Source organism: Ranitomeya imitator, chromosome 4, assembly GCF_032444005.1.
Source record: "Ranitomeya imitator isolate aRanImi1 chromosome 4, aRanImi1.pri, whole genome shotgun sequence".
NCBI classification, from domain to species: Eukaryota; Metazoa; Chordata; class Amphibia; order Anura; family Dendrobatidae; genus Ranitomeya; species Ranitomeya imitator.
The window spans coordinates 207,418,456-207,474,431 of record NC_091285.1 but is presented as its reverse complement, the minus strand read 5'-3'; the positions used below and the strand labels follow the sequence as shown (position 1 = coordinate 207,474,431).

Below are 55,976 nucleotides of genomic sequence, written 5' to 3'. Positions count from 1 at the left end.
GGTTGATGTCATCTTTGTATTGTCAGGTGAAATCAAGCACACGCATTACTAATGGAGAGGCGCCTATAAGACACTTATCCATTACTAATCCTATAGTTAAATGGCAAATTATTATTATTATTATTATTATTATTTATTGTTATAGCGCCATTTATTCCATGGCGCTTTACATGTGAGGAGGGGTATACATAATAAAAACAAGTACAATAATCTTGAACAATACAAGTCATAACTGGTACAGGAGGAGAGAGGACCCTGCCCGCGAAGGCTCACAATCTACAAGGGATGGGTGAGAATACAGTAGGTGAGGATAGAGCTAGTCATGCAGCGGTTTGGTCGATCGGTGGTTACTGCAGGTTGTAGGCTTGTCGGAAGAGGTGAGTCTTCAGGTTCTTTTTGAAGGTTTCGATGGTAGGCGAGAGTCTGATGTGTTGTGGTAGAGGGTTCCAGAGTAGGGGTGATACGCGAGAGAAATCTTGTATACGATTGTGGGAAGAGGAGATAAGAGGGGAGTAGAGAAGGAGATCTTGTGAGGATCGGAGGTTGCGTGCAGGTAAGTACCGGGAGACGAGGTCACAGATGTATGGAGGAGACAGGTTGTGGATGGCTTTGTACCTCATGGTTAGGGTTAAATAAAGACACAGCCAGAATAAAGTATTTTATTTGAAACAAAACAAAACACTTTTACTTTTTTATTTAAAAATAAACACTGTTAAACTCACCTAACGCTTAATTCCACTGAGTCGCTTATCTCCTGTAATAAAACAAAAATAAAAAAACAACAATATCCCTCATCTGTCCATCGTTCTGTCCCATGCCGTAATCGATGTCTGGGGGATAAATACAGTGGGGCAAAAAAGTATTTAGTCAGTCAGCAATAGTGCAAGTTCCACCACTTAAAAAGATGAGAGGTGTCTGTAATTTACATCATAGGTAGACCTCAACTATGGGAGACAAACTGAGAAAAAAAATCCAGAAAATCACATTGTCTGTTTTTTTAACATTTTATTTGCATATTATGGTGGAAAATAAGTATTTGGTCAGAAACAAAATTTCATCTCAATACTTTGTAATATATCCTTTATTGGCAATGACAGAGGTCAAACGTTTTCTGTAAGTCTTCACAAGGTTGCCACACACTGTTGTTGGTATGTTGGCCCATTCCTCCATGCAGATCTCCTCTAGAGCAGTGATGTTTTTGGCTTTTCGCTTGGCAACATGGACTTTCAACTCCCTCCAAAGGTTTTCTATAGGGTTGAGATCTGTAGACTGGCTAGGCCACTCCAGGACCTTGAAATGCTTCTTACGAAGCCACTCCTTCGTTGCCCTGGCGGTGTGCTTTGTATCATTGTCATGTTGAAAGACCCAGCCACGTTTCATCTTCAATGCCCTTGCTGATGGAAGGAGGTTTGCACTCAAAATCTCACGATACATGGCCCCATTCATTCTTTCATGTACCCGGATCAGTCGTCCTGGCCCCTTTGCAGAGAAACAGCCCCAAAGCATGATGTTTCCACCACCATGATTTACAGTAGGTATGGTGTTTGATGGATGCAATTCAGTATTCTTTTTCCTCCAAACACGACAAGTTGTGTTTCTACCAAACAGTTCCAGTTTGGTTTCATCAGACCATAGGACATTCTCCCAAAACTCCTCTGGATCATCCAAATGCTCTCTAGCAAACTTCAGACGGGCCCGGACATGTACTGGCTTAAGCAGTGGGACACGTCTGGCACTGCAGGATCTGAGTCCATGGTAGCGTAGTGTGTTACTTATGGTAGGCCTTGTTACATTGGTCCCAGCTCTCTGCAGTTCATTCACTAGGTCCCCCCGCGTGGTTCTGGGATTTTTGCTCACCGTTCTTGTGATCATTCTGACCCCACGGGGTGGGATTTTGCGTGGAGCCCCAGATCGAGGGAGATTATCAGTGGTCTTGTATGTCTTCCAATTTCTAATTATTGCTCCCACTGTTGATTTCTTCACTCCAAGCTGGTTGGCTATTGCAGATTCAGTCTTCCCAGCCTGGTGCAGGGCTACAATTTTGTTTCTGGTGTCCTTTGACAGCTCTTTGGTCTTCACCATAGTGGAGTTTGGAGTCAGACTGTTTGAGGGTGTGCACAGGTGTCTTTTTATACTGATAACAAGTTTAAACAGGTGCCATTACTACAGGTAATGAGTGGAGGAAAGAGGAGACTCTTAAAGAAGAAGTTACAGGTCTGTGAGAGCCAGAAATCTTGATTGTTTGTTTCTGACCAAATTCTTATTTTCCACCATAATATGCAAATAAATTGTTAAAAAAAACAGACAATGTGATTTTCTGGAGTTTTTTTCTCAGTTTGTCTCCCATAGTTGAGGTCTACCTATGATGTAAATTACAGACGCCTCTCATCTTTTTAAGTGGTGGAACTTGCACTATTGCTGACTGACTAAATACTTTTTTGCCCCACTGTATTTATCAACCTGGACAGTGCCAAAATGTGACCGTCGAGGCTGAGAACCACTGGTGAATAAGCTGCTGTGAGCACAGCATCATTGACCAGTGGTGACATCATCAAAGTTACTGCTGGTCAGAGAGGCTGTGTTCGCAGCCGGGCTGAACTGCAGTGACCTCAGCACTGTGGGAAAAAGTCAGTGATGAGGTCACCGCAGTTCAGCTCTGTGGGTTCATCGCAGATCACCGTGAGAATTTCTATGTGTATAAGTTTCTCCGGTACATGTGAAAACTGTCACCACAAGTACTGGACATACTGATACGTGAAAGAGGCCTAAAACAGGAAACAGTTCCCTTTTTACTGGCCCTATCACCCTCCCATCCAAATATGGGCTAGTTCCAAACATTAGCTGTATCTTATCCTATCCTATTGTCATCATCACCTAACAACAGTTACCATCTTATAACAGTATGCATGAAGCATATTACACATACAATGCTTATCACACTCTATCTTATGTCCTAATTCCTAATCTATGTCTTACAGTATGCAGTCCTATGCTGTACACTACTTTACACTATGCATATTACCATATCACAGTTAGGCTACGTTCACATTTTCAAAGCGTCAGGGCGCAGAGGACGCAGCAATTTGCATTTTTTTTGCGTCCAAAATCAAGCCAAAAATGGACGCATGGGTCACAAAACAATGCGTTTTTGCATGCGTTTTGCATGTGTTGTGCGTTGCGTCGCCGACGCAACGCCCAACAACGCAAGTGTGAACATAGCTTTATTACACTCTAAAAACTGCAGGTCATAGTTTATACTTTGCATGACACAATATATGTACTGTATATAAACGCATGACACTATTCACATATCGCAATTGTTGTCTTCAGGACCGGAACGAGAAAGTGCAGTCCACACCCTTACACATTTTCAGCTTCCTATGCTAATTGTAATTTATAAATAAAAATCAGGTGCCATATGGATGCCAAACTGATGGTCCTTATAAATGTGATTTTTTTTCTCAATTTCAGTGTGAAATCGCAGCATACTGCAATTTTTTTCTCATACTAAATACAGCTGCAAAAAAATACGCAGATCTGTCCTGCCTCATTGAATGACATTGGTCCGAGTGCAATCCAATTTTTTATCGGACTTCACTAGTTCCACTTATATGCTAGTGTGAGCAAGCTCTAAGGGTGTGCATAATACACAAACACGTAATTTTAGTTCTTAATTTTTTTTTTTCCACCTGAAAAAAATTCAGTGTGTTTTCAATTCAATTATACAGAATATAGGGGACATTAAACGTGGAAAAAGTTCTGAAATTATTCTTCTTAGTGTGATATTTTTTACATGACAAAACCTGTCATTTTATCAGGGGTGTGTAGACTTTTTATATCTACTGTGTATATATACTTATATATCAGTATGTGTGTATTTGAGTGTGATTGTATATATCAGTGTTAGGCTGCCGTCACACTCGCCATGACACTTTGGTCAGTATTATACCTCAGTATGTGAATATTTTTCTGCCCAATGATGACAGAAGTATTCTAGGAAAATAATATGTTTGCAAGCTTTCGGTGCACATGGATGGACCCGTAGAAGCGCTTGTTGTCAGCGCGAAACGGCCGTCGTCTTGTTTGCCGCACTCCTGTTCTCACTCCCTCCCTTGAGCCGTGAAGATTTATTGCTGCATGTTTCAATAAAGGACGTTTGAACTGTTAGATTGGTGAGTGCTATTGCGTTTTTTCTATTTTTATCTTTTATGTGGACACTTTGTTTCATGCAAGCACCTCCTTTCACGTTGTCGGACTACCAGTCGCTCTGGACTTTCCACGCTGAGAGTAAATCTCTGGGTATTTGAGCTGTGCTGCTTGCTTGTTTTCTTTTTTTGGATATTATTTTCTGGTTAGCCAATAAAGTTATCACTCCTAGAATACTTCTGTCATCATTTAGCAGAAAAATATTCACATCGATTTTTCTGGCTAACACGGTACCACAATACAATTTGTTATTGTACATCACCTCAGTATGTGTAAGCCAAAACCAGGAGTGGGTGATAAATGCAGAAGTGGTGCATATGTTTCTATTATACTTTCCTCTGATTGTTCCACTCCTGGTTTTGGCTTACAAATACTGATGTAAAATACTGACCAAATACTGATAGTGTGACGGCAGCCTTAGCGTGAGTATCAGTTTTTCTGTCATATTACGTGTCTATTAGTGAATATGTGTGTGTAGATATGTAAGTGAATCAATATGTTTTGCTACAAGTACAGCTACTTAAAAAGATTTTCCTTTTTTTTTGTCGATTATACCCACCTTCTGCAGATCCAGCACTGCCGCTCCGCTTTCTGTTCCATACTGCAGCGGTAATATCACTATAGCTCACATGTTTGCTGCAGCCATTCATTGGGCTCAGTAGTAGAGTTGAGCGAATTTGTTTGTTTTTGCAATATTCGTCGAACACAGCTGAACGTCATTAGAGTCAATGGGAGTAGAAATTACCGAATATGTTCGGAACTGATCCTCATACATAAATTTGGCACGAATAGGGTACATATATGGCACGAATATGGCAAATTCAGATTCGGTGACCGAATCCGAACATATTTGCTCAACACTACTCAATAGTAATGCTGAAGTATTGAACCCACAAAGGTTGAGCCTAGTGATTGGGTGCAGTGCTCATCAATACTGCAGTCTGTCAACAAAGAGCGGAGCTGCAATAGAGAGGTGGTGCTCGACCTGCAGAGGGTGAAGATAACTAGTCATTTTATATGTCTGCAAGGCAATGGATTGATAAAAAAGTTTGGAACATTGTATGTTCAAATGAAGTTTGTGACCTCTGTTTTATATATATAGCAGGACATATAGGTTAAAGAGTTTCCAGGCCAGAGCTAATTTTTGGCAAGCACTATACAGTAGCTGCTAAATCCTATTATTCCCCCGGTCAGGACTCCGCCTTGCCTCCCAGTTCTTTACAGTGAAAAAAACTAAGAAGACAAGGATCCCTAAAATATAACTTTTATTGAAAATAAGTTCAAAAGATCTCTTTTCATCAAAAATACAAAAAACACAAGGTATGTACCTGTTGGGCCCTAGGGGGTCGCTATACTTCACCCTGCCTGGCAGTGGCGGTAGGCGCCCCCACTCCTCGTCGGCTCACCCTCAGAATCCCTAGAGATCCCTACGATGCAGGAATCCTGGTAGAACCTAAGAGATCCCTATAGGACAAAACTACCTGGCAGTGGAGCTGGGCACCCTAATTTGAAACGGTAGGCGCCCCCACTCAACGTCGACTGACCCTAGGGTCCCTCAAGATTGCCTACAATGGGGATAGAAGATGCAGAAAATGTCCCAATACAATACAGAAAAGATAAAAAGCAACACATACAAAAAGAAAAAAACATATATCACAAAGGCAAAATGTCTCAAATTTCACAGATGTTGCGTAATGAAAAATTGTTATCACCGTAAACTAATAAAGAAAAAGTATGTCCCCCAAAAAAATTCAATACAGGTAAACAGGATGCAATGAATCTAATATTGTCCAGACAAAACCATACAAGGTTTCCAGGATACGGAAATTAATTAAGAAATGATACCACAATATTAAAGTGCATAGTGCAATATGAGTCGTCTCCTGCCAGGCAGGGTGAAGTATAGCGACCCCCTAGGGCCCAACAGGTACACACTATGTGTTTTTTGTATTTTTGATGAAAAGAGATCTTTTGAACTTATTTTCAATAAGTTATATCTTAGGGATGCTTGTTTTCTTAGGTTTTTTGTGCTCTAGGATTCTACTCTATTTTTATGTGGTTTGTTTTTTCAGTTCTTTACAGTGGTCATCTCAAGACCACTCATATGCGATTTCATTCTTATGGTCACGTGCCATCTAGTTCCTCTTACTACACCTTTAAATACAGCAGGGGCTGTAGTTTTTCACTGAACAGTGAGATAACGAGGAAGATAAACTGTGACTATGTGTATGGCCTTCTTCCCTGAGACATTACCGAGTCAGGAAACACTGGAAATGCTAGAGCTGGGGAGGAACAGGAAGAGGTAAGTACTGCAAGTGTCGGGGTCATGAGCAAACAGAGGAGGGTGCACTCACAGGCACTGGCACTGGGCTTCCCCTACTCACGGGCCCCATAGCATGCTTGTGTCCTCAATGGCGAGTGGGCCGCCTCGCATGCTCAGGGCCCCGACACTTGCCCATCTGATGACTCTGGCTGTGGCTGCAAGGCTGCAGTGCTGACCACTGAGCCATCATGCTGCCCACAATACCCTGTGGGAGGGGACCCAGGAATAATATTATTAGACCCCCGGATGAAGGCGGATGCCGAAATGTGCATTGGGGCTGGCACCATCACTCACTAGAAAGTAATATTTTTTGCGCTTTTTTTGCTTAGTTTGTAGAGCTTATTCTTGTGCTCTCTGGAGGGACACCATGACCACATGGTGCCTCCACTCATTTGGGATAGAGGGCCATTATTAGATGGATTTATCATGTGCAGCCTCCTTATGGCTTTATAGTGGGTAAATGGTGCCATTTGGTGGTTTCCCACTCTTTTATGCCTTGTCTTTTTTATGTGATTTGTATGTGGTTTTCTACTTAATAAAAATTATATCTTTTTATATTTTTGTTCTTGAGTACATTTTTTTCCGATTTCATTATTAGAAACCGGTAACATGAGTGTTCTCAGAGTACTGCAGTGGTCCTTAGCTAATGAAACTTCAAAATTTTATAAAGTAAGTTTCTAAAGTACTTGAATGCCACTAGAGTGAAGGGCCTTCAGAGTTTTAGCAGGTGCTGTTTCACCTTCATTTTACTTTTTTCATGACTTTAGTTGGTAGGACATTACATCAAAGTAAAAGATTTACCCAGGTCATCCAAGGTTTTACACCAGAATTCTGTGAACTTTTCAATGACATTTTAAATTTCCCACCATCTGAACACCAAAAGTATTAAAATAATTAATGTACTGTATGTGGTCTGTACATGTTCTGGGCCTTTGTGACACACTTTTAGGTTCTATTACTGTAGACATCACTATCCTTCCTTATGTTCATTAGGACAAGTGTTCACCTGCACCATTAGTAAAATAATTGACATTGCTTGAGTGGCCAGTAAAGCGGTGAAACAGGTTTATTTGACTGCTTCACCCTGTAGATCTTTCTTTTCATATTTGCTCAAAGGTTGTGTTAAGAGATATATTTTACTGCATCTGTGAGGGATTTTGTAATGAGTCTAATGACCAAAATATCATCCAGTGTTTTTGAAATCTATGATCTGAATTGCGTAAGCCTTTAGAATGGATCAGCTGTTCTTTATCAGTAACACAATGTCTGGTCTGTCATAAAAAGCATTCATCCCATTCATTGATCTCATAGCCCATTGAATTGCTCTCATTCAGGCGCATTGATTTCAATCTGTTCCACTGTATCATATAAAGAAAAATTAATCCAATAGGGGAAGATTTTGTCTACTGTTTACATAAATAACCCTCTTTAAAAATGTACACTGTGTGCAGAATTATTAGGCAAGTTGTATTTTGATCACATCATACTTTTTATACATGTTGTCCTACTCCAAGCTGTTCAGGCTTGAGAGCCAACTACCAATTAAGTAAATCAGGTGATGTGCATCTCTATAATGAGGAGGGGTGTTGTCTAATGACATCAAAACGCTATATAAGGTGTGCGTAATTATTAGGCAACTTCATTTCCTTTGGCAAAATGGGTCAGAAGAGAGATTTGGTGGGCTCTGAAAAGTCCAGAATTGTGAGATGTCTTGCAGAGGGAAGCAGCAGTCTTGAAATTGCCATATTTTTGAAGCGTGATCACCGAACAATCAAGCATTTCGTGGCAAATAGCCAACAGGGTCGCAAGAAGCGTGTTGGGCAAAAAAGGTGCAAAATAACTGCCCATGAATTGAGGAAAATAAAGCGTGAAGCTGCCAAGATGCCATTTGCCACCAGTTTTGCCATATTTCAGAGCTGCAACGTTACTGGAGTAACAAAAAGCACAAGGTGTGCAATACTCAGGGACATGGCCAAGGTAAGGAAGGCTGAAAAACGACCACCTTTGAACAAGAAACATAAGATAAAACGTCAAGACTGGGCCAAGAAATATCTTAAGACTGACTTTTCAAAGGTTTTATGGACTGATGAAATTAGAGTGACTCTTGATGGGCCAGATGGATGGGCCAGAGGCTGGATAAGCAAAGGGCAGAGAGCTCCACTCCGACTCAGACGCCAGCAAGGTGGAGGTGGGGTACTGGTATGGGCTGGTATCATCAAAGATGAACTTGTGGGACCTTTTCGGGTTGAGGATGGCGTGAAGCTCAACTCCCAGACCTACTGCCAGTTTCAGGAAAACAACTTATTCAAGCAGTGGTACAGGAAGAAGTCGGTATCGTTCAAGAAAAACATGATTTTCGTGCAGGATAATGCTCCGTCACATGCCTCCAACTACTCCACAGCGTGGCTAGCCAGTAAAGGTCTCAAAGAAGAAAAAATAATGACATGTTCACCTGATCTGAACCCCATAGAGAACCTGTGGTCCCTCATAGAATGTGAGATCTACAGGGAGGGAAAACAGTACACCTCTCGGAACAGTGTCTGGGAGGCTGTGGTGGCTGCTGCACGCAATGTTGAACATAATGTGTGCAAAAAACTGTAAAGCGCTGCGTAATATGTTAGCGCTATATAAAAATAAAGATTATTATTATTATAAACTGATCAAGCAACTGACAGAATCTATGGATGGAAGGCTGTTGAGTGTCATCATATAGAAAGGTGGCTATATTGGTCACTAATTTTGGGGGGTTTTGCTTTTGCATGTCAGAAATGTTTATTTCTAAATTTTGTGCAGTTATATTGGTTTACCTGGTGAAAATAAACAAGTGAGATGGGAATATATTTGGTTTTTATTAAGTTGCCTAATAATTCTGCACAGTAATAGTTACCTGCACAAACAGATATCCTCCTAAGATAGCCAAATCTAAAAAAAAAACCACTCCAACTTCCAAAAATATTAAGCTTTGATATTTATGAAGTCTTTTGGGTTGATTGAGAACATAGTTGCTGATCAATAATAAAAATGATCCTCTAAAGTACAACTTGCCTAATAATTCTGCACTCAGTGTAATGTTTATTAGAGACTAGATGGATGCCCGATGCTATCGCATCGGGAGGGCAGTAATGTCACAATGGGGGCAGGCTTTGCAGAGTTGAGAATCTCTCCCCCCCTCATGTGCTCCCCTACCTATCCACTCTCTTTCCCCATGTGCTGACTTCTCCCATCTGTGCTCTCTTCTTTGACCTGTCTACCCCATGTCCCATCCCCTTTGTCTGCTGTCTCTCTCCTTCCTGTGCTGTGTTCTCCCCTCACGTGCTGTCCCATTTGAGCTGTCTCCCCCTGTGCTCTGTCTGTCTCACCCCTTTGCGCTTTCTCTCTTCCCCATCTGCTGTCTTCTCCTCTTGTGTCATCTCATCTTTGACCTGTGTAGACGTTTACAGTGTGTGTGTGTCTGTGGTGCGTACGGAATATACAGAGTGGGTGTGTTGCGTACGGCATATACAGAGTGTGTGTATGTGTGTGGTGCGTACGACGTACACAATGTGTGTGTGTGTGTGTGTGTGTATGTGGTGCGTACGGCACATACAGTGTGTGCTTGTGTGTGAGTGTGCGGTGCATGTGGCGTATACAGTGTATGTGTATGTGTGTGGTGCGACGGTGTTCTGCTGGTGGTACCGCGCAAGAGGCCGGTACCACCAGCAATTTCCATATTGAGACACCCATCACTTGAGTGTCCCAATATGGCGGTCAGTGAACTTCCGCCACTTGGAATTCTGGAATCCGGACACATCTGGACGGAAGAGGATGTGACGACATTACAAGCTAAGTTTATATAATGATATTAAAATATTCTTGAAAAAAATCACATCTAAAGTGAATAAAGTGCTATACAAGGTACAAAAAACTTTAGTTTAAGCAATATAATATTCGCTGCAAGTGCTCAGTTAAGGAGGAATAACTACTCAAGATACCCCAGTCTCACCCTTCCTGTCCGTAGAGGTTGGCACCCTAATTCAGTACGCCAGTGGCGCAACTACAAGTCGTCTATCCCTTAGTCTCCCTATATGTCCATAATCCCACTGATAGACTAGATATAGCAGGGGCAGATAGAAAGTATATACAACATAGGTACACTAGGTAAATAAATTAAGCACAGTTTTGATTTTTAGATTTTGTCAAATAAAATTTTAAGAAGCCAGCCCAGTTCTGGAAAATGATTCTTCGGACAGATGAAATTAAGATCAACCTGTTCCATAATGATGGAAAGAAGAAAGTGTGGAGAATGCTTAGCAGGTGTCATGATCCAAAGCACACCACATCCTCGGTAAACCATGGTGGAGACAGTCTGGTTGCATGGACATGCATGGCTTCCAATGTCACTGGGTCACTAGTGCTTATTGATGATGTTGCTGAAGACAGAAGCATCTGGATGAATTCTAAAGTTTCAGGGCTATATGTACTTTTTGCTAACATTTAACCAAATGCAGCAAGGTTGATTTGATGGCGCCCCACAGTACAGATGGAAAATGGCCCAAAACATACTGTGAAAGCAACCAAGGAGTTTTTTAAGGCAAACAAAAGACTGTGGGGGTGGCGCTGGTCTATACTTGCTAGGTACCCTGACACTGCCCTCTGACACTGTGCTCTCTTCCATGTTGCCAGATCTTTATTACTGATCTCAGCCACCAACTCAGAGCGTACTATCAATGTACAAATCGCACAATGACAACGCACAGGGAAAAAGTAGGAACTAGCCCTGCACCTAAAATGAGCATCACTTATGACGGTTCATTTAAGGGAGGAGTCACAGGCTGAGACAGTGATCGCAGCCTTTGTCTTCTGCTCTGATTACACTTCATTTGAGTATCTCAACATCATCCCACAGGAAGTAGGGGAAAAAGTACACAACAAGTAGGGAACAAAGTTGTTTTTAGATAGTGTATATTAGCTATCAATCTCTTACATAACTGTATTATTGTTGTACTCACATGCCAGGCTTTCTCAGACAGTGCCAACTCAGCCGTACTGACTTATAATAAGAGTCCAGGAGAAACAGAGTTGATATTCTCTGAAATCTTGTATTAAGTACAAACTGATAATGAAGAAGAAGGAAGGGGCAAGGCTAACATCATTAACTACAGGAGAGACAAAGGGATAAACTTAGAGGGCAGAGCCTCTCCATAGCAACAACAGAATTAAATGCATAACACAGAAAAAATACACAACTAGTTGTTCCCATTCATGGGACACAACACTCGCCGTCTTAAATCTTCAGATTTCACAATGTCTCTGTATGATGTGACCAGTCATTGCTGTCCAACGCTGACATGGAACCTGAAAAGAGGAGAGAGAAGAAAACACTATGCAACAATAATACAACAATTCAAGTCCATACTCAAGCAACGATGCATAGTCCTTGAAAAAATAAATAAAAAATAAATATGAGTTGAGTAGAAAAACCCATCTTCGGTTTGGGGATGCCGCAACAAGCCAACTCTTCAGTGGCGTAACTACAAAGTTATGGGCCCCGGTGCGAACTTTCAAATGGGGCCCCCCCCGCCAAAATATTTTTCACCCAAATCCACATCCTGCCCATGCTCCTGCCCCATCCGACTCCGCACTCTGCCCCATCAGACTCCGCACTCTGCCCCATCAGACTCCGCACTCTGCCCCATCAGACTCCGCACTCTGCCCCATCAGACTCCGCACTCTGCCCCATCAGACTCCGCACTCTGCCCCATCAGACTCCGCACTCTGCCCCATCCGACTCCTCACTCTGCCCCATCCGACTCCTCACTCTGCCCCATCCGACTCCGCACTCTGCCCCATCCGACTCCGCACTCTGCCCCATCCGACTCCACACTCTGCCCCATCCGACTCCTCACTCTGCCCCATCCGACTCCTCACTCTGCCCCATCCGACTCCTCACTCTGCCCCATCCGACTCCTCACTCTGCCCCATCCGACTCCGCACTCTGCCCCATCCGACTCCGCACTCTGCCCCATCCGACTCCGCATTCTGCCCCATCCGTCTCCGCATTCTGCCCCATCCGTCTCCCCATTCTGCCCCATCCGTCTCCGCATTCTGCCCCATCCGTCTCCACATTCTGCCCCATCCGTCTCCACATTCTGCCCCTGTCTCCACATTTCACCAGAACAGCAGGAACCGGAAATCTGCTGCTGGTTGATACCAGAGAACACGAGCTGCACACAACCAGGACTGAGCTGCTGAGAGCTGAAGGACCTGTGGTGACGTCATCGTCATGTGATCAGGAGGCGGAGCTGATAAATGGTGAAAGCCCTATGATAGTGATGACGTCACCACAGGATCTTCAGCTCTTCCTTTCAGATCAGGCGTCGGCTGCTGATCTGATGTGTGCGCCCGGCAGGTCAGGTGGAGGGCCGGTCTGTCTGTTGCCGTGCGCGAGGAATCACCTGCACGGCAACAGTTTTTAACTTTTTGCTGGTGTCGGCGTGCATCTGACCTGCCGGGGCCCCTGACTTCCCCCGGGCCCGGTCGCAGTGGCGACTGCTGCGACCGTGGTAGTTACGCCACTGCAACTCTTCCACCACCCGTTTAAACAATGGAGAAATGTTCAAGTCCGGTTGCACACAGAGCGTTTTATGTCCTAATATGGCTGGGGTATGAGGAAGTATGCTCCCCGCCATGACGGAGTCCAGCATCAATGTTCACTTCATGTGACGTCCTCCTTCGTTAGAAGTAGCATGAGTTCAGTGACTGGGTGCAAGAAGATTCGAGTTGAACACCCTTTTTTCACTTTGACTTCTACCTTCTGAGTCTTTCCGTCATTGCTGTGCACAACCTTGGTGATAAGACCCATCAGCCAGTGGTTACGATGAGCCTCTTTGTCTTTTAACCCTGCTGTTCTGTTCGGTCTGGGGAGACCTATTTTGAACTTTGGTATTTTTTGGGGTGTTCAAGATGCGGTTCTGAAACTTGTGGTTGATTGACTTAAATGAGGATGGGTCGGTCGGCCACGGGTTTCAGAGCCGCATCTTGAATATTTTAAAGAATATTGAAGTTCAAAGTCGGTCATTTTTGACCAACAGAACAGCAGGGTTAAAAGAACGAGATCTCCATCTTGTAAGTTAGGAGGTACTTTAATTTCCTTGTCAGATTCTGAATCCACTGGCTGATATTCGATGCTGACGTAGTTATCGTAGGTATCCTCGTATAAGATACTTGGAGGTGTCAGCCACATGTCACCGAGCTTGGATGCAGCTGTGAGTCTCGTTCCTCAGTCAGCTGGGTTTAGATCAGAGGGGATGTGATGCTACTGCTCAGGAGTAGCAAAACGTCTGATGTGCTCTACTCTATTACTCACGCAGATGTAGAATTGCTTTGTTTGGATATATATATATATACATATATATATATATATATATATATATATATATATCCGAGTACCACTCTACCATCTGTGTAGAATGTAAAAGAATCGATTGTGATGTCCATTTTACCTCTCACTAGGCACTGCTCCTAATAGCCAGATTCCTACTCCACACTGATGAGGGGCAAAAACCCCGAAACAGCTGTCTGTGGATGGATACCATGCTTGGCATAGGTGGCTTTCCTTCATAGGATGCTGCCCTTCCCGTGGTTGTTCCTTCCCGGGGAAAGGCCTGGCTATTCACTGCTTGCGTCGAGAAACACGTGATGGTGTCTCCGCAGCTTCTTTACTTGCATCTGCATATTTCCCATAAGGGATGGGGGCAGTGTTCTGGAATCACTGCGTTGAGAAACACGTGATGGTGTCTCCGCGGTGTTGGATGTTTTAGTCTCCCCGAGGCCAATCATCTGTGCCTTTATAGCCATTCTACCTCTCACGACTTCAGCGATTTCTACCGCCAATACTGTAGCACAAAGTTCAAGCCTTGGTACTGAGTGTGCAGGTTTAGGCAGAGGCGTAGCTAGAGCTTTTGCCGCCCGGGGCTGTTCCCGAGTTTGGCGCCCCCCCCCCCCCAGCTCAATACACACAAAGGTTACCAAAAATGGTTTTCCTGTTTTGTAGAACTTAAACTGGGCCTAATGGTGTCACCCCCACATGCCACACCTGTGACTTAATACCACCACACCATGACCAGGTCACATAGTGACCGAATAATACTACATACAAGGGACAAATACCACCGCACCATTTCCAGACCACATATTACCACCACATAGTGACTGAATACTACAATACTGATCAGTAATAAAAAAAAAACCACAATACTATCACCATAAGTGCCAGTATTCACAGGAGATCTGTACTTAGTATGCAGTGTCTGTGTAGAGGTAATACAGAGATCACTGGTGACATTATACACAGGACCTCTATATAGTATACAGTGTATAGTGTCAGTGTATAGGTAACACTGACTCACCAGTGACGTCTCTAGGTGAAGTCCTTCATCTTTCATCCAGCACAGACCGCCATCATTCCTTCCAGCCAGGACTCGTTTCTGCAGGAAATAACACAGTTATCTCGAGCTCCGCTTGCAGAACACATTACTTAATTTTTCACAACTTCTACATTACACCACATGAAGAAAAAAAGGTGATATAGTGTCACTCTGCACAGTAACAGGACCGCCCCCCCATTTAAAACAGTATACTCAAAAAATAAAATAAATACATCACTGCAGTAACAATATCCCTTAATTATCCCCTATGGTAATAATATTCCCCACCCTGGCCCCGTTTATCTCATTCCTGGCTCCAGCCATATGTTGTCGTATCCTGCCCTCATGAGTATCCATTCTACCCCATATGATCTCCCCATCCTGCCCCACCAGCCTCCATCGTATCCGTCCTGCCCCATGATCCAATCCTGCCCCGTGTCTCCAATCATGCCCCGTATCTACATTCTGCCCATGCCTCAAGTCCTGCCCCCAGTGTGTCCAGCATATTACCCCCATGTTGTCCAGCAATCTGCCCCAGTGTGTCCAGCATATTACCCCCATGTTGTCCAGCAATCTGCCCCAGTGTGTCCAGCATATTACCCCCAGTGTGTCCAGCAATCTGCCCCAGTATGTCCAGCATATTACCCCCAGTGTGTCCAGCAATCTGCCCTCAGTGTGTCCAGCAATCTGCCCCATTGTCCAGCCTTTCCCCAGTGTGTCCAGCATATTACCCCCAGTGTCCAGCATTGCCCCAGTGTGTCCAGTATATTACCCCCAGTGTGTCCAGCAATCTGCCCCAGTGTCCAGCATTGCCCCAGTGTGTCCAGAAGTCTGCCCCAGGGTCTCCAGCATTGCCTCAATGTGTCCAGAAATCTGCCCCAGGGTCTCCAGTATTGCCCCAGTGTGTCCAGCAATCTGCCCCAGGGTCTCCAGTATTGCCCCAGTGTGTCCAGCAATCTGCCCCATGGTCTCCTGTATTGCCCCAGTGTGTCCAGCATTCTGCCCCATGGTCTCCAGTATTGCCCCGGTGTGTCCAGCAATCTGCCCCATGGTCTCCAGTATTGCCCCAGTATGTCCAGAAGTCTGCCCCAGGGTCTCCAGCATTGCCTCAATGTGTCCTGAGATCTGCCCCATGGTCTCCAGTATTCAGTGTGTCCAGCATTCTGCCCCATAGTCTCCTGTACTGCCCCAGTGTGTCCAGCATTCTGCCCCATGGTCTCCAGTATTGCCCCAGTGTGTCCAGCATTCTGCCCCATGGTCTCCAGTATTGCCCCAGTGTGTCCAGCATTCTGCCCCATGGTCTCCAGTATTGCCCCAGTGTGTCCAGCAATCTGCCCCATAGTCTCCTGTATTGCCCCAGTGTGTCCAGCAATCTGCCCCATGGTCTCCTGTATTGCCCCAGTGTGTCCAGCAATCTGCCCCATGGTCTCCTGTATTGCCCCAGTGTGTCCAGCAATCTGCCCCATAGTCTCCTGTATTGCCCCAGTGTGTCCAGCAATCTGCCCCATGGTCTCCTGTATTGCCCCAGTGTGTCCAGCATTCTGCCCCATGGTCTCCAGTACTGCCCCAGTGTGTCCAGCAATCTGCCCCATGGTCTCCAGTATTGCCCCAGTGTGTCCAGCAATCTGCCCCAGGGTCTCCAGTATTGCCCCAGTGTGTCCAGCAATCTGCCCCATGGTCTCCTGTATTGCCCCAGTGTGTCCAGCATTCTGCCCCATGGTCTCCAGTATTGCCCCGGTGTGTCCAGCAATCTGCCCCATGGTCTCCAGTATTGCCCCAGTATGTCCAGAAGTCTGCCCCAGGGTCTCCAGCATTGCCTCAATGTGTCCTGAGATCTGCCCCATGGTCTCCAGTATTCAGTGTGTCCAGCATTCTGCCCCATAGTCTCCTGTACTGCCCCAGTGTGTCCAGCATTCTGCCCCATGGTCTCCAGTATTGCCCCAGTGTGTCCAGCATTCTGCCCCATGGTCTCCAGTATTGCCCCAGTGTGTCCAGCATTCTGCCCCATGGTCTCCAGTATTGCCGCAGTGTGTCCAGCAATCTGCCCCATAGTCTCCTGTATTGCCCCAGTGTGTCCAGCAATCTGCCCCATGGTCTCCTGTATTGCCCCAGTGTGTCCAGCAATCTGCCCCATGGTCTCCTGTATTGCCCCAGTGTGTCCAGCAATCTGCCCCATAGTCTCCTGTATTGCCCCAGTGTGTCCAGCAATCTGCCCCATGGTCTCCTGTATTGCCCCAGTGTGTCCAGCATTCTGCCCCATGGTCTCCAGTACTGCCCCAGTGTGTCCAGCAATCTGCCCCATGGTCTCCAGTATTGCCCCAGTGTGTCCAGCATTGCCCCAGCCCCAGACAGTCAGACATAAAGAAAAAAAAAAAAAAGTAAAATCCTCACCTCTCCCGTTCCCAGCGCAGGTCCGGTGCAGTCAGCGTCTCTCCGGCTCTGCGACGCTCAGGACAGAGAGGCAGAGCGGCGCGCACAGTAGTGACGTCATCGCGCCCTCTGCTCTGAGACGTCGCAGAGTCAGAGGACGCTGAAGCCGCAGGAACCAGGAGAGGTGAGTATTAGAGCGGGGGGCGGGGGCGGGGGCGGGACCCGGGGGTGGGGGGAGCTGGCCCTGGTCGTGGCGGCGGACGGCGCCGCCCGAAGATTTAAAGGGGCGTCTTTTTTTTTTTTTTTTATCTTCTTCTCCTGCAGCGCCGGCCGCCCCCAGCATTGTGCCGCCCGGGGCGGGGTTAGTTTGGCCTTAAACAGAATAAAACCAAAGTGCACTTCATTGTGTGCTCCCAAGGTCTTCAGATAAGCTACTGTGGCTATGGATTCTGTAGATGCGTCGGAGAAAATGTTGACATAGGGTATACGTGAGTTCCGTGACCTGGAAAAAATTACCCCAACCCCCTTAAACAGATCTCTTAACAATCTAAAGAATAAACTTCTAACGTACTCAAAACAGCAGACGGAGACATATGTTGGATTTAATTGGCCACAGCAGCCATTTTATTAAATAAAAGATAACAGAACTTTTATGACAACCCAGAATAGGAGGGGCGGTCCTCGAAGCCCCAAAGTTATAAAAAACTCAGTATCCCAAAAACTCCACAATGTTCAGCCCAGGATGAGTCTTACCCCCCAGCCGTAAAGCACCAGCTCAGGGATAGATAACAACCAATCCTGGTCCACCAAACCCACCCCAATGCCAGGGGTCCATAAATCCACCTCACGCGGAATAACCGTACCGCGCCTTGTTAAATTCTCTCATGGGGTGTCCAGGACCTCTCAAGATCCCCACCCCATTGAACCACGATTTACCATTTCCACCGACTTCGAGGACCTCCACCCCCGCCAACTGCCGTGACAATACCCTGACAGCATTCACATAACAAAATAAATACATTTAGACGCCTCTTAAAACAATACTCCAAAAGCCCACATATGCCGACTTCACCCCCCCCATTACCCTAACCAAAAAAGGGAGGGTGGGCGGGAGATTCCTCACTTGTCACGCAGGCACCTAAAATGGATGCCTGCGTGAGGAGCGTGCCCCTTTTTATGTGCCCCCTCCCCACAGTCCCCTAGTTCCACCCCTTATTTTCAAAAAATGCCCCTAAAGCCACCCCTCAAGTTCCCAGTTAACCCCTTACCACCGTATCCCTTCTAACTGCTCCAGCTCCCCAGGTCCCACGTAACCCCGTCATGGCGGCCTCCCTTTACGTGCCGTGGGCCCCCAGTACGGCCTTTCTTGACATAGGGTATACGTGAGTTCCGTGACCTGGAAAAAATTACCCCAACCCCCTTAAACAGATCTCTTAACAATCTAAAGAATAAACTTCTAACGTACTCAAAACAGCAGACGGAGACATATGTTGGATTTAATTGGCCACAGCAGCCATTTTATTAAATAAAAGATAACAGAACTTTTATGACAACCCAGAATAGGAGGGGCGGTCCTCGAAGCCCCAAAGTTATAAAAAACTCAGTATCCCAAAAACTCCACAATGTTCAGCCCAGGATGAGTCTTACCCCCAGCCGTAAAGCACCAGCTCAGGGATAGATAACAACCAATCCTGGTCCACCGAACCCACCCCCATGCCAGGGGTCCATAAATCCACCTCACGCGGAATAACCGTACCGCGCCTTGTTAAATTCTCTCATGGGGTGTCCAGGACCTCTCAAGATCCCCACCCCATTGAACCACGATTTACCATTTCCACCGACTTCGAGGACCTCCACCCCCGCCACGAACACGAATGGCCTGACACCTTAGCCATTCATGTCCCTCCACACCTTCAAGCTTAATTCAATGCCACTACGGATAGCCAAACACCACATATCATTACCCACCGCGTTCAGGTGCACGCCATCAGCTCTCCAGTAAGCTCCTTGACCCGATTCCAAGTCCACATGTCTCACGGCCAACGCGCCATTCCTCACCATAAACCGAGATATGGCCCTGTTTATTTTAATCCGGGCCCTGTTCACCCCCTCGTGTGATCTAGCACCTCTCCATCTTTTACGGGGAATGATGTCGGACCACACCAACAACACTTTTGGAAACATGACCCAGAACCTCAGGATATCGAATTTGATATCCTTAATCAGCTCCCTACAAGACCGTTTAGCCAAATCATTCCCCCCTAAATGTATCACCACGATCTCCGGCACTCTATCCATTCTAACAAAACGATGAAATTCAGGTAACCATTCCTTCCACACCATCCCCCTTTTACCGATCCATCGTAAAGTCACTGTCTCTCGAGAAAGACCCAACTGACGACCGTCCGGACGAACCGCAGCACGCAACGCAGCCCATACAACATACGAATGCCCCATGATCCAGACGAGCATCGGATCAGGCCCTGCAACACAGAAAGAAAGGCAACAAACAATTAACTTAACACAGCTTCTAACTCACAATAGGTTTGGGCGAACATACGACTGGAATCTTGAAGATTCCCACCTCCCAATTCTCCGAACCACATCCTCACCAAGGCCCCACCTAGCGGCCTCAGTCGCTGCCCCGATCCTGAAGGAGTGACCACTATATTGTGTTGCAGGTAAGCCCGCTGCCGCCAAACATTTCCTAAAAACAGAAATAAACTGAAAACGGGACAAGAAAGACCCATTTTCGTGCACCAAGAATGGCTCGTCTAACACCCCGCCCTTTGCCATGTACTTCTTCACGGATGCCACCAGGCACACCGGGGATCCTTCAACATTGAACAACACCACTTTGCACCCTTTCCCATACACGTCCGTTTTGGAAGCCTTAATAAACACTACCACCTTATTCCCTTCGACATCCACGTTTTCTCTTAACAAAATACCTTTTTTACTAACGGACGGGCTAACCAACTCACCTAACCGAAATGCCCCAAAGAAGGCCAAAGAAAAGGCTGCACGGAACAGAACCACTTCCCATTCGGAAAAACACACCTCTTGCAACTTCCGCTCAATGGCTGAGAGCACCTCATAAGATACGGGTCGGCGACCGTCCGAAGCCTTCCAGCCTTTCTTCCAACCCCGAACAACTTGCCGAACCAAGAAGGATTTCGTTATATCCTTACCCCCCCTCCATTTAAGGTTGAAGGCTAGCCCCGCCAGAAACTTATTCAAACGTGTCACAGACCAACCTGCCTCCCAATGATGACCTAAGAACAACAACAAACCATACTCCTCCTCCATATCCTGGTCCATACTTGACATCCAGGATTCCCACAAGCTCCAAGCCTGATTATAATGAGACCAAGATGAATCCGCGAGCGATTTGGTAAATAACTCTGTTACGGCCCTCACGGCAGGTTCCACAACTCCACTGGACAATCCCGGCCCGCGCTCTCCGCCTGTGGTGCCAAATCCCGGAAAAGCTGCCACTGAAATTGAGAAAGAGCAACAACTATTGGATCAGGCGCTGACAAGCTAACTTCAGATACAATCCATAAGTTAAACTTAAGACCCAGGAAAACCAAGTGCTGCAAGACCTTCACTACTGCAGGCGTAGCCGCTGACAACGAGTTTACCGCCGTCACCGTTCCAACATGCTCACAATGAAAAGAAATCTTCAAATTCCTCAATTTGTGACCCCACAGGGCCAACGCAACTACCCTGGGGAACAAATGCAACAGTAGCCGGTTGTTTGTTAACCCCTCCTCCTTCCATTCTTCCGGCCAAGCCGCTGCTGACCAGCTACCATGAAAGAAAAGACCAAAGCCACTCATTTCAACGACATGCACCAAAATGCCCAAGGAGGTAGCATCTGCCACCGGCTGAATCCACAGAGATCTGCCATTGTACTCGTCCAGAAAATCCGCCCACATCTTCAAATCGTCCCGAAACTCTTTCTTTATCCTGATGAAATGCAAAGGGGACTTTACCCCTACTGTTGCCAAGGATAGGCGGCGGCAGAACGCTCGACCCATCGGCATGATCCTACATGCAAAGTTCAGTTTCCCTAACAACGATTGCAAACTGCGCAAATTTATCTTCTTCAAACCAATCGTATTAACCACATCTTGGCGCAACGCGGTAACCTTGTCTGCAGGTAGCCTACATTCCATTGCTACCATGTCGATTTCAATGCCTAGGAAGCTCAACACTGTCACCGGACCAACTGTTTTGTCCTCCGCCAAAGGCACCCCGAAGTTTTTTGTCACACTCTCCATTGTATGCAACAAAATCGAACAATCTGCTGATTCCGCTGGCCCTATAAACAGAAAGTCATCCAGATAGTGCGAACATGAGCGTATCCCAGACACATCTTTCACCACCCATTCTAGGAACGTGCTGAAGGCCTCAAAGTAAGCACATGAAATCGAGCAACCCATGGGAAGACAACGATCAACAAAGAAGCCGCCATCCCAAAAACAACCCAATAAATGCAAACTGTCAGGATGAACTGGCAACAAACGAAAGGCCGCTTCGCTGTTGGTCTTAGCCAGCTTAGCCCCCTTTCCACATGCTCTAACCCACTCCATCGCTGAATCGAATGATAAGTACGACACCGAACTCAACTCGGGATCAATACCATCATTAACCGAAGATCCCTTCGGAAATGACAGGTGATGGATTAACCTAAATTTATTAGGTTCTTTCTTAGGGACCACGCCAAGAGGTGACACCCTCAGATTTGCAATCGGAGGGGCAACAAACGGGCCTGCCATTCTTCCCAGAGCAACTTCCTTATTCAACTTCTCCGACACTACCTCCGGGAATTGTAACGCCGATTTCAAATTTTTTCTTTTTAAACTAACATCCTGCTCAACATAAGGGATTTTGAAACCCTCCTTAAAACCGTCGCGCAATAAAACTGCAGCTGACCTATCAGGGTATCTACTTAGAAAGGCCTCCATCACGACCCACTGCACCGGAGTCACCCCTTTTGTCAGCTGAATCTCCAACTTTTTGCCTGTTACCCCTGAAACATTTTGAAGCGCTATGCACCCCCCCCGCAGGTTGAACACTCGTGCCTATATTTACACTTGCTCCCGAATCTGCATATGCCATCATTGAAGGCGAAACACAGTCCCTTCTGCAAAGCCGCCGAGTGTCCTGACTGCCCTGAACTCCCGGCGCCCCCGTGAAAAGGCTGGCTAGTCTGACCTAAACGGGACGGGACCATAACTCTCATCCACAACGCTATGTCCTTGTGATCCCACCTGATACTTGGCCTAAAAGCCTTACGCTGACGAAACTGTTCGTCATAGCGTAACCAACCCTGTCCCCCATAGGTCCTGTAAGCCTCCCCTATGGCATCTAAGTAACAAAATAATGCCGAGCAATTTTCCGGGGCCTTCTCCCCGATTACGCTAGCCATAATAGCGAAAGCTTGCAGCCAATTTGAAAATGATCTGGGAATCAGCCTATATCTCCGTTTCTCCTCATCTTCTTTTTTAGAGTCCTCCCTTCTAGGTCTATCCAAATTAAATCTCTCTAGGGGTAAAAGAGAAAATATTTCTATGTACTCCCCTTTCCAGATTTTTTCCCTAACCTCTTGTTTTAAATGTGCCCCTAACGGGCCCTCGAAGCAGACATAGACCTCCCCCCTAGCCGCATTGTCTAGTTGCGGTACATCCTCCTTTTCCTTATCCTGCAAAGCTCCCTCACCTGGTGCATCAATTCCTGACCCAGGCCCTGGTGCTGTTCCGTCCTTCTCCCTTGATGAGCTCCCCGTGTCTGCCGCAGGACCCGCACTGCTGGATGTACCCGTAACTTCAGACAACTGTCTAGACCCCTCAAACGACCCCGTATTTCCCAACCAAGCAGCTGACGGCAAAGACCCCCTGCTAAGACCGGACCCCCACAAGCCCGCTAGCTCCCCTAAACCTCTAAGGATTAAACCCATACCCCCGCTAGCAACTCCCGAAGTAATGTCACTATTCCTAGCTTCAGGGGAAACTATGCCTGGCAAATTAAAGATAGGGAAAATGTTCTCACCTAGCTGCCTGGGTGCTGTGAGCCCAGCAGCCGAAGATCCAGCTCCCAGCCGAAGGTGTCCTGCATCTCGACCGGCTTGATCCGCGATGTTGCCCGCCGAACTCCTGGCGGCCGTATCCGTGTCCTGGCGACTCGGTGATGCCGTCGACTGCCCTGGTGCTGCGGAAAGGGAAAAGGCCGAGCCAGCATCCTGCCGCCCGATGGAAGATGTGCGGCTCCTTGCCACGGATACGTCCCCGGCACTGCGTACCGAAGCGACGGAATGTCGCCTGCCGGAATCCGGAAAATTTCCGCCACCACCAGCAGAGGACGCAGATCCAGGAAAGTTCCGGCCATCACCAGCAGAGGGCGCAGATCCAGGAAAATCCCGGCCATCACCAGCAGAGGGCGCAGCTGCAGGAAAATCCCGGCCAACACCAGCAGAGGGCGCAGAACTTGCAATATCCAGGCCACCACCAGCAGAGGGCACTGCTGCGTTGAAGACTCCAGAGCTGTGCACTGCAGAAGGCCGCACGCTGATGCCAGGGCCAGCCGACTGCCGCCCGCATAATCCTCGGCGCTGAGGGGCCACCGCACCTGACCCCCGTCTCCTCGGCTGTCGCTGCCTCCCACGCTGAGCGGCGCCAGCGGGCATGCTGGCGGCCGCCGTACCGGCTCCTGCTCCTGCCGCCCCACGTCGCCCAGACACTGAAGGAGGGGAGGAAGGATCCACCCCCCGTTGTAGGCCCCGCCGCACTGGAGGATTCCTCCCGGCGCCGCGCTGTGAGGTGGAGGGAACAGCGCTGCTTACCGGAGGGTCCGCAGAGGGGCTCCTATTTCGGCGCCAGGCCCTGGGGATGATGTCCGGGCTTAGGCGCGCCGGAGGCCTAGTCCTCCGCGGCCGGCGCCCGTCCTGCGGTGCCTGCGATGGTGCTCCCGATGTCCCCTGGAGAAGGCTGTTAACGGATGCATTCAGCCAATCTGTCCCCTGGGAGCTGGCTGCCGTCCGGAGACGCTGGAGGATCGCTTCAACGTCCATTCTGGTAAGTGTGACAGAGATTCCTCACTTGTCACGCAGGCACCTAAAATGGATGCCTGCGTGAGGAGCGTGCCCCTTTTTATGTGCCCCCTCCCCACAGTCCCCTAGTTCCACCCCTTATTTTCAAAAAATGCCCCTAAAGCCACCCCTCAAGTTCCCAGTTAACCCCTTACCACCGTATCCCTTCTAACTGCTCCAGCTCCCCAGGTCCCACGTAACCCCGTCATGGCGGCCCCCTTTACGTGCCGTGGGCCCCCAGTACGGCCTTTCTGGACTTCTCTTCTGGCGGCAACTGAAGAAGATTTTGCAGAATAATAACGTGGGACTTGGAGTTGTTCTAGGACCTTCAGTGACTTCTTCCAGGCCTCCCATCTTTGTTGTTTCTGGCACAGCGGTGGAGCATCCAATCGGTATTTTCGGCAGTGAGCTGTTTTAGAAGAATCTTGCCTTGAATAGTGATGGGTGCGACGAACCCAAGAGGATCGTACATACTGTTTATGACAGATAGGACTCCTCATTTGGTGAATGGATTGTCAGAGGGTGACACTTGAAAAGTCAATGTGTCTTTTTTAATATCCAATAGCAGACTGAGGCTGCGTTGCGTGCGAGGGACTTCGGAACCTAAATCGAAGTCTCTTAAGCTCGTGGCATAGTTTTCAGATGGAAATGCTTCCATTACCTCTTGACTGTTGAAAATAATCTTGTGGAGCCTTTGATGGAGATTTGATGAAGAGAGCATTTCCTGAGTCCTGGAAAGCAGATCGATAGCCTCTTCACTCGAGGATAAAGACTTGAGCCCTTCGCCCACATAGAAGTTCTTCTCCACAAACTGACAAGCATCGCGTCCATATACTCTCTCACTTTCCTGGGATGCCTGTCTCAGTCCATAGATCGCTACAGCAGGTGAAGGGCTGTTGTCAAAGACATGTACCTTCATCCAGTAGTCCACGACCTCGTTGTGGATGTCGTTGCCCTTGTGCCTTAGGAACCTGAGATAGTTTCTACTGTCTTCCCTCACAATGAAGCTATGACACATTTGTTGGATGTCGGTCATTATCACCAGAGATTCCTGCCTGAAGCGAATCAACACTCCTATGAGGCTGTTGTTCATGTTCGGTCCAGTAAGAAGCAAGTTGTTGAGGGAGACGCCTTCATGCTGAGCACTGGAGTCAAATACCACCCTGATCAGGTTAGGTTTCTGAGGGTGGTAGACCCTGAAGGACAGAAAATACCAGCATTCTTCTCCTTCTTTCAGTGGTGGTGCAGGTACTGCATGATCTCTGTCAAAGATGTTTTGCATGAAATCGATGAAATGTCTTTCCATCTCTGGCCTTCTTTTTAAAGTGCGCTTTAGCGCTTTGCTTGCTACAGATTGTTTTGCAACCTTGGTCTTGGAGAACGAAAGGGTAACAGAACCACCCAGCTGTCGTCTTGAGTGAATTCTTTGTCCATAACACTTATAAATTCTTTATTTTCTCTTGTGGGTACCAACTTGTTGTCTTCACTTGAGGAATTGAACACCGTTGATCAGAGGTCGTCGTCCCAGGGACGGTCCGTGTTCGCACTGTCAGGTGGTGGCCATCGCCTCTTGGTGTCGCTCAGTTTCTCTTTCACCCAGTAATGATGTGGGCATGGCTGGAAATGAGTGCTGTGAAAATTTGGAAAGATGTGCATCTTCTGGGAGAAGATAACTTTAGGTCTTCTCATTTTGTAGTCGCTCCATATGATCACCCAGCCTCGGTCAAAGTGCTGAGCAAATGGTGTGTTGTGTGGACTGCTGATTTGATGACGTACTTTGTGTAAACAGAGGATGTCTTTCTCAAATAGAATCAGGATTTCTGCATTGAGATCGAGAGCTGGAATCTTGCTGGCTATAGTCTTCAGGTGAGGGTGATGAAGAGCATCTTGCGGTGTTGGGATCTCTTCCTTGCTAGATGGTATCTGATTGCACTTGACGAGTGTGGGTAGAGGTATTTCTATGTATTTTCAGGAGATGTTACCATGAGACCACTGGCCCTTCTTCTGAAGACTTCTGAAATGCCACTTCAGGTGCCGAAGGTGTAGGGGTAGGCACTTCCCTTTAAATTGAACAGATCAAAGAGTTCTGACCTCGCTAGTGATCGATTGCTCTGATTGTTCAGGATGCTATACACCCTTACGGCCCTCTCTGGGTGACCTTTGAGATATACCTTTACGAGGCAAATCTTCGCACAAGACTTGTCCCAAAGACCTTCTCCACAGATTTCTGTGCATGAAGAAGATACTGTGAGATGACTTGCAGCTTGGCCTGTATTCTCTTTGTCTTGGCTTGTGGTGGGAGAAGGCGTAGGTGTAGGGTTAATTAAGCTGAGATGGATGCAGCACTTGCACATGGTCCCTGCTGTCACTCTCTTTAGACTTGATTGTAACCTTACAGTCCTTAGCAAGGTGTTCAGTAGAAGCACAACATCTGAAGCATACTCCAAACTTCTTTAGAAGCTCCTTGTGTTCTTGAAACGGTTTCTTTCTGAAGCCGATACATTTTTTCAGCGGATGTGGCTTCTTGTGGAAGGGACACTGACGGTTTGGATTCTCGACTCTTTCACCCTTGTTGTCCTTGTCAGGAACCAATGCTGATGTGGGAAGAACATCAGTCTTTTTTTACCAATACTGGGCCTCTACGTTTTATGTCAATTTGATGAGGGCTCTCATATTTCGGAGTGGATGATGCTGTGTCGGTGGTCTCTCCACACGTGAGGCTCGGGTTAGCCTTACACACAGCAATGTCTTTGATGAACTTGAAAAAGTAAGAGAATGGAGGAAAGGACACCTGGTGTTCCTTTTTCTATCTTGTCCCTAACGTAGTCCACCTTTCTTGCACGTTATATGGCAGCTTGGCAACTATGGGTTTCACCCCATGTGCAATGTCCAGGTAGCTGAGGCCAGGTAGATGTGTATCTGTCTTGGCCAGCTGGAGTTCGAACAGTTTCTGGAATTTTGAAGCATCCTTGCCGGATATTTTAGGAAAATCCTGTAATTGTTTGAGCAGAGCGTCTTCTATAGTTTCAGGACTGCCGAAACCTTTCTCTAGTCTGTCCCATGCGGTCTTGAGACCAGCCGCTGGATCGCTGATGTAAACAGATCTGATTCTCTTGATTCGCTCTGTGTATCGTGGTCCCAGTCACCTGATCAGCAGGTCCAGTTCTTGAGCAGCAGTAATGCCTAGGTCACTAGTTGCAGTTTTAAAGGCACACTTCCACCCTCTGTAGTTTTCAGGTTGGTTGTCGAACCTTGTGAGACCGCTGTTGGTGAGTTCTCGGCGAATCATGTACCTTGCAAAGTCAGACATGTCTGTTGTTTCTGACTTTGGGAGCACACTTACTGGCTGAGTAGTGCTGTTCACTTTGGTTGTAGTCTCTTGGTTCAAAAACGTGGGAACGTATGGAGCGTCATAAGCATTTAACCTAGCAACTCTTTTGGTGTATACAGTCTCTGTCATATTCAGGGCTAGAGCCATGCAGTTGTCAAAGTTATAGTGACTTGCCATCATGTTAGGTTGCATGTAGATGTAGACATATGGAGTTTGCTGAGGTGCAGCGTTTGGTGTGTGTTGGAGCGTGAATGAGATTCGGGTTCGTATTGGATTGACCTTGAATGCTGGGAGCTGCCAGAGGATCAGTGCCTTCGTGCCTTGGAGAAGTGTCGGAACTGACAGGAACGTTAGTGGTGATCGGTAGTTCGTTGTTTTGGCTTAGTACATAGTCTCTTGTGCGCTTAAGGGGTCTTCTGTATCAATCTCACACAAGCCGATATTGTCCCCTTGACTCCCCCTTAGAGCTTGTTCAAAGACCTTTAACTTTGCCATGGCTGTTACATGTTTGCATTCTTTCTCTAGGACTTCTATTTCCGCCTTCTTACGTGCAGCCTCGGCTTCTGCCCTTGCTGTCAACGCATTCATGTCTGCCTTCTTGCATGCAGCCTCGGCTTCTGCCCTTGCTGTCAATGCATCAATGTCTGCCTTCTTGCGTGCAGATGCAGTTTCCATCTGCTTTCCTGTGTGCAGCCTCGGCTTCTGCCCTTGCTATCAACGCATCCATGTCTGCCTTCTCGAGTGCAGATTCAGCTTCCATCTCCTCTTTCCTTTGGCGAAGATGGCTTGCGCTTTCGCAGTTTTCGCTTCGGCACATGCTCTTATAAGCTGTTCATTGAGGGTAGAGAATTTTGATGCACTTGATCTGGATAAGTGCTTTGAGTACTTAGCGGACCTGGATTTGCGAGATGGCACATCTGACATCTGCACGATTTTTGCTTCCATTTTATTCACAATGTCGCGCACAATACAATCTCATTCAGAATTGAGTTGTTAAAAGCTTTGAAGTTCCTTTAGAGACTCTGGTGTGTTTAGTTTCACCAAGACAGAGGTATATTTCTCACAAGTGTCCTTGAAAGACTGGCATGCTGAGTACAATCATTTCAGGGCTCCCTCTGGTGGTAACTCATGAGCACCAAGCATAGATAAGACAGTCTCTTGATTCTGCACCCTTTCCCATAGGGAAGTTACACTGGAAAGTAATTCACATTTGCCAGTTTCTATATTGTCTTTGACCTTCCATGTAGGTTTAATAAAGTGTTTGGATCTTTTACATAAGGCTGCATGAGATCTTGCATCTTTTTCTTGCTGTTGTAAATCAGGCAGAGAATTAGAAATCCTTCCTGTATTTGCCATTATACAAGGAATGCAAGAGTGAGGGCTGTTCTGCTCCTAGCTGCAGAGGAGTTCACATACAATGTTGCAATTTATAAGCAGCACAGGCAGTGTCTGCAGACTCTATGAAGCTGCTGTATCTTCACAATTACCTTTATAGATGTTCCTTTCTCTGGATTGTAAGCTGTATACTGTTCTTGGTGGCAGGCTACTCTTTACACTATTCTGACTCTTCAAGGTAGTATGAGTCTCTAAACCCTTAGCCATCAATCTCTTAGATAACTGTAGGATTGATGAACTCATATGCCAGGCTTCCTCAGACAGTGCCAACTCAGCTGTACTGACTTGCAATAACAGTCCAGGAGAAACAGAGTTGATATTCTATGAAATCTTGTATTTATTACAATGCAGCAGGTGGAAAGTGTAATCCCAAACAGAGGTGTATATATGTGCATCTAATGATGGCTACAGCAAACTGATAATGAAGAAGAAAGGAAGGGTAAGGGTTCTAACATCATCAACTACAGGAGAGACAAAGGGATAAACTTAGAGGGCAGAGCTTCTCCATAGCAACAAGATGTTCCCATTCATGTGACACAACAGTGTATTTAGGAAACGTTAGGGAATTTTAATTGCAAGCATATTAGAAATTAGTTTAAATTACGGCATCAAATAGATAGGGATTTGGTTTAAAATTTCTTTGACCTCCAGACCACTCTTTCAAGACAAAACTCAAATCAGAAAGACCCACAAAAAAAGCAACAACTGAAATCAGCTGCAATAAAAGCATGGCAAAGCATCACATCATTCGACAGAAACTGCACTCATCAAAGTGACCAATGACCTTCTGACAGCAAAACGTAACTGTGACCACTCTCTGCTCATTCTTCTCTACTTTTCTGCAGCTTTCGACACTGTTGACCACCCTCTCTTACTCTCTAGGCTCCAGTCACTAGGCATTAAGGACACTGCTCTCTCCTGGTTCTCCTATCTTTCTGACCACTCCTTCAGTGTTTTGTTCTCTGGTTCCACTTCATCTCCTCTTCCTCTCACTGTCGGGGTACCTCAGGGCTCAGTCCTTGGCCCCCTTCTCTTCTCTCTCTACACGGCCCCAATTGGACAGACCATCAGCAGATTTGGCTTTCAGTACCATCTTTATGCCGATGACACACAACTATACACATCCTCCCCTGACCATACCCCCACTGTACTACAGATCGCCACTGACTCTCTGCAGTCTCCAACATCATGTCTGCTCTCTATCTGAAACTCAACCTCTCCAAAACTGAACTTTTTCTGCTCCCGCCATCTACTATCCTCCCTAAATCTGACATTTCCCTCTCCATGGGTGGCACCATAATAACACCCCGGCAGCAGGCGCGCTGTCTGGGTGTTATGTTTGACTCTGATCTCTCCTTCACCTCCCATGTACAATCGCTTGCCCGCTCGTGCCGCTTACACCTAAAGAACATCTCTAGAATCCGCCCTTTTCTCAGCATGAAAACAACAAAAACCCTCACTGTCGCCCTGATCCACTCCCACTTGGACTACTGCAACGCTCTATTAATTGGCCTCCCCCTCACTCGACTTTCCCCTCTCCAGCCCATCCTTAATGCAGCAGCCAGGGTCGTCCATCTGGCTAGTCATTACTGGGTCCCGTCCGCTCTTCGCCAGTCGTTACACTGGCTGCCCATTCATTACAGGATACAATTCAAAGTACTTGTTCTCACCCACAAAGCTCTCCAAAGTGCGGCACCCCCATACATCTCCTCCCTTATTTCGGTCTATCGGCCTAGCCGACCGCTGCGCTCTGCAAATGACTTTTGACTAACCTCTGCACTATTCCGTACCTCCCACTCCCGACTCCAAGACTTCTCCCGCGCTGCGCGAATCCTCTGGAATGCTCTACCCCAAGATATTAGGACCATCCACAATTTGCATAGTTTTAGGCGCTCGCTCAAAACACATTTGTTCAGAGCGGCCTATCACATTCAGTAATCAAAGTCATGTTATGTTTGTGTGTGTGTAGCCCATTCACTATCTCCATCTATCCCCCGCCCCCCCGAAGATGGCTGGACCATCATTGTAAATACATCATTGTATATATAGACCTGTACTTTGTATCTCCCCCACCTCATTGTAGATTGTAAGCTCTCACGAGCAGGGTCGTCTTATTTCGCTTTAATTATTGTATTGTTAACGTTGTTCCTTATGACTGTTGTGTTTGAAACTGTTAAACTGTAAAGTGCTGCGGAATATTTTGGCGCTATATAAATAACGATTATTATTACTTATTATTATTATTATTAGCACAGAGAAGGAAACCCAGAGTTTGGCGATGTCCATGGCTTCCAGATTTCAGGCAGTCATTGCCTGCAAAGGATTCTCTACAACGTATTAAAAATGAACATTTTATTTATGGTAAAGTTTATTTATCCAATTACTTTTCAGCCCCTGAAAGGAGGAGGCTTTGTAGAAAAATGAGTGCAATTCCTACACATTTCATAGTATATTTTCATTCAACCCCCTGTGGTAAATCGGCTTGCTCGACTTCTTAAAGAGGTAGACACAGAATCTATTTAACCCCTTCAATAATAATAATTATTATTATTATTATTATTCATGACCTTGGGATTTTTCATTTTTCCGTGTTCGTTTTTCACTCCCCTCCTTCCCAGAGCCATAACTTTTTTATTTTTCCGTGAATTTGGCCATGTGAGGGCTTATTTTTTGCGGGACGAGTTGTACTTTTGAACGACATCATTGGTTTTAGCATGTCTTGTACTAGAAAACGGGAAAAAAATTCCAAGTGCGGTGAAATTGCAAAAAAAGTGCAATCCCACACTTGTTTTTTGTTTGGCTTTTTTGCTAGGTTCACTAAATGCTAAAACTGACTTGACATTATGATTCTCCAGGTCAGTACAAGTTCATAGACACCTAACATGACTAGGTTATTTTTTATCTAAGTGGTGAAAAAAAAATTCCAAACTTTGCTAAAAAAAAAAAAAAAAAAATTGCGCCATTTTCCGATACTCGTAGCGTCTCCATTTTTCGTGATCTGGGGTTGGTTGAGGGCTTATTTTTTGCATGCTGAGATGATGTTTTTAATGATAGCATTTTGGTGCAGATACGTTCTTTTGATCGCCCGTTATTGCATTTTAATGCTTTTTTTTAATTGATAGATCGGGTGATTCTGAGCGCGGCGATACCAAATATGTGTAGATTTGATTTTTTTTTATTGATTTATTTTGATTGGGGCGAAAGGGGACTGATTTAAACTCTTATATTTTTTTTATTTTTTTCACATTTTTTTAACTTTTTTTTTTAACTTTTGCCATGCTTCAATAGCCTCCATGGGAGGCTAGAAGCAGGCACAACGCGATCGGCTCTGCTACATAGCAGCGATCTGCTGATCGCTGCTATGTAGCAGAAATGGAGGTGTGCTGTGAGCGCCGACCACAGGGTGGCGCTCACAGCCACCGGTCATCAGTAACCATAGAGGTCTCAAGGACCTCTATGGTTACAATGGAGACGCATCGCCGACCCCCGATCATGTGATGGGGGTCGGCGATGACGTCATTTCTGGCCGCCCGGCCGGATGCGGTAGTTAAATGCCGCTGTCTGCGATTGACAGCGGCATTTAACTAGTTAATAGGTGTGGGCAGATCGCGATCCTGCCCGCACCTATTGCGGGCACATGTCAGCTGTTCAAAACAGCTGTCATGTCCCGGCTTTGATGCGGGCTCACCGCGGAGCCCTGCATCAAAGCAGGGGATCTGACCTCGGACGTACTATCCCGTCCGAGGTCAGATAGGGGTTAAAGTCCGCCTGGTTTATTGCAATCCTCATAAACCACATCACCAGAAAACATAAATACAGCAGAAGGTAAAACATAAAGTAACAAGTCCATACAATAGTGCTGGTTAGCCCACCTGGCTTAGATTCCAGCTTCCATGTTCTTTAGCAAAGGACATTCTATCCAGGAGACCTGCAATCTCCATACATCCAGCTTTCCTTAGCACAAAAGCACATTTCCAGAGCTTACGTCTCCAGACCCACGCACCCCCAAATGCTCTAGAAAGCTGGGAATTTATCCTCTGGACTACTCCCACTCTACAGCTGTTCAATCATCCTAGCACTAAACATGACTGATTAACCCCACTCATCATTTAGTGTGCTGGAAGATATTTCCAAGATTTATTTTACTGAAGCTAACAACCTCAGTGCTACATACTGTATCTCTCCTCTAGTACTTTGCCAGTGACTTTGTCATGTATTCCCCTCCTCTGCCCAAAGCCGGGGGTTTTGGCACCTTCAATCATGAAACAGGGAAGCCTATGTAGGGCATTTGTCCCCACGGCAAAATTTTCCCACGGTGCTCGCATTGTCATCAGAAAGGTGAAGTGAATTCACTGGCAGGAGAACATTCCCAAGCTCACAGTGCCATCAGATAGGTAATTGTTGTGAATTCTGTGGCAGAGCTCCCTCCTGTGGTCACAAGTGGTACTTCGGCTGATTCTCTCTGGGAGCTTCCGTTTGTGGAGGAAAGTGGTACTGCGGCTTCTGAGTTTCCTCCCTCAGGTGATCTGGTGAGGTCGTTAGGTGCTTCTCTACTTAACTCCACCTAATGCTTTGATCCATGCTTCCTGTCAATGTTCCAGTGTTGGACTTGTTTTTCCCTGGATCATTCCTGTGGCCTGCTGCTCTGCATAGCTAAGTTCTTCTTTGCTATTTGTTTGCTATTTTTTCTGTCCAGCTTGTCTAATTGTTTTGCTGGAAGCTCTGGGACGCAAAGGGTGTACCTCCGTGCCGTTAGTTCGGTACGGAGGGTCTTTTTGCCCCCTTTGCGTGGTTTTCTTTAGGGTTTTGTGTAGACCGCAAAGTTATCTTTCCTATCCTCGCTCTGTTAAGAAAGTCGGGCCTCACTTTGCTGAATCTATTTCATTCCTACGTTTGTCTTTTCATCTTAACTCACAGTCATTATATGTGGGGGGCTGCCTTTTCCTTTGGGGTATTTCTCTGAGGCAAGGTAGGCTTATTTTCTATCTTCAGGCTAGTTAGTTTCTCAGGCTGTGCCGAGTTGCATAGGCAGAGTTAGGCGCAATCCACGGCTGCCTCTAGTGTTGTTTGGAGAGGATTAGGGATTGCGGTCTGCAGAGTTCGAACGTCTCAGAGCTCGTTCTATTATTTTTGGTTATTGTCAGATCACTGTATGTGCTCTGACCGCTATGTCCATTGTGATACTGAATTGCCTATCACAACAGTACAGGAAGCCTAAAGTGCTAATGATTCTCAATAGAGGGAAAAAAGAAGTTCTGAGACCATTTTTTTTTCTTTGCACTGTGTTTTGCCTTTTTTTCCCCTAGACATTTGGGTGGTTCAGGACACAGGTGTAGCAATGGACATTAAAGGTCTGTCTTCATGTGTGGATCAGCTCACGGCAAGAGTTCAAAATATTCAAGATTTTGTGGTTCAGAATTCTTTGTTAGAACCGAGAATTCCTATTCCAGATTTGTTTTTTGGAGATAGAACTAAATTTCTGAGTTTCAAAAATAATTGTAAACTATTTCTGGCTTTGAAACCTCGCTCCTCTGGTGACCCAGTTCAACAGGTTAGGATCGTCATTTCTTTTTTGCGTGGCGACCCTCAGGACTGGGCATTTTCTCTTGCGTCAGGAGATCTTGCATTAAGTAATATCGATGCGTTTTTCCTGGCGCTTGGATTGGTGTACGATGAACCTAATTCAGTGGATCAGGCAGAAAAAAATTTGCTGGCTCTTTGTCAGGCTCAGGATGAGATAGAGGTATATTGCGAGAAATTTAGAAAGTGGTCCGTGCTCACTCAATGGAATGAATCTGCGCTGGCAGCTATATTCAGAATGGGTCTCTCTGAAGCCCTTAAGGATGTCATGGTGGGATTTCCTATGCCTGCTGGTTTGAATGAGTCTATGTCTTTGGCCATTCAGATCGGTCGACGCTTGCGTGAGCGTAAATCTGTGCATCATTTGGCGGTATTACCTGAGATTAAACCTGAGCCTATGCAGTGCGATAGGACTATGACCAGAGTTGAACGGCAAGAACACAGACGTCTGAATGGGCTGTGTTTCTACCGTGGTGATTCCACTCATGCTATCTCTGATTGTCCTAAGCGCACTAAGCGGTTCGCTAGGTCTGCCACCATTGGTACTGTACAGTCAAAATTTCTTCTGTCCGTTACCTTGATCTGCTCTTTGTCATCGTATTCTGTCATGGCGTTTGTGGATTCAGGCACTGCCCTGAATTTGATGGACTTGGAATATGCTAAGCGTTGTGGGTTTTTCTTGGAGCCCTTGCAGTGTCCTATTCCATTGAGAGGAATTGATGCTACGCCTTTGGCCAAGAATAAGCCTCAATACTGGACCCAGCTGACCATGTGCATGGCTCCTGCACATCAGGAGGTTATTCGCTTTCTGGTGTTGCATAATCTGCATGATGTGGTCGTGTTGGGGTTGCCATGGCTACAAGCCCATAATCCAGTATTGGATTGGAAATCCATGTCGGTGTCCAGCTGGGGTTGTCAGGGGGTACATGGTGATGTTCCATTTCTGTCAATTTCGTCATCCACCCCTTCTGAGGTTCCAGAGTTCTTGTCTGATTACCGGGATGTATTTGATGAGCCCAAGTCCGATGCCCTACCTCCGCATAGGGATTGTGATTGTGCTATCAATTTGATTCCTGGTAGTAAATTCCCAAAAGGTCGACTGTTTAATTTATCCGTGCCTGAGCACACCGCTATGCGCAGTTATGTGAAGGAATCCCTGGAGAAGGGGCATATTCGCCCGTCATCGTCGCCATTAGGAGCAGGGTTCTTTTTTGTAGCCAAGAAGGATGGTTCGCTGAGACCTTGTATAGATTACCGCCTTCTTAATAAGATCACTGTTAAATTTCAGTACCCCTTGCCATTGTTATCTGATTTGTTTGCTCGGATTAAGGGGGCTAGTTGGTTCACCAAGATAGATCTTCGTGGTGCGTATAATCTGGTGCGAAGCAGGCGAGGCGATGAATGGAAAACTGCATTTAATACGCCCGAGGGTCATTTTGAGTATCTAGTGATGCCATTCGGACTTGCCAATGCTCCATCAGTGTTTCAGTCCTTTATGCATGACATCTTCCGAGAGTACCTGGATAAATTCCTGATTGTGTACTTGGATGACATTTTGATCTTCTCGGATGATTGGGAGTCTCATGTGAAGCAGGTCAGAACGGTTTTTCAGGTCCTGCGTGCTAATTCTTTGTTTGTGAAGGGATCAAAGTGTCTCTTTGGTGTGCAGAAGGTTTCATTTTTGGGGTTCATCTTTTCCCCTTCTACTATCGAGATGGATCCTCTTAAGGTCCAAGCCATCCATGATTGGACTCAGCCGACATCTCTGAAAAGTCTGCAAAAGTTCCTGGGCTTTGCTAATTTTTATCGTCGCTTCATCTGCAATTTTTCTAGTATTGCCAAACCATTGACCGATTTGACCATGAAGGGTGCTGATTTGGTCAATTGGTCTTCTGCTGCTGTGGAAGCTTTTCAAGAGTTGAAGCGTCGTTTTTCTTCTGCCCCTGTGTTGTGTCAACCAGATGTTTCTCTTCCGTTCCAGGTCGAGGTTGATGCTTCTGAGATTGGAGCAGGGGCTGTTTTGTCGCAGAGAGGTTCTGATTGCTCAGTGATGAAACCATGCGCTTTTTTTTCCAGGAAGTTTTCGCCTGCTGAGCGAAATTATGATGTGGGCAACCGAGAGTTGCTGGCCATGAAGTGGGCATTCGAGGAGTGGCGTCATTGGCTTGAAGGAGCTAAGCATCGCGTGGTGGTATTGACTGATCATAAGAACTTGACTTATCTCGAGTCTGCTAAGCATTTGAATCCTAGACAGGCTCGTTGGTCGTTGTTTTTTGCCCGTTTTGACTTTGTGATTTCGTACCTTCCGGGCTCTAAAAATGTGAAGGTGGATGCTCTGTCTAGGAGTTTTGTGCCCGACTCTCCGGGTTTATCTGAGCCGGCGGGTATCCTCAATGAGGGAGTAATTGTGTCTGCCATCTCCCCTGATTTGCGGCGGGTGCTGCAAAAATTTCAGGCTAATAAACCTGATCGTTGTCCAGCGGAGAAGCTGTTTGTCCCTGATAGGTGGACGAATAAAGTTATCTCTGAGGTTCATTGTTCGGTGTTGGCTGGTCATCCTGGAATCTTTGGTACCAGAGAGTTAGTGGCTAGATCCTTTTGGTGGCCATCTCTGTCGCGGGATGTGCGTACTTTTGTGCAGTCCTGTGGGATTTGTGCTCGGGCTAAGCCCTGCTGTTCTCGTGCCAGTGGGTTGCTTTTGCCCTTGCCGGTCCTGAAGAGACCTTGGACACATATCTCTATGGATTTTATTTCAGATCTTCCCGTTTCTCAAAAGATGTCAGTCATTTGGGTGGTCTGTGATCGCTTTTCTAAGATGGTCCATCTGGTACCCTTGTCTAAATTGCCTTCCTCCTCTGATTTGGTGCCATTGTTCTTCCAGCATGTGGTTCGTTTGCATGGCATTCCAGAGAATATCGTTTCTGACAGAGGTCCCCAGTTTGTTTCAAGGTTTTGGCGAGCCTTTTGTGGTAGGATGGGCATTGACTTGTCTTTTTCCTCGGCTTTCCATCCTCAGACTAATGGCCAGACCGAACGAACCAATCAGACCTTGGAAACCTATCTGAGATGCTTTGTTTCTGCCGATCAGGATGACTGGGTGCCCTTTTTGCCTTTGGCTGAGTTCGCCCTTAATAATCGGGCCAGCTCGGCTACCTTGGTTTCGCCATTTTTCTGCAATTCTGGGTTCCATCCTCGTTTCTCTTCAGGACAGGTTGAGTCTTCGGACTGTCCTGGTGTGGATACTGTGGTGGACAGGTTGCAGCAGATTTGGACTCATGTAGTGGACAATTTGACCTTGTCCCAGGAGAAGGCTCAACGTTTCGCTAATCGCAGACGCCGTGTGGGTCCCCGACTTCGTGTTGGGGATCTGGTTTGGTTATCTTCTCGTCATATTCCTATGAAGGTTTCCTCTCCTAAGTTTAAACCTCGTTTCATTGGTCCGTATAGGATTTCTGAGGTTCTTAATCCTGTGTCTTTTCGTCTGACCCTCCCAGATTCTTTTTCCATACATAACGTATTCCATAGGTCATTGTTGCGGAGATACGTGGCACCTATGGTTCCATCTGTTGACCCTCCTGCCCCGGTTTTGGTGGAGGGGGAATTGGAGTATATTGTGGAGAAGATTTTGGATTCTCATGTTTCAAGACGGAAACTCCAGTATCTGGTTAAATGGAAGGGTTATGCTCAGGAAGATAATTCCTGGGTTTTTGCCTCTGATGTCCATGCTCCCGATCTTGTTCGTGCCTTTCATGTGGCTCATCCTGGTCGGCCTGGGGGCTCTGGTGAGGGTTCGGTGACCCCTCCTCAAGGGGGGGGTACTGTTGTGAATTTTGTGGCAGAGCTCCCTCCTGTGGTCACAAGTGGTACTTCGGCTGATTCTCTCTGGGAGCTTCCGTTTGTGGAGGAAAGTGGTACTGCGGCTTCTGAGTTTCCTCCCTCAGGTGATCTGGTGAGGTCGTTAGGTGCTTCTCTACTTAACTCCACCTAATGCTTTGATCCATGCTTCCTGTCAATGTTCCAGTGTTGGACTTGTTTTTCCCTGGATCATTCCTGTGGCCTGCTGCTCTGCATAGCTAAGTTCTTCTTTGCTATTTGTTTGCTATTTTTTCTGTCCAGCTTGTCTAATTGTTTTGCTGGAAGCTCTGGGACGCAAAGGGTGTACCTCCGTGCCGTTAGTTCGGTACGGAGGGTCTTTTTGCCCCCTTTGCTTGGTTTTCTTTAGGGTTTTGTGTAGACCGCAAAGTTATCTTTCCTATCCTCGTTCTGTTAAGAAAGTCGGGCCTCACTTTGCTGAATCTATTTCATTCCTACGTTTGTCTTTTCATCTTAACTCACAGTCATTATATGTGGGGGGCTGCCTTTTCCTTTGGGGTATTTCTCTGAGGCAAGGTAGGCTTATTTTCTATCTTCAGGCTAGTTAGTTTCTCAGGCTGTGCCGAGTTGCATAGGCAGAGTTAGGCGCAATCCACGGCTGCCTCTAGTGTTGTTTGGAGAGGATTAGGGATTGCGGTCTGCAGAGTTCCCACGTCTCAGAGCTCGTTCTATTATTTTTGGTTATTGTCAGATCACTGTATGTGCTCTGACCGCTATGTCCATTGTGATACTGAATTGCCTATAACAACAGGTAATAGGAGATCACAGGGAGACACTGAGCACACAGTGCTCAGTGTCTGCTGGATGAGAGACTGCATGGTCGCATCATGTAACCATGTAGCCTGCCGAGGAAAAAAGGGGAGAAACCAGCGCAGCCTAAGGTTAAGACGCAATACATAAAGTGCAAATGCACATATTAATTTCTAACTGTATTTTCAAAATGAGACATTTAGCAAACAATTGATCAATTCTTTGAGCCACCCCGCCTCTTCACGGCAATCTCATATCGGGGCAGTCCTACACTACGTTTTTTATATTCACTGTGCCATAAAGGCCTCCTAAATGAACTAAAAGCAAGACCACATTAAAAGCATGCTGTACCTGAAGCATTACTGAATCACCCCCATGGCGCCAGAGTAGGCAAGCGAGGATAAAGGTTGACCAGGTCCAGACAGACATTTCGGATCCAACCTCCACACTGCCCATCCAGTACCACAGATGAAGAGTGAGACAGGCTGAGGCACAGGTGCATAATTAAACCAAGCCTGAGGCAGGGCAGGGCTGCTGTGAGTGTGAACAGCAGCCTATCAATCACTGAGACACAGAAAGAATGGCGCACATAACCAGGCGCGGCGCACGGCAACAGTGGTGGTCAGCCACTTACCAATAACAGAGCAAAAAAGGGGAGAAGCCAGCGCAGCCTAAGGTTAAGACGCAATACATAAAGTGCAAATGCACATATTAATTTCTAACTGTATTTTCAAAATGAGACATTTAGCAAACAATTGATCAATTCTTTGAGCCACCCCGCCTCTTCACGGCAATCTCATATCGGGGCAGTCCTACACTACGTTTTTTATATTCGCTGTGCCATAAAAGCCTCCTAAATGAACTAAAAGCAAGACCACATTAAAAGCATGCTGTACCTGGAGCATTACTGAATCACCCCCATGGCGCCAGAGTAGGCAAGCGAGGATAAAGGTTGACCAGGTCCAGAGCAGACATTTCGGATCCAACCTCCACACTGCCCATCCAGTACCACAGATGAAGAGTGAGACAGGCTGAGGCACTGTTTAATGTGGTCTTGCATTTAGTTCCTTTAGGAGGCCTTTATGGCACAGCGAATATAAAAAACGTAGTGTAGGACTGCCCCAATATGAGATTGCCGTGAAGAGGCGGGGTGGCTCAAAGAATTGATCAATTGTTTGCTAAATGTCTCATTTTGAAAATACAGTTAGAAATTAATATGTGCATATGCACTTTATGTATTGCGTCTTAACCTTAGGCTGCGCTGGCTTCTCCCCTTTTTTGCTCATGTAGCCTGCCATCTAGATGTAGCAAAGCAAGAACCATCGTGGGACAAATTGATTAGCAGCATATCAGCGGAAAGGTGAGGAATATTGTTTTTTTAACTGTTTTGCAGATGACTAGGGCATCAGGGGAATAGTCGAGATCGTAACTATGATTTAAATAAGATTATTAAAGGAGTCTGTGTCATTCTTTCTATTACAGGACTTTTTTTCTGGGTGTCTGTATTTCTTTACAATGTGACTATGGGGTTAGTAATGGGGCGTCTTATTGATGCCTCTCCATTACTAACCTTGGGGCTTGATGTCACCTGGCAATACAAAGGTCACATCAACCCAACTATCACCACACTTGCCACTGCTACAGGGTAAGTGGGAACAGCAAAGCTAAGTGCCAGAATTGGTGCATCTTAGAGATGCACATTTTCTGGGGTGGCTGGGAGCTGATGATTATAGCCTGGGTACAGTATATATTGCCCCTTCCTAGGCTATTAATATCAGCCCACAGCTGTCTGCATAGCCTTTGCTGGTTATTAACTATAAAGGGACCCTACATCATTTTTTAAGGGTTCCCCATTTTAATAGCCTGTAAAGGCTAAATATACAGTTGTTAGCTGGTATTAATAGCATGAGAAGCTCCATGGGTATTACCCCCTTCCCAGGCTATACACATCGGCCCCCAGCCATTGGCTTTCCTTCCGCTGGTTATAAAAATTGCACCGGAGCCCATGCCATTTTTTGCAGAAAAATAATCATTATTAATTAACCCCTTTACCCCCAAGGGTGGTTTGCACGTTAATGACCGGGCCAATATTTACAATTCTGACCACTGTCCCTTTATGAGGTTTTAACTCTGGAACGCTTCAACGGATCCCAGTGATTCTGGCACTGTTTTCTCGTAACATATTGTACTTCATGATAGTGGTAAAAATTATTTGATAGTACCTGCGTTTATTTGTGAAAAAAACGGAAATTTGGCGAAAATTATGAAAATTTTGCAATTTTCCAACTTTGAATTTTTATGCAATTAAATCACAGAGATATGTCACACAAAAAACTTAATAAGTAACATTTCTCTCATGTCTACTTTACAACAGCACAATTTTGGAACCAAAATTTTTTTTTGTTAGGGAGTTATAAGGGTTAAAAGTTGACCAGCAATATCTCATTTTTACAACACCATTTTTTTTAGGGACCACATCTCATTTGAAGTCATTTTGAGGGGTCTATATGATAGAAAATACCCAAGTGTGACACCATTCTAAAAATTGCACCCCTCATGGTGCTCAAAACCATATTCAAGAAGTTTATTAACCCTTCTGGTGCTTCACAGGAATTTTTGGAATGCTTAAATAAAAATGAACATTTAACTTTTTTTCACAAAAAATTTACTTCAGCTCCAATTTGTTTTATTTTACCAAGGGTATAAGGAGTTAATGGACCCCAAAAGTTGTTGTACAATTTGTCCTGAGTACACCGATACCCCATATGTGGGGGTAAACCACTGTTTGGGCGCATGACAGAGCTCGGAAGCGAAAGAGCGCCATTTGACTTTTTCAATGCAAAACTGACTGGAATCGAGATGGGACACCATGTTGCGTTTGGAGAGCCCCTGATGTGCCTAAACATTGAAACCCCCCACAAGTGACACCATTTTGGAAAGTAGACCCCCTAAGGAACTTATCTAGAGGTGTGGTGAGCACTTTGACCCACCAAGTGCTTCACAGAAGTTTATAATGCAGAACCGTAAAAATAAAAAATCATATTTTTTCACAAAAATTATCTTTTCGCCCCCAATTTTTTATTTTCCCAAGGGTAAGAGAAGAAATTGGACCCCAAAAGTTGTTGTACAATTTGTCCTGAGTACGCTGATACCGCATATGTGGGAGTAAACCACTGTTTGGGCGCATGGGAGAGCTCGGAAGGGAAGGAGCGCCATTTGACTTTTCAATGCAAAATTGACAGGAATTGAGATGGGACGCCATGTTGCGTTTGGAGAGCCACTGATGTGCCTAAACATTGAAACCCCCCACAAGTGACACCATTTTGGAAAGTAGACCCCCTAAGGAACTTATCTAGAGGTGTGGTGAGCACTTTGACCCACCAAGTGCTTCACAGAAGTTTATAATGCAGAACCGTAAAAATAAAAAATCATATTTTTTCACAAAAATTATCATTTCGCCCCCAATTTTTTATTTTCCCAAGGGTAAGAGAAGAAATTGGACCACAAAAGTTGTTGTACAATTTGTCCTGAGTACGCTGATACCCCATATGTGGGAGTAAACCACTGTTTGGGCGCATGGGAGAGCTCGGAAGGGAAGGATCGCCGTTTCACTTTTCAATGCAAAATTGAAAGGAATTGAGATGAGACGCCATGTTGCGTTTGGAGAGCCACTGATGTGCCTAAACATTGAAACCCCCCACAAGTGACACCATTTTGGAAAGTAGACCCCCTAAGGAACTTATCTAGAGGTGTGGTGAGCACTTTGACCCACCAAGTGCTTCACAGAAGTTTATAATGCAGAACCGTAAAAATAAAAAATCATATTTTTTCACAAAAATTATCTTTTTACCCCCAATTTTTTATTTTCCCAAGGGTAAGAGAAGAAATTGGACCCCAAAAGTTGTTGTCCAATTTGTCCTGAGTGCGCTGATACCCCATATGTGGGAGTAAACCACTGTTTGGGCGCATGGGAGAGCTCGGAAGGGAAGGAGCGCCGTTTGACTTTTCAATGCAAAATTGACAGGAATTGAGATGGGACGCCATGTTGCGTTTAGAGAGCCACTGATGTGCCTAAACATTGAAACCCCCCACAAGTGACACCATTTTGGAAAGTAGACCCCCTAAGGAACTTATCTAGATGTGTTTTGAGCGCTTTGACCCACCAAGGGCTTCACAGAAGTTTTTTTTTTTTTTTTTCAGTAAACATATTTATTGAAATTTTAAACAGGAAAAACAATAAAACGAATCATTACAATGTCCAGAGCTATACATTACGCCTCTGAGAACACAGCACAAGTGTAGTTGAACAAGGACTCTGGCACATAAAGGGTACATGCTTCTCATCTTGAGAATCACCTCTGGACATGGATACAGGATACAGAACCTGTAAGAAAAGCAATTGTAGAGATAGGAGAAAAAGAAAGAAAGAGAAGAAGAGAGAGAAAAAAAGGGGGGGGAATGGGGAAGAAGGGGGGATTAAGGGAGACCCAGCAATGTATACGCCCACGTATTGAGAATTATGAGTATGTAGGCAGCCAAGTCAGGAACCCTGTGCTTTCCTTGAAGGATTGCCAGAGGAACCAGGTGCGTCCCTGGACATATGCAGCATCACCATCACCCGCCACCAGCGACTCTAGACGATGTAATCTATCCATTTCAGCTATCCATTCCTCCATGTAGGGGACCTCAGTGGACCTCCAATGTCGGGGAATAACTGCCCTAGCAGCTATGAGGCAAAATCTCAGGATCCCCTTTTTAACGGAAGCTATCGAACTGGGTATCAGGGACAGTAGGGCCATTTGGGGGAAGGGCTTGTGGCGGACCCCAGTCATCAAATGAAAGGCATCGAAGACTGAGTTCCAGAAGGGTTGCAGGGGACCACAGGACCACCAAACATGAAGCATAGAGCCCGTGGCGGAGCCACATCTCCAGCAGGCGTCCGAGATCTCCGGGTTAATCCTGTGGAGAAGGATGGGACACCTATACCAGCGTGTCAGTAATTTCTTCACAGAAGTTAATAATGCAGAGCCGTAAAAATAAAACAAAAATTTTTTCCCACAAAAATTATTTTTTAGCCCCCAGTTTTGTATTTTCCCGAGGGTAACAGGAGAAATTGGACCCCAAAAGTTGTTGTCCAATTTGTCCTGAGTGCGCTGATACCCCATAAGTGGGGGGGAACCACTGTTTGGGCGCATGGGAGGGCTCGGAAGGGAAGGAGCTCCATTTGGAATGCAGACTTAGATGGAATGGTCTGCAGGTGTCACATTGCATTTGCAGAGCCCCTAATGTACCTAAACAGTAGAAACCCCCCACAAGTGACACCATTTTGTAAACTAGACACCCTAAGGAACTCATCTAGATGTGTTGTTAGAGCTTTGAACCCCCAAGTGTTTCACTACAGTTTGTAACGCAGAGCCGTGAAAAAAAAAAAAAAACTTTCCCCCCAAAATTATTTTTTAGCCCCCAGTTTTGTATTTTCCCGAGGGTGAGAGGAGAAATTCGACCCCAAAAGTTGTTGTCCAATTCCTGAGTACGCTGATACCCCATATGTGGCGGGAACCACTGTTTGGGCGCATGGGAGGGCTCGGAAGGGAAGGAGTGCCATTTGGAATGCAGACTTAGATGGAATAGTCTGCAAGCGTCACATTGCGTTTGCAGAGCCCCTAATGTACCTAAACAGTAGAAACCCCCCACAAGTGACCCCATATTGGAAACTAGACCCCCCAGGGAACTCATCTAGATGTGTTGTGAGAACTTTAAACCCCCAAGTATTTCACTACAGTTTATAACGCAGAGCCGTGAAAATAAAAAATCTTTTTGTTTTCCCACAAAAATTATTTTTTAGCCCCCAGTTTTGTATTTTCCAAAGGGTAACAGGAGAAATTGGACCCCAAAAGTTGTTGTCCTATTTGTCCTGAGTACGCTGATACCCCATATGTTGGGGTAAACCCCTGTTTGGGCACACGGGAGAGCTCGGAAGGGAAGGAGCACTGTTTTACTTTTTCAACGCAGAATTGGCTGGAATTGAGATCGGACGCCATGTCGTGTTTGGAGAGCCCCTGATGTGCCTAAACAGTGGAAACCCCCCAATTATAACTGAAACCCTAATCCAAACACACCCCTAACCCTAATTCCAATGGTAACCCTAACCACACCTCTAACCCTGACACACCCCTAACCCTAATCCCAACCCTATTCCCAACCGTAAATGTAATCTAAACCCTAAACCTAACTTTAGCCCCAACCCTAACTGTAGCCCCAACCCTAACCCTAACCCTAGCGCTAACCCTAGCCCTAACCCTAGCCCTAACCCTAACCCTAACCCAGCCCTAACCCTAGCCCTAACCCTAGCCCTAACCCTAGCCCTAACCCTAACCCTAGCCCTAACCCTAGCCCTAACCCTAGCCCTCACCCTAGCCCTAATGGGAAAATGAAAATAAATACATTTTTTTAATTTTTCCCTAAGTAAGGGGGTGATGAAGGGGGGTTTGATTTACTTTTATAGCGGGTTTTTTAGCGGATTTTATGATTGGCAGCCGTCACACACTGAAAGACGCTTTTTATTGCAAAAAATATTTTTTGCATTACCACATTTTGAGAGCTATAATTTTTCCATATTTTGGTCCACAGAGTCATGTGAGGTCTTGTTTTTTGCGGGATGAGTTGACGTTTTTATTGGTAACATTTTCGGGCACGTGACATTTTTTGATCGCTTTTTATTCCGATTTTTGTGAGGAAGAATGACTAAAAACCAGCTATTCATGAATTTCTTTTGGGGGAGGCGTTTATACCGTTCCGCGTTTGGTAAAATGGATAAAGCAGTTTTATTCTTCGGGTCAGTACGATTACAGCGACACCTCATTTATATCTTTTTTTATGTTTTGGCGCTTTTATACGATAAAAACTATTTTATGGAAAAAATAATTATTTTTGCATCACTTTATTCTCAGGACTATAACTTTTTTATTTTTTTGCTGAAGATGCTGTGTGGTGGCTCCTTTTTTTGCGGGACAAAATGACATTTTCAGCGGTACCATGGTTATTTATATCTGTTATGATTAGGTAATTCAGAACCACAATGGACCTTGAAGTTCAGAGCACACAAAGTGACCTGACAATAACCAAAAGACATAGGACGAGCTCTGAGACGTGGGAACTCTGCTGACCGCAATCCCTAATCCTATCCAACCACACTAGAGGCAGCCGTGGATTGCGCCTAACGCTCCCTATCCAACTCGGCACAGCCTGAGAAACTAGCTAGGCCTAAGATAGAAAAATAAGCCTACCTTGCCTCAGAGAAATACCCCAAAGGAAAAGGCAGCCCCCCACATATAATGACTGTGAGTAGAGATGAAAATACAAATGCAGAGATGAAATAGATTTAGCAAAGTGAGGCCCAACTTACTGAACAGACCGAAGATAGGAAAGATAACTTTGCGGTCAACACAAAACCCTACAAACAACCACGCAGAGGAGGCAAAAAGACCCTCCGCACCGACTAACGGTACGGAGGTGCTCCCTCTGCGTCCCAGAGCTTCCAGCAAGCCAGAAAAACCAATTAAGCAAGCTGGACAGAAAAAATAGCAAACAAAAATAACACAAGCAAAACTTAGCTTATGCAGAGCAGACAGGCCACAGGAACGATCCAGGAGGAAGCAAGACCAATACTAGAACATTGACTGGAGGCCAGGAGCAAAGCACTAGGTGGAGTTAAATAGAGCAGCACCTAACGACTTCACCACATCACCTGAGGAAGGAAACTCAGAAGCCGCAGTACCACTTGTGACCACAGGAGGGAGCTCTGCCACAGAATTCACAACATATATCCGTCTTTTTGATCGCGTGTTATTCCACTTTTTGTTCGGCGTGATAATAAAGCTTCTGTTGTCGAACTCCCTCCTGTGGTCATGAATGGTACTTCGGCGAGTTCTGTCTATGGACTCCCTCTGGTGGCTGTGAGTGAAGCTGCTGCTTCTGAGGTTCCTTACACAGGTGACGTGGTTTATCCTTTGGTTGGCTGCTCTATTTAACTCCTCTCAGGTCGTTACTCCATGCCAGCTGTTAATGTTCCTGCATTGGTTCAGTTCGCTCTTGGATCTTTCTGGTGACCTGTCTTCTCCAGCAGAAGCTAAGTTCCTGATAGTTATTATTTGTTCATTGTTTCCTTGTCCAGCTGGTTATCATGATTTTGTCTTGCTAGCTGGAAGCTCTGGGATGCAGAGTGGCATCTCCGCACCGTTAGTCGGTGCGGAGGTCTTTTTGCACACTCTGTGTGGTCTTTTGTAGTTTTTGGTGCTGACCGCAAAGATACCTTTCCTATCCTCTGTCTGTTTAATAAGTCTGGCCTCCCTTTGCTGAAACCTGTTTCATTTCTGCGTTTGTGACTTTCATCTTTACTCACAGTCAATATATGTGGGGGGCTGCCTTTTCCTTTGGGGAATTTCTCTGAGGCAAGGTAGGCTTTATTTTCTATCTCTAGGGCTAGCTAGCGCTTAGGCTGTGAAGAGGCGTCTAGGGAGAGTCAGGAACGCTCCACGGCTATTTCTAGTTGTTGTGATAGGATTAGGGCCTGCGGTCAGCAGAGCTCCCACATCCCAGAGCTTGTCCTGTGTGAGTTTAACTATCAGGTCGTACCGGGTGCTCCTAACCACCAGGTCATAACAGTACAGCTGGCCCAAAGTATTAATGCATCTCAATAGAGGGATAAGAGAAGTTCTGAGACCATTTTTTTTCTTTGCACTGTGTTTTGTCCTTCTTTTCCCCTAAACCTTTGGGTGGTTCAGGACACAGGTGTAGATATGGACATTCAAGGTCTGTCCTCTTGTGTGGATCATCTCACTGCAAGCGTTGTTTTTTGCCTCGTTTTTTTTTTTTTTCCTTACGGTGTTTACTGAAGGGGCTAACTAGTGGGCCAGTTTTATAGGTCGGGTCGTTACGGACGCGGCGATACTAAATATGTGTACTTTTATTGTTTTGTTTTTTTTATTTAGATGAAGAAATGTATTTATGGGAATAATATATATATTTTTTTCATTATTCAGGAATATTTTTTTTTATTTTTTTTTACACATTTGGAAAAAATTTTTTTTACTTTTTTACTTTGTCCCAGGGGGGGACATCACAGATCAATGATCTGACAGTTTGCACAGCACTCTGTCAGATCATCGATCTGACTTACAGCACTGCAGGCTTCACAGTGCCTGCTCTGAGCAGGCTCTGTGAAGCCACCTCCCTCCCTGCAGGACCTAGATCCGTGGCCATCTTGGATCCGGGCCTGGAGCAGGTAGGGAGGGAGGTAAGACCCTCGCAGCAACACGATCACATCGCGTTGCTGCGGGGGGCTCAGGGAAGCCCGCAGGGAGCCTCCTCCCTGCGCGATGCTTCCCTGTACCGCCGGCACATCGCGATCATCTTTGATCGCGGTGTGCCGGGGGTTAATGTGCCGGGGGCGGTCCGTGACCGCTCCTGGCACACAGTGCCGGATGTCAGCTGCGATAAGCAGCTGACACCCGGCCGCGATCGGCGGCGCTCCCCCCGTGAGCGCTGCCGATCGCATATGACGTACTATCCCGTCGGTGGTCATACGGGCCCACCCCACCTCGACGGGATAGTACGTTTAATGTCAGAAAGGGGTTAAATACATGTACAATAATTTGCACACACTGCGCTAATTGTATTTGTCACATCTATAAAGCTATATATTCTATATGTATTTACTTTATGTAATCCATCTCTTCTTTCCTGTCGGCTCCTGCAGTGATTTTACAGTACAGATAAATTGCCGGCATTTCTTCTATCTATGTATGCAATATACAGGGTGAGCCATTTATATGGATATACCAAAATAAAATGGGAATGGGTGATATCAACTTCCTGTTTGTGGCACATTAATATATGGGAGGGTGGGAACTTAGGACCCATCAGAGGGAGATCACCTTGCCGTGGTTGATGGGCACACATGAGTTGGCCAATTTATGCGCTAAGAATCTTCATTTTATCTATAACTGTAAGTTTTATGAAAATAATTTTTTTGAAAAATTTTTTATGAAAAATATTTTTGGGAAGTATAATTCATATTGAATATTTGTCTGTGTTTTCACATGGCCTAGATTCATGTACATGTGCTGCTGTGTTCTTCTTTATCTATATGATTCAGCTTGCAGCTTGCACGTGTTTACATTAGGAGTGCTGGTTGGTTTTTTTTCTCTATTTGATGCATGGATGCGGCTGCATCCCCACTGATCGTGCACTCCTCACGTAGACATTGCAGGTGTTGGTAATCTACTCTACCTGCCCATAAATTGTAGGTTTAGCCCGAAGTGACATGTTTTGTCCAGAGTTGTAGGCTGGTGGACCAAAAGTGGCATGTATGGTAGTGTAGGACCCATCAGAGGGAGATCACCTTGCCGTGGTTAATGGGCACACATGAATTGGCCAATTTATGCTCTAAGAATCTTCATTTTTTCTATAACTGTAAGTTATATACTGCATGGGCTGTGTTATATACTGCGTGGGCTGTGTTATATACTACGTCTCTGTGCTATATACTACGTGGGCTGTGCTATATACTACGTGGCTGTGCAATATATTACGTGGCTGAGCAAAATACTACGTGGCAGTGTTATATTCTGCGTGGGTTGTGCTATATACTATGAGGGATATGAAATATACATGGCTGGGCAATATACTAAGTGGCTGTGCTATATACCACATGGGCTGTGTTATATACTATGTGGCTGTGTTATATAATGTGTGGGCTGTGCTATATACTACATGGCTGTGCTATATACTGCGTGGGCTGTGTTATACACTGTGTGGGCTGTGCTATATACTATGTGGCCTGTGCTATAAACTATGTGGATGTGCAATATACTACGTGGCTGTACTATATATTACGTGGCTGTGATATATACTGTGTGGCTGTGTTATATACTACATGGGCTGTGCTATATACTACGTGGCTGTGCAATATACGTGGCTGGGCAATACACTATGTGGCTGTGCTATATACTACGTGGCTGTGCTATATGCTACGTGGGCTGTGCTATATGCTACGTGGGCTGTGCTATATGCTACGTGGACTGTGCTATATGCTACGTGGGCTGTGCTATATGCTACGTGGGCTGTGCTATATGCTACGTGGCCTGTGTTATATGCTATGTGGCTGTGCTATATGCTAAGTGGGCTGTGTTATAAACTACGTGGGCTGTGTTATATGCTACTTGGCTGTGCTATATTTCTCTGCTGTATCTGTGCATCATGAATCGTGGTATGTGTTAAAGAGGGGGACCCACTGAGACTCTTTTGCCTGGGGCCCTCAAAAACCTGGAACAGGCCCTGGCTTCACTGATTGGTCACGCCCGGCCGGCTGCGAACAATCAGCAACAGGTGCAGTCCGACTGAGAATTGGCACGGAATTTGAACCACGCTTCGCTAATTGGTCACGCCCGGCCGGCCGAATCCTGTGTATAAATTGCATTGTTCGGAAAACTTCATAAATAAACTACATACATATTCTAGAATACCCGATGCATTAGAATCGGGCCACCATCTAGTACATATATATATATATATATATATATATACACACACACTACCGTTCAAAAGTTTAGGGTCACCCAGAGAATTTTGCTTTTTCCATAAAAACTCATACTTTTATTAATCAAATGAGTTGCCAAATGAATTGACAATCCAGTCCAGACATTGACAAGGTTCAAAAAACAGATGTTTATTTGAAATAATAATTTTCTCCTTCAAACTTTGCTTTCGTCAAAGAATGCTCCCTTTGCAGCAATTACAGCATTGCAGACCTTTGGCATTCTAGCAGTTAATTTGCGTACCATACGGTCAAGCTGCTCCCACAACATCTCAATGGGGTTGATATCTGGTGACTGTGCTGGTGCTCCATTACAAATAGAATAGCAGCTGCCTGCTTCTTCCCTAAATAGTTCTTGCATAATTTGGAGGTGTGCTTTGGGTCATTGTCCTGTTGTAGGATGAAATTGGCTCTAATCAATCGCTGTCCACAGGGTATGGCATGGCGTTGCAAAATTGAGTGATAGCCTTCCTTATTCAAAATCCCTTTTACCTTGTACAAATCTCCCACTTTACCAGCACCATAGCAACCCCACACCATCACATTACCTCCACCATGCTTGACAGATGGCGTCAGGCACTCTTCCAGCATCTTTTCAGTTGTTCTGTGTCTCACAAATGTTCTTCTGTGTGATCCAAACACCTCAAACTTGGATTCGTCTGTCCATAACACTTTTTTCCAATCTTCCTCTGTCCAATGTCTGTGTTCTTTTGCCCATAATAATTTTTTCCTTTTATTAGCAGTCTCAGATATGGATTTTTCATTGCCACTCAGCCCTGAAGGCCAGCATCCCTGAGTCGCCTCTTCACTGTAGACGTTAACACTGGTGTTTTGCGTGTACTATTTAATGAAGTTGCCAGTTGAGGACCCGTGGGTCGTTGATTTCTCAAACTACAGACTCTAATGTACTTGTCTTGTACAGCGGGGCCTCCCACTTCTCTTATTACTCTTGTTAGAGTCTGTTTGTGCTCTCCTCTGAAGGGAGTAGCACACACTGTTGTAGGAAATCTTCAGTTTCTTGGCAATTTCTTACATGGAATAGCCTTCATTTCTAAGAAGAAGAAAAGACTGTCGAGTTTCACATGAAAGTTCTTTTTTTCTGGCCATTTTGAGAGTTTAATGGAACCATCAAATGTAATGCTCCTGATTCTCAACTAGCTCAAAGGAAGGTCAGGTTTATAGGTTCTCTAATCAGCCAAATTGTTTTCAGTTGTGCTAACATACTTCCACAAGGGTTTTGCAAGGGTATTCTAACCATCCATTAGCCTTCTTAAACAGTTAGCAAACACTAGTACCATAAGAACACTGGAGTGATAGTTGTTGGAAATGGGCCTCTATACACCTATGAAGATATTGCATTGCAAACCAAACGTTTGCAGCTAGAATAGTCATTTACCACATTAACAATGTATAGAGTGTTTTTCTGAATCATTTAATGTTGGCTTCATTGTAAAAAACAGCTTTATTTTCAAAAATAAGAACATTTCTAAGTGACCCTAAACCTTTGAACGGTAGTGTATATACAGTATATATACACATATATATATATATGCTTTGATGACTGCTTTGCACCCTCTTGGCATTCTCTTGATGAGCTTCAAGAGGTAGTCACCAGAATGGTCTTCTAACAATCTTGAAAGAGTATGCAGAGATGCTTAGTACTTGTTGGCCCTTTTGCCTTCACTCTGCGGTCCAGCTCACCTCAAACCATCTCGATTGGGTTCAGGTCTGGTGACTGTGGAGGCCAGGTCATCTGACGTAGCACCCCATCACTCTCCTTCTTAGTCAAATAGCCCTTACACAGCCTGGAGGTGTGTTTGGGGTCATTGTCCTGTTGAAAAACAAATGATGGTCCAACTAAACGCAAACCGGATGGAATGGCATGCCGCTGCAAGATGCTGTGGTAGCCATGCTGGTTTAGTATGCCTTCAATTTTGAATAAATCCCCAACAGTGTCACCAGCAAAGCACCCCCACACCATCACACCTCCTCCTCCATGCTTCACGGTGGGAACCAGTCATGTAGAGTCCATCTGTTCACCTTTTCTGCGTCGCACAAAGACACAGTGGTTGGAACCAAAGATCTCAAATTTGGACTCATCAGACCAAAGCACAGATTTCCATTGGTCTAATGTCCATTCCTTGTGTTCTTTAGCCCAAACAAGTCTCTTCTGCTTGTTGCCTGTCCTTAGCAGTGGTTTCCTAGCAGCTATTTTACCATGAAGGCCTGCTGCACAAAGTCTCCTCTTAACAGTTGTTGTAGAGATGTGTCTGCTGCTAGAACTCTGTGTGGCATTGACCTGGTCTCTAATCTGAGCTGCCGTTAACCTGCGATTTCTGAGGCTGGTGACTCGGATAAACTTATCTTCAGAAGCAGAGGTGACTCTTGGTCTTGCTTTCCTGGGGCGGTCCTCATGTGAGCCAGTTTCTTTGTAGCACTTGATGGTTTTTGCCACTGCACTTGGGGACACTTTCAAAGTTTGCCCAATTTTTGGGACTGACTGACCTTCATTTCTTAAAGTAATGATGGCCCCTCGTTTTTCTTTACTTAGCTGCTTTTTTCTTGCCATAACACAAATTCTAACAATCTATTCAGTAGGACTATCAGCTGTGTATTCACCAGACTTCTGCACAACACAACTGATGGTCCCAACCCCATTTATAAGGCAAGAAATCCCACTTATTAAACCTGACAGGGCACACCTGTGAAGTGAAAACCATTCCCGGTGACTACCTCTTGAAGCTCATCAAGAGAATGCCAAGAGTATGCAAAGCAGTCATCAAAGTAAAAAGTGGCTACTTTGAAGAACCTAGAATATAAGACATAATTTCAGTTGTTTCACACTTTTTTGTTAAGTATATAATTCTACATGTGTTAATTCATAGTTTTGATGCCTTCAATGTGAATGTGCAATTTTCATAGTCATGAAAATACAGAAAAATCTTTAAGTGAGAAGGTGTGTCCAAACTTTTGGTCTGTACTGTATATATATATATATATGTATATATATATACATATATATATATATATATATATATATATATATATATATATATATATAGTGTGTGTGCGTTTTGACAAATATTTCCATTGAAAAAGATGTGTAAATGACATAAATGTCAATCCCTTCACTGGCTCCCCATTGCCCAGAGACTCCAGTACAAAACCCTAACCATGACATACAAAGCCATCCACAACCTGTCTCCTCCATACATCTGTGACCTCGTCTCCCAGTACTTACCTGCACGCAACCTCCGATCCTCACAAGATCTCCTACTCTACTCCCCTCTTATCTCCTCTTCCCACAATCGCATACAAGATTTCTCTCGCGTATCACCCCTACTCTGGAACTCTCTACCACAACACATCAGACTCTCGCCTACCATCGAAACCTTCAAAAAGAACCTGAAGACCCACCTCTTCCGGCAAGCCTACAACTTGCAGTTACCACCGATCGACCAAACTGCTGCACGACCAGCTCTACCCTCACCTATTGTATCCTCACCCATCCCTTGTAGATTGTGAGCCCTCGCGGGCAGGGTCCTCTCTCCTACTGTACCAGTCGTGACTTGTATTGTTTAAGATTATTGTACTTGTTTTTATTATGTATACCCCTCCTCACATGTAAAGCACCATGGAATAAATGGTGTATGATAATAATAAATAATAATAATAATAGAGAATTGCTGTATGTAAAAGCTCATGTTAAAATCGCACTGCATTCAGATGTAAATCGGATGCTAAGTGTGAAAAATCGGATTATACTCGCATGACACTCGCATTACGCTCGTGCGACTCTCAGTAGGAAGACTTGGACCGATTTTTCATACGTTTAGTGTAACGGCCTAAGTGTTATTATTTTAATAGGAGGAAAAATGGGGATTCAGAAGGGGTTGTCAGAGTAGTGGAAAACCTCTTTGATTAGAGTCATTTTGCCTTTCTGTCAAGAAAGAACTACAATTACTGTTTTCAATATCTACAAATAAGGCTCAACCAATAGATTGAATCAACACTCTTATTTTTGCAATGTAGCAACTATTAAAAATATTGTCTGCCATACAATACCCATGTTCAAATATTATTATTTTAGCTATACTTTAATTAATAGGTAGCAGTGCCTCATTACATAGTCAACCAATTGATTTTTACTAGGAAGCTTGTAAAGTTTCATTTATCATGTGGTGGTGTTAAAGGTGAGATGAATGCTTATTGCCCTGTTCCACTACAGAATACAACTGAGCATTAGTGTATTACTCTTAAAGGATATACTACTTACTTTTGGAGTTCCCTTCTAACAAAATGTGACAATTCACTGAGCTCTCTGTAAACTTACTTCTAGTGGTCCCACTTTAATGCTTGGAAATCTATTCATGATGAACACTAAGAAAAAGCAATTGTTCCAGTCATCTACTCGGTTGAGCGGTTATACTGTTGAAGCTTCCATCTTCTAAACTGGAAATTCTTCTTCCTCATTGTAACATTAACTACCAGGAAGTTCTCAAGTTATGACAAGAACAATGAGCAGAACTGAATTTTCAGCCATTTCAATGGTCTTGTTATTAATGGTCAAAACGCTCCTGATTCTCTATTTCCTAATTTTCTATTGTTCTATTTAAGAATAGTTTTTCTATCAATTACCTTAAAGAATAGAAAGGGTGCGCATTCTCAATGTTTCTTGATTAATAGTTAAGCTCTTTGTCAAGGGATAATCATTAACCTTCAGCCTCTTAAGGGCTGCCAATTTGGGGCTTTTAGAACGAAGGAAGGATTTTTTTATTGTCTCATACTAAAAGCCATAATAATATTATTTTTTCCCTCAGTGTAGCTGTATGAGGATTTTCTTCTTGTGGGATGAGTTGTACTTGTCAGTAGTACCATTTTGGGGTGCATATGACATATTACCTAATTTTTATTGACTCTATATGGAGATAAAAAATTTAAAAAAGCTATTCTGCTGTTGTTTCTTTACATTTTAAATTTTATGTTTTCACAAGTTGTACGAATATAATATTAACTTTGTTCTGTACGCTAACTTCATTATGGTAATATCACAT

At 45.2% G+C, this 55,976-nt stretch overlaps 1 long non-coding RNA gene across 1 annotated transcript; it reads right to left on the bottom strand.

Moving 5' to 3' along the window:
* Positions 1-11,786: 11,786 nt before the first annotated feature.
* Positions 11,787-55,364, bottom strand: LOC138674035 (uncharacterized). The gene is made up of 3 exons (XR_011320439.1): positions 55,256-55,364; positions 14,917-14,994; positions 11,787-11,863 (listed from the first exon to the last, which is right to left on the bottom strand). It is a non-coding gene; the product is annotated as an uncharacterized lncRNA (long non-coding RNA).
* Between the last annotated feature and the right edge of the window lie 612 nt (positions 55,365-55,976).